General features: G+C 45.2%; 7 protein-coding genes across 10 annotated transcripts; 2 read left to right on the top strand and 5 right to left on the bottom strand.

The window, feature by feature from the left end:
• Positions 1-20,663: 20,663 nt before the first annotated feature.
• On the bottom strand, positions 20,664-26,245 carry LOC120694954 (disease resistance protein RGA5-like). Its single transcript, XM_039978292.1, is given in 6 exon segments — positions 20,664-20,961; positions 21,007-21,128; positions 21,603-21,917; positions 21,920-22,652; positions 23,907-24,332; positions 24,491-26,245. Coding segments are annotated over 6 exon segments (2,328 nt in total). The 5' UTR covers positions 24,925-26,245.
• A 3,417-nt stretch (positions 26,246-29,662) lies between these two features.
• Positions 29,663-38,779, top strand: LOC120694953 (protein PELPK1-like). The gene is made up of 4 exons (XM_039978291.1): positions 29,663-29,668; positions 29,839-29,950; positions 31,517-31,773; positions 38,467-38,779. Exons 1-4 carry the CDS (start codon positions 29,663-29,665, stop codon positions 38,572-38,574), a joined length of 483 nt encoding a protein of 160 aa, XP_039834225.1. The 3' UTR covers positions 38,575-38,779.
• Positions 38,780-38,814: 35 nt separating this feature from the next.
• LOC120661461 (transcription termination factor MTERF2, chloroplastic-like) lies at positions 38,815-42,605 on the bottom strand. The gene is made up of 6 exons (XM_039940338.1): positions 41,975-42,605; positions 41,461-41,866; positions 40,804-41,019; positions 40,437-40,544; positions 39,378-39,652; positions 38,815-39,268 (listed from the first exon to the last, which is right to left on the bottom strand). Exons 1-6 carry the CDS (start codon positions 42,517-42,519, stop codon positions 39,004-39,006), a joined length of 1,815 nt encoding a protein of 604 aa, XP_039796272.1. The 5' UTR covers positions 42,520-42,605; the 3' UTR covers positions 38,815-39,003.
• A 2,041-nt stretch (positions 42,606-44,646) lies between these two features.
• Positions 44,647-45,344, bottom strand: LOC120694952. Its single transcript, XM_039978290.1, has 2 exons — positions 45,135-45,344; positions 44,647-45,072 (listed from the first exon to the last, which is right to left on the bottom strand). The coding sequence occupies exons 1-2, from the start codon at positions 45,342-45,344 to the stop codon at positions 44,647-44,649; spliced, it is 636 nt and encodes a 211-aa protein (XP_039834224.1).
• Positions 45,345-46,168: 824 nt separating this feature from the next.
• Positions 46,169-47,389, top strand: LOC120659636 (BTB/POZ domain-containing protein 2-like). Its single transcript, XM_039937842.1, has one exon. The coding sequence runs from the start codon at positions 46,169-46,171 to the stop codon at positions 47,387-47,389; it is 1,221 nt and encodes a 406-aa protein (XP_039793776.1).
• Positions 47,390-51,321: 3,932 nt separating this feature from the next.
• Positions 51,322-54,282, bottom strand: LOC120661437 (60S ribosomal protein L5, mitochondrial-like). Of its 4 annotated transcripts, none has more exons than XM_039940317.1 (3): positions 54,114-54,282; positions 51,854-52,541; positions 51,322-51,777 (listed from the first exon to the last, which is right to left on the bottom strand). In XM_039940317.1, the coding sequence occupies exons 1-2, from the start codon at positions 54,237-54,239 to the stop codon at positions 51,855-51,857; spliced, it is 813 nt and encodes a 270-aa protein (XP_039796251.1). In that variant the 5' UTR covers positions 54,240-54,282; the 3' UTR covers positions 51,322-51,777; position 51,854. The 4 variants fall into 4 exon arrangements, with proteins under 4 accessions (XP_039796251.1, XP_039796258.1, XP_039796238.1 ...); XM_039940324.1 differs by having other exon boundaries at positions 51,859-52,541; XM_039940304.1 differs by having other exon boundaries at positions 51,322-51,762; positions 51,859-52,541.
• A 4,421-nt stretch (positions 54,283-58,703) lies between these two features.
• On the bottom strand, positions 58,704-63,165 carry LOC120661427 (probable LRR receptor-like serine/threonine-protein kinase At2g16250). The gene is made up of 4 exons (XM_039940298.1): positions 61,401-63,165; positions 60,293-60,421; positions 59,647-59,669; positions 58,704-59,520 (listed from the first exon to the last, which is right to left on the bottom strand). The coding sequence occupies exons 1-4, from the start codon at positions 62,981-62,983 to the stop codon at positions 58,943-58,945; spliced, it is 2,313 nt and encodes a 770-aa protein (XP_039796232.1). The 5' UTR covers positions 62,984-63,165; the 3' UTR covers positions 58,704-58,942.
• Between the last annotated feature and the right edge of the window lie 7,321 nt (positions 63,166-70,486).

Here is a 70,486-nt window from a genome sequence, read left to right as displayed (position 1 = left end):
TTATTTTACCGTATTCCTTGATTCCCATACTTAGAAATGATTTGTTGTATGCTATTGCTACTATGAATGAGATTTGGTGTATGTGAATATATGATATGATAGTCCTTGCTGGCTGGAAGTTGCCTCCACATATATGGGAGTTGGTGATTAGGTTACAGCGGGGGCGAGCGGACCCTTTTCTCTGATCTTCGGATCGAGAGCCGGGGATTGTGTGTTGGGCACGATCCTGTGAGCACCTGTAATGGGTGACGGGCACCTGTGGCGGGTGCTAGGCCGTTCCCGTGGGAACATAGTAGAGGTGTAGTTTTGGAGGAGATACTTGTAATGGGTATCGATTGCAGACCGTGTTGACGGAATGCCAACTTGGACGAAGACGCTCGCCTCGGCTGGATGAAGGACTTGACTTTGTGGCCCTAGTGACGGAACTATGTCAAATGTGCACACCACTTATCCTTTATGAGGGGGGACCCAGCCCGAGCTAGCTATGCGCGGCACCATTACTGCAGGAGGATAGTGTTTCAGTGTCAGGGGGAGAGGGCAGGACCCTATCGCCCCCGATCGTAGGATCCATGGAGATTCCATTCTAGATAGATTCACAGCCCCGGGCGACCTACTGCGGGAGGACACACCCCAGACCGGGAGTAGGATGGTGCCGTTGCCGTTAGTTTCGTTGACTGGTGCCTCGGAGAAGGTCGGGTCGCTCCCGGCCAGATTCGTGGCGAGTGGGTACAGGTGTACAACCCCTGCAGGGTGAAAACTATACGTATAGCCGCGTACTCGGTCATGTACAACTCTGGATCTGGCCCCACAAATGTAGTTAGAACCACATATACTTTTCTACCTCCCTCTAGTACTACTTTTCCTGCTTGGATAGCAGCTGAGGTGCGGGGAGAGGGAGTTCCCACACCGAAACAGGGATGAGACAGTTGTAGTGGAAGATAGGAGACTGGGAGTCCGGGTTGCCGGAGCTGCCCGTGTTGAAAGGTGTTTTGGATGACTTATATATATAATGCTTGCATTAGGAAAACATAGCCTACCCTTGGCATTACTTTTATACCGTCTGCATCTTGCATACGGATGGTGACGTGAACCTATCCCGTCCTTGGGGATAGCCTGATAGATGCAGGATTCGAGTGAAGGAGTCAACAGGACGACAAAGGAAGATGATGTGAAGGATGGCCCGAGCTACACTCCGAGCTGCCTGTGGAGAGGATTCGTGAAGATGAAGATTGCACAGAAGACCAGATATCGTTTCCGCTTTCTGATTGTTTTCTTTTAGCCCAAGGGGCTTGTACTCTGAGATTCGTATTGCAATCCTTCGGATTATGTATTAAATAAACCCATGTGATGTTGTAAATGTGAGTTATGTCTGTGATATCCAAATGAAATGGGTTCTGTATGTGATAGCTACTGATCCAGGGGCTATCACGACAATACAGAGGTTCGGGTTCGCCTTTCGGGAACCCGGTCTGTTTCAGCTAGCTGTAACGTCCCGCCTCCCCGAGGTCGGGCCCGCTTTCATCTGGCAGCTTTATAGGGCATAGACTATCCTCACAGACCAACACAAGTCTTTTCTGTGCACTTTGTCCTCACTCGTGCACACCCGGGAATAATTTCCCGGTCGGTCACCCATCCCCAAATTGCTTCGGGCCAAGCATGCTTAACCTCGGAGTTCTTTGGAGAACTACTTCCGGAAAAGAAGTTGCAACTTGTTGACATGGGTATTCTATCAATCCTATTAAGCCCTGGACCAGAATATCACATCCTCACCCCCTTAAGAGACCGACGTCCTCGTCGGTCAATCCCAAGCCAGGAATGTTCTCTCTTGGCCACGTCCCGTACGTCCAGTGCCAACGGCCCATGTGCCACGTCCGTGCGTCCAGTGCCAACGGACCCTGTGCCACGTCCGTGCATCCAGTGCCAACGGCGTCCCAGATGCCCGCGCACTGACCCGCCACGCGCTTGTCCACATGCGGGTGGCATATGCGCCCCCACGCACTCGTGCTCATGTCCGCGCACATACGCCCGTACGTGCCCGTGAGACCGCGAGAGTCGGCTCTGATACCAGCTGTAACGTCCCGCCTCCCCGAGGTCGGACCCCCTTTCATCTGGCAGCTTTATAGGGCATAGACTACCCTCACAGACCAACACAAATCTTTTCTATGCACTTTGTGCTCACTCGTGCGCACCCGGGAATAACTTTCCGGTCTGTCACCCATCCCCAAATTGCTCCAGGCCAAGCACGCTTAACCTCGGAGTTCTTTAGAGACCGACTTCCGGAAAAAAAGTTGCAACTTGTTGACATGAGTATTCTATCAATCCTATTAAACCCTGGACCGGAATGTCACAGCTATGGTAGCAGGCTTGAGTTGCAGCGTCACGTTGCACCAAGAATTCCAGTGTTACCTTTTGGTTCCTGGCGAATGTGGACAAGCATGTCGACAAAGTACGAGGGAAAAGAATCACCTTGCATGCTTAATGATCCCAGCGCCTCCCATCCCAATTAGCACTGCTATCATGTTTCATCATGTCCTAGGTTACACACACACACACATACTACAGAAAACTTATGAAATAGAGAAAATAACATGGGCAAAAGAACCAAACTGATGAGAAAGTGTCTAAGTTTCCATCAAAAGAAAGAAAGAAAGTGTGTTAGACTCTTGGACTAAAACGTGGGAGACTTGGTATATATACGCAGTATATAGGATCTGGAGTTTGTAGGAATTAATCGATTTCAATTATGCATAACATCCAAAGCCTTTAATATTCTTCACTTTATTACCTAACTCTGTACTAGTCCCTCGTAAGGTCATAAATAATTGTCATCTTTTTTTTAAAATTTTTTAGATAAGGGGAAACCGGCCTCAGAGCATCTCCAAAAGCTTTTGTATCTTGGATAAATTTTCTAAAAAAAAGGAAGATAAAAACCCCCATCCAATAGAAACTCTATCTATCTCGTCTTCTATCCTCGTTTTCTATCCAGGGGGTGCCGCTGGGCATCTTTGCCTAGCGCTAAGCGTTAGCTATTCTTTTTTAAATTTTGGAGAAGCTGTTGGATTTCATCCCTTTTCGCTAGCTATTTCATTTTACATAATATCTATATGAGGATTTTAGCTATTCATAAATACAAGAGCTCTTGAAGATGCTCTCAGCTATCACAAGATGGTAGCTTACAGCCAATAAATAATTGGTTTTGTTTGGTTACTACAGTAACCATTTTAGAAGGCCTCTTCTTGCTAGGCTCCGCATGAAGTAATAAATGGAGTCTATTTGCAAAATCTTTTCAGGAATTGATGTAACTTTTCGCGGCGAATCTAACGACAGTACTTAATCGGTGATTGGCTACAGTGGTGCTACAGTAACTATCCTCAAATCACAAGGTTAAAGAGCTCATTAGATTCGTTAGGATTTCTAGCACAGGGGTTTTGGAATTAGTTTTACAAACTGCCTTTATTTGATATCCCTAATAGACGGTTAAAGTGTCTTCTAGTCTCTTCTAGGGGCAAACCTAACAAGGCCATTTTCGTCTAAGGCAGCAAAACTTTCACCAAGACAATACTTTAACCATATGTTAATAATATAATTAACAATATTTAAAATGTACTCCCTCTGCTCTAAATAATAAGTTGATTATATAAGGTTTAAGATAATTTAGCATATTAGAGAGGAAAGCGCGATCATAGGATCAGCCATGGGAACTCAGCAGAAGTAGTAGAAGTGTATGAAGTTAATAATTTTACTTAGTTCTTTTTAATAGGAAACAGCAGAAGAGGAGGCCCAGCCCCCTACTGTAGTTTGCCAAACCACACGGGAACTTTGCCAGAAACAAACTTGGGCGTTCAATTGAACACCCATGCTACTATTAGCTAGATCGATCAGCACTGTTAGCATCAAACAACGGTTAACATTTAACACCACTACCATTCTATACATTCATCAGTAGGTTGCATGTCCTAAGGTCTTGCTTGCTTCCCCAGGCCAACCTTTGAAACTTGCGCAGACTCAGCTTCTATGAGCACAGCTATAGTTTATTTGCTCACTCAAGTCATCCTAAATGCAACCAACACGTGAATAACTGATGCATATGGTTTAACTGTCCCATAGCGAAGGGCTACTGTGAGCACAGCCAACGTTCCTAGTGCCTCCAACTCCTACTATTTTCGAATGGCAGCAACGCAACTTGGTCATAGGCGAGGCGCCATGGACTACCTCTCTCCTACGCTGCTCTTCTTCCATGTCACGGACTCACGGCCACTAGTTTTTTTTCTTTTTTGAGTGGAAATCACACGGTCACTAGTGATCGAGCACAAGAATATAAGAGCAGTGGAGAGGTTGGGTACGCGTATAATTTTTTTATGAAGTACGCGTATAAATTGATCAGTGACACATTATTCAAAGGGGCTGACTACATTTATTTCCAGCGTCAGAAATAAGATGTGTATCTCAAGAGCCACGAAACTGGACGGCTCACGGTTTGATCTCAGATCCTGGACACTACTCTAAAGTCATCAGGTACCAAGCAAGGCACGAGTCGGTGCCATCATGGCTTCTCCGCTATCTGGCCTAGTTAGGGGGTTCCGCAACACTCGGTGCTCTTTGGAGGCAGGCTTTGCGCTCCCGTGCGTTGCCATCGGCGTCGGCGGGCACATCTCGCCCTCTCACCTCCAGGTCCTTCCAGGTGCGCTAGCTAGTTCTTGATTGAACCATGGATCGACCGGTGCTCTTCTCTTTGATCGACCGGTGCTCTTCTCTTTGATCACGTCCTTGTTGGAATGAATTCGGAGTGTTCGTGCTAACTAGGGGGAGGAACAAAGGGACCAAACATCAGACAAGCCCAAGCAAGGGTGAGTGAGCCAAATGAAAAGTAATTGGTAGCAACGAGCTATTTACATTCGACTTGCAGGAGCCTTTATTTATCTTCCAGATCGTCACAATGATTTGCATTGCATGCCAAGCAGGATCCATTTGCTGTGTACGTTGCTGGAACTAGGTAGCTCAGATTCTGCATACATATAGGGGTCTTTGCCAGTCGAGCTGGGAGATCAGAACTACACGCATGCGATCCACTGAGGGAAACTTGTATCTCTAAAAAATTCAATGAACATGGGAATAACTTATGCACATGCTTTGACTGTCCCTTAGCAAACGACTACTATGAGCACCACTGACGTTCCTAGTGCCTCCAACTCCTACTTTCAAATGGCAATGCAACTTGGTCATAGCCGAGGCCATGGACTATCTCTCTCCTATATATACCGCTCTTCTTCCTTGTCACGGTTACTAGCTAGTGAGCACAAGAATAAGGTGATGGCATGCAGGTTTGGAACCCGTATAAATTGGTGAGTGATCGAGACACATTATTCAAGTGTCATGGCTCCAGAGCTCAAACGTGGGACTCGGTTGCCCATATAAAGGAGCCAGAGTCTGGAACAGCAAATCCATTTCAATTAAGCATCACATCCCTTGCATTTAATATTGTTCATATTATTACGTTGCAACCTGACAGAATGTGATATGCCACTGCTAGAAAAACTGGCATTTGTACCAGGCGGGAAACCCCTGTTAGTACCGGTTTCCCGCCCGGTACCGCCCCATCGGTACTAAATACGCCTGCGTTTAGTACCGGCCGGGCTGACCGGTACTAAAAGTGCAGTTTAGAACCGGTACTAAACTGCCTGCCACGTTCCAGCTCCTGCCGCGGCAGCTTAGTACCTGTTGGTTTTACCAACATGTACTAAATGGTTTTTTGGTTTGTTTTCTTTTAATTATATTTCTCCTATTTTCATTTTAGTTTTAGTTAATTAGTATTCATATTTCGTAGCCATTTGCATATTTGCATTCGTATCTAGCATTCATATATATTGTTCGCGTAAAAAAAAGTAATTATATATACATATTATATTGATATACACTTCATTAATTACAAGTACTTATAATAGTAATTTGGAGTACAAAAATATTTACAAGTATCCATGATCATTAGTTTTTTTCCGACAAGTATCCAAAAAGGAGAATAATACTAGTCGTCGTTGTTGTCGCCCCCGTGGTTGTTTCTATCAAGTTGACCCACGCTTATCCTTTGATCCGAATAAAATTCTCCTTTTCGATTTATGACCTCATCTAGCAGGAATCCACAGAGTGATTCTTGAATTGTCCTGATTCTTTCCGGTTCGATGAGGTCCTCCTTCATACACCAAATCTGTCAAGTGCAAACACCAAAATTTTCTATTAGTACCTCCATAGAATTAAATGAAAGAAATTGTTATATATTAATGTAACACGTACAACGAATTGTTGTTGTGTCATCCTCTTTGTGGAGGAGCAAAAACCCTGTATGTGCTCACATACATAGTAACCACATAGGTTGGCTCCTTGTTTCTGTCTGAAACACTATATATAGATGTGGGTTATGAAATATTCATGACGTTTAGTGAAATCATAGTAGATGCGCGATATGTATCCGTACCGGAAAGTCAGTTTTGATATAAAGATCAGAAGGCGGTGTCGCGACCCCTATGTGATTATGGATAAACCGAGCCCATGCGCTTTGAAGGATGTCTATGAGGGATTGATAGTCTTCTTTTGGCCTCCGCAAGGAGTCGAACACCACAACTCGGGACCGATCGATCTCGATAGAGAGCAAGATCCAGTGGAAGCTTTTTAAATTGAAGTGATGATGGAAGTGCTTCTTTTTGCTCGCATTCTCTTTGGCTTGGGCTGTCTTCTTCTCGCTATCCTCGGACGACTTGTACTGCACGAATGCCTCCCAATAAGGACGTTGATTCTTGAAGTTTTTCTCGAAGTCCGACGTGAGTCCCTTTTTAACATAATCTTTGTTAAAATTTTTCTTGAACATCTGAAAAGCAATAGCCATCTTCCTCATGACACAATCCTTAAACAGTTGTTCTTTGTCCTCCGAAAAGCTGAAGTGCCGTTTCACATCTGCCCATAACATTTATTTCTCGGTCTCGGGGACGATGTCGGCATCGATATCTGTGGCTTTACTTTTCTTCCATAGCTTGAAGCTAATGAGAATGTGGTCCCTGACATAACATCCACATTGATTCACCACCGTCGTCTTCACACCCTTCGGAGACTTTGGTTCACCGTCAGGATGCAATGAAGTGATAATAGTGTGCCCCTCCATAATTTTCTTCGACCCTCATTTCTGTTTTGGTTTCCTAGTAGATCCGGATGCCTAAAAATATGTATTTAGCACGCATTGTACTTAGATACAGAATTAATGCGTATGTTTATATATATATAAGCACGAATTGTATATACCTCTGCGCTATCATCTTGCACAGTCATTTGTTCTGTCTGGTTATCATCGCCATCGCCAGTATCATTAAGGTATTTGCTGCCATCGTCCTCCGCAACATCCTCTTCGTAGTGGTGCGTGCCCGTACCAATTATGTCTGCAAGAAAGGCCTCGTCGTCATCATGGCGAAAGGGTTCCATTTCGTTTCCTATGTGAATCAACATATGTATGATATGCAATTTTGTACTAATTAACAATGTATAAAAAAATGACAAGTGCGCCATCGATAAAGCCGTACAACGCATACATGGACAAAATTTTTAAAACTTACATCATATACATCTTATATACAACGTGTCCTTGAATTTGATAAAATGTGCCCTAAATTTTCTAGGATTTTCTACTAATTACACCAGTTTATAGTATAATAAACTAAAATTTACAAAAAATAGAAATTCAATAAATAAAGCTGTACAAGACAAAATTTACATCATATACATTTCATAACATACACAATTCAACAATACCAAATAAAATAAAAAAATGTGAAGCCCGTAAAGGCATGTAGTTTTCTATAATATACAAGATTTTTGTACAATATCCATAATTACTACAAGATATAAAGACATAGTTCTGTACAATATACCTAAGCAATAATTTTCCATACATTTTTCATAATTTTCCATAAATTATCTTAATTTCTCTACATTTTCCATAATTTTCCATACATTTTTCATAATTTTCCATAATTTCTCTGCATTTTCCATAATTTTCCATACATTTTCTACAAATTTCAACAAATTTACTACAATTTGAACAAATATCTATAATTTTGTACAAAGTTTTTAAAATTTCTACAATTTTCACTTTTGCGTATCAATTCCTAACATTTTCATACTATTTTCATTATTTCTACGTATATATCTACAATTTTTTACAAATTTTCTACAAATTTCAATAAATTTAATATAATTTGAAAAAATATGTATAATTTACTACAAATTTTCTAAATTTTCTAAATTTTCTTCATTTTTTTACAAAATAGAATACTCCTTTAAACTAATTAAAAAAATGGCTGACATCAGCGTGAGGCCTCACATCGGGCAGGCTCGAGGCGGCGGCGGTTCGGTGCGGCGGCGCTGATAGGGACGAGCTGAGGCTGGACGGCGCGAGGCGCAGGCGGAGGAGGCTGCTCGGCGGGCGCTGAGGGCGACGGCGCGGAGGAGACACGGGCGGCGGCGCAGCGCGGAGGAGGCCGGCGTCCGATGGTACGACTCGACGACGGGCGGCGGCGGTGGCGCGCGCGGAGGGCGCCGGAGGGGGTGGTGCGGGGCCGACGCGAGCAGTGCAGGGCGGCGCGGAGGACCTTGGGCGCCACGCGCGATGGGGCCGAACGGCGGAGGCGGCGACGGCGACGGGCAGCGGTGGTTAGGTGATGTCGATCTCGCGTCGGGGGGAGGGGAGGGGTGATGGCGACGAACGCTAAGTCTCTCCGGTTATATAGGGGAGGCAGTTTAGTACTGGGTCGTGGATGCGCCTGGTACTAAACTGTCGACTGCGATATTTAGTACCGGCTTGTGGCACCAGCTGGTACTAAACTGCCCCGTTTAGTACCGGGGCGTGGCAACAGCCGCTACTAAACGTTCCCAACAGGCGGGAAAATTTTGGGAGGCAATTTAGTACCAGCTGCAACCATGGCCCGGTACTAAACTCCCAAAACGATTCTGCCTTTTTCAGTTTTGTAATTGTTTTGTAATTCGTCTAAATATGTTTTATGTGCAATAAAATTCAATAAATGATTAAAAAAATAGATTTATGTACTATTTTCACCATGCAAAATTATATTATTATTGTTAAACATATGTTAATCCATATAAGTATTAGTCTTTGCACTAAATTCAAAGTATTGACACTAAATTTCAAATTTCAATTCGTTTAAATATGTTTTATGTGCAATAAATTCAATAAAATCCTAGAAAATAGATAAATTTGTTATATTAGTGTCTCAAATGTGTTTTAGTGTCTAAAGTATTATACAAATTCATAAAAATGCAAATATTTACTATTTAAGCACCTAATTTATTCAAATGCATAAAAAATGAAAAATACCATTGTAACTAAAAAATTAATAGTTTTATACTTTACATCACAACATAGGTTTACGCTCTAAACTCGTCACATAAACGTCAAAGTACAACAGATTAATTACACATCATTGTTTAATGGAACGTTGATAATCTTTCTTTTTATGAATGTCCCTTGATCATGATCACGGCGCAAGTAAGGAGCGTCCTCTTTCGATAACAGGATGCTGGGTCAACATCGACCGAGAATGGAGGACGATCATCAAACTGTTCAAAGTCTTCTGACTTGTCCGAATTGTCTTCAACTCCAATAATTTTTCTTTTTCTTAGAAGAATTATGAGGCGTTTTGGCTCGTCGTTGGACTTGCCTTGATTTTTCTTAGGTTTGCTTGCCATGTCCTTCACATAGAACAACCACGTCACATCCTTGGCAAGGAGGAATGGTTTGTTTTTATATCCAATTTTTTTGAAGTCCACTATTGTCATCCCATACCGGTCTGTCGTTATGCCGCCTCCAACTCAATTCATCTATTGGCACCAAAACATAGGAATCTTCAAAGGCCCATAGTCTAGCTCCCATATTTCCTCTATGACACCAAAGTAGCTGTCCTTATTTCTATCATGGCCTATTGCATCAATACGCACACCACTATTTTGGTTCGTGCTCTTTTCATCTTGGGCTCTTGTGTAAAATGTATATCCATTGATCTCATACCCTTGGTATTGGATGATTGTGGCCGATGGTCCCCTAGCAAGCCATTGCAGTTGTACATCAATCGTGCTATCACTCATGAGTTTCCTTCTAAGCCAAACCGCAAAGCTATCTATTTGATGATGTGTAATCCAGGCCTCAGACTTCCCTATGTTTTCAGACCAGACAATATTCATGTGCTCATCCATATATGGGGCCACGAGGGATGAATTCTGTAGAACGGTGAAATTTGTTCTGTGGATTTCACTTTCAGGGATGTGCATATTAGATTTCTTACCTAGTGTGCCCTTTCCTTTCAGTCGCCCATCATAGCGTGATATGGGGACTCCAATCGGACTAAGTTCGTCAATGAAATCAACACAAAACTCAATGACCACCTCTGTTTCGTAGCCCTTGGCGATACATCCTTCTGGCCGAGAACGATTTCGAACGTACTTATTTAAGACTGCCATGTATCTCTCGAATGGAAACATATTGTGTAGAAATACAGGGCCTAAAATGTTTATCTCTTTCACAATATGCACCAGGAGATGGGTCATAATATTAAAGAACGAAGGTGGAAAGACCATCTCAAAACTGACAAGACATTGGACCACATCATTCTATAGCCTTGTGAGCTTATTTGGATCGATTGCCTTCTGTGAAATTTATTAAGAAAGGCACATAGCTTCACCACTGCTAATCTTACATTTTTCTGGTAGAATACCCACCAGCGCAACTGGAAGCAATTGGGTCATCAGAACGTGGCAATCATGAGACTTTAAGTTTGTGAACTTTTTCTCTTTCATATTAATTCTCCCCTGCATATTCGAGGAGTAACCAGACGGTACCTTCATACTGTTCAAGCAATCAAACATGTTTTCCTTCTCCTCTTTGCTGAGAGTGTAGCTAGCAGGACGTATGTAGTGCTGTCCATTTTTTCTCTTCTCAGGACGTAGGTCTTCTCGTTGATTTGTTTCTTTCAAATCACGTCTTGCTTCAAGTGTATCTTTCGACTGCCCATACGTACTGATGAATCCTAATAGGTTCACGCAAAGATTCTTCGTCAAGTGCATCACATCGATTGCATTGCGGACCTCCAGGACTTCCCAATATGGGAGCTCCCATAGTATGGACTTCTTCTTCCACATTGGGGCATGATCATTTTCATCATTCAAAACTTGTTGGCTTCCATGGCCCTTTCCAAATACGACATGGACATCCTTCACCATCGAGAAAACACGCTTCCCGTTTTAGAACATAGGCTTAGCACGAGTTTCTGGTTCCCCTTTAAAATATTTTTCTTTTCTTCTCAAGGGGTGGTTGAGGGGAAGGAATCGACGATGACCCATATACACGACCTTCTTACAATTTTTTAGATACAAACTATCGGTTTCTTCTAGACAATGAGTGCATGCCTAGTATCCCTTATTCGACTGTCTGGATAGATTGCTAAGTGCAGGCCAATCGTTGATGGTAACGAAAAGCAATGCTCACAGGTCAAAATTTTTCTGTTTGTACTCGTCCCAAACACGTACACCTTCCTACTTCCACAGCAACAAAAGTTTATCAACCAACGGTCTTTGGTACACGTCAATATCATTGCCCGGTTGTTTTGGGACTTGGATAAGCACTGGCATCATCATGTACTTCCGCTTCATGCATAGCCAAGAAGGAAGGTTGAACATACAGAGGATCACAGGCCATGTACCGTGACTGCTGCCCCACTCGCCGAATGGATTCATTCCGTCCGTACTTAAATCGAATCTTATGTTCCTTGGGTCGTTATCAAAATCTGAGAATTCTCTATCCACATTTCTCCATTGGGACCCATCCGCAGGGTGTCTCAACATCTGATTTTGCTTACGCTCTTCTTTATGCCACCACATCAATTTAGCATTGTATTTATTTCTGAAAAAGCGCTTCAAATGTGATATTACTGGGAAATACCAAATCACCTTAGCGGGAATTTTTTTCTTGACGGGCTCCCCGTCGACCTCACCAGGATCATTTTGCCTGATCTTGTGCCGTTTTGCATCACAGACAGGACAAGCATCTAGTTTCTCATATTCTTCACCTCGATAGAGAATACAATCGTTAGGACATGCGTGAATTTTCTGTACCTCCAATCCAAGAGGGCAAACAACCTTCTTTGCTTCGTATGTTGTAGAGGGCAGTTCATTCCCCTATAGAAGCATGTTCTTTATGATTCCAAGTAGCTCCTCAAATCCCTTATCGGTGACACCATTAGCAGCCTTCCACTGCAGCATTTCAAGTGCGGTACCCAACTTTTTAAGCCCCTGCTTGCAATCTGGATACAATAATTTTTTGTGATCCTCCAACATCTTCTCAAACTTCTTTGACTCCTTTAAAGTTTCACAGTCTCTTTGTGAATCCACTAGAACCTGACCTAATTCATCAAGTAGTTGGTCTTCTGAAGCATTTTCTCCAGCCTTGTCCATTTCTTCAGCATCGTCCACGGGTTCATCTTCAAAGGCTCCCGCTTCATATAGATGAGCCCAGTCTGTAATATGATGATCATCATCTTCTTCACCATCTTGCATCACAACTCCAGGTTCACCGTGCTTAGTCCAAAGAGTATAGTTATCCATAAAACCCTTTTCATAAATGTGGACATGTAGAGTGCTTCTCTTAGAGTATTTCTTTTTATTTTGGCAAACGCGGAACGGACAACACATAAAATCTTTCGATGACTTGTGGGCCTCCGCCGCATCGAGAAAAGACTTTAGACCATTAATCCACGCCATGGTGCACCGGTCGCCGTACATCCATTGTCGGTCCATCGATCTACAATTTTAAATTAAGTAACAATATTATTTTTTTTATATTCATATCATTTAATTTGGCACATAACATAATGAAATACAAAAGCCATTTCTGTGAATTTAACATTGAAATACAAAATTAATAGAAGTCCAAATTAATAGATACATTACACTGCATGCTTAAATTACACAACATGATAAATAGAAGTCCAAATTAATATATACATTACACTACATGCTAGCTATCTAATACAAACTACTATCATGAGATCTTTGGACCAATGCCTTGTGAACTGCCTCGCGAAGTCTTGACACGGAACTGTCATATTCCGCCAGCCCCGACTCTTCACATCTTGCATTATATCGAGCCATCAACTCACGATCATCATCAGTACCATGCAACTCGACATTAAATTCATGATAAAATTTAAGGCTTTCTTTGCTAAGGGAGAATATATAAAAAGCTTTCTTAATCAAACGACGAATACGACCGCTAACAAGACCAACACGCTCTGTAGGGTGGAACTCAAGCGAATGACCGGTGCGCTCCAATTGATTGCGTACCGCCGCCCGAGCCGCAGCTCGATGCTCAAAGGCATCATGTTGCAAAGGCATTTCTAATAAGTAATATTAATAACATGTCTATTATATGTCTCATTAAGAAACAAAACTAATTTCAGTCCACTAATCAAATAAATGTAAAAATCTGAACAAATTATTAGAATTAAAATGAAAACATAAATTGTAAACCATAATTATTTTGACACTCTTCAGATCAACGTGAACACGTCGTTTCACGCTATAAGGGATGCGCAATCAATGTTAGCGACTTTGTTTCATGCTCACTTTCTCTAAAATCATCGAGAAGAAAAAATGTTTGTTTCGAAACATATCTATGTCGTTAACCTTGACCCTGCGGTGATGACACTGACATTCGGGGCTAGTATTGACATCCACGACACAGTGCGGTACAATAGGACCCGATGAAGGATTTCATTATTGGGACCAAGACTGTACTCCTTCATTGCGTACTCATATATACCGCACCGCATCGTGGATATCGATTCTAGCCCCCAAATAGCAGAGTTTTCACCGAAAGATCAAGGTTAACGACATATTCATGATCCGAAACATACATTTTTAAAACTTCTCGATGGTTTCCATATGAGCCCCAATAAATACATTATTAGAGTGCCAAAATAATGCAACTAAATGCATAACAAATACCAAACTAATTAACCATGCCACTTGAAAAAAATTGAAAAAAATCTAAACAAATTATTAGAATTAAAATGAAAGCATAAATTGTAAACCATAATTATTTTGATACTCTTCAGTTCAATGCAAACACGTCGTTCCACACCATAAGGGGGATGCGCAATTAATGTTCGCGGTTTTGTTTCATGCTTACTTTCTCTAAAACCATCGAGAAGAAAAAAATATTTGTTTCGAAACATGTCTATGTCGTCAACCTTGACCCTGCAGTGATAACACTGACATTCGGGGCTACTATTGACATCCACGACACAGTGTGGTACAATAGGACCAGATGAAGGAGTACGGCCTTGGTCTAGATAATTTCATTCTCAACTCGCTCAAAAGGTGTGGATTTCATAATTGAGACCAAGACCGTACTCCTTCATCACGTCCTCCTATATACCGCACCGCATCGTGGATATCGGTGCTAGCCTCGAATAGCAGTGTTTTCATTGCAGGATTAAGGTTAACGACATATTCATGATCTGAAACATATATTTTTTAAACTTCTCGATGGTTTCCATATGAGCCCGAATAAATACATCATTACAGTGCTAAAATAATGCAACTAAATGCATAACAAATACCAAACTAATTAACCATGCCACTTGAAAAAAATTAAAAAAAATCCCTATAAATTATCCACATTGAAACTATCCAATACACCTTCTCCAAATTCAAGTAATGGGTTCTATGCATCTCGAATCCATCGATAAATCATAGAAAACGTGCTCATTCTATATATTTCTAAAAATCACAAATATCTCAAACTACAGAGCATGAAACAAATAATAAATACCATCAAACAAGAGAGGAAGAAGTTGCAAATCTTTAGTGCACTTGGATGAGTAAAATCTCTACAAAACTTGAGAAAATGGGGCAGCACCTCCTCTCTAACTCGCAATGGGAAGAAAGCCTGAGCTCGGTCAAATGGTTGGCTCAGACTCGGGGAAGAAGAAGACGAGCTGATTTATAGTGGGCGGATTAGTACCGGCTGGTGGATCCAACCGGTACTAGAAGTCGCAATTTAGTACCGACTGAAGCCACTAGCCGGTACTAAATTGGCTCGGCTCTATTTAGTACCGGCTGGTGGCTCCAGCCGGTACTAAGTGGCCACCTAGCCGTTGCGCCCGGCTGTCGGTAACGCACTTTAGTGCCGGCTGATGGCTCCAGCCGGTACTAAATGGCTCCAAGGGGGTACTGTAGCTTTGGCCCAATACTAAATATGCACGTTAATACCGGGCCAAAGTGCGCCCGGTACTAACCTCCACGAACGAATGAGCAGTTTTCTGGCAGTGTGCATCTGGCTCTTGAACAATATTTTGTCGAATACCCAGAACAATATAATCGGCGATCAAAAGTCTAATAATATGCTGAGGAAATATATAGACAATTTAATTAATTGCTTTTGATTTTGAACATTATGGTTAGTCTTTCTTCAGGCTTTTTTGGTGTTCATTTGGACATCCATATGGCATCAGCTAGCAAGATCGATCAGGCAGTGTTAGTATCACGCGGTTAACACCACCATCATTCTGACAATAAGACCAGATTGGAGTCCATTTCAGTAGGTGTCATGTCCTAAGGCCATGCTTGATCCCCGCGACCAATCTCTGAACCTCCGCCATTTATACTGATCCTTTTAGCATCCGCTTCCAGAAATTTATCTACAGACTTAGTTTTGCTCACATGAATTATGCAAAATTCATTCAACATGTGAGTAACTGATACATATGTTTTGAGCGACCGCCATTTACTGATCCTTATTGTATAGACTTAGTTTCTTCTCTCACATGAATTATACAAAATTCATTCAACATGTGAGTAACTGACGCATTTGTTTTGACTATCCCTTAGCAAACGTCTACTGTAAACACTGCACCACTGATGTTCTCAGTGCCTCCGAGTCCTATTTTCGAATGGCAATGCAACCTAGTCATAGGCAAGGTCATGAACTACCTCTGTCTGTCAGATCATGCACCACTCTTCTTCCATCATGTCACGGTTACTAGTAAGGTGATGGTCAGGTTTGGGTCTGAGAGCAATTAGTAGTGTCTCAGAGTAACAGCGGAACTTCATCTTCACATGCAGATGACTGGGAGACATACGCCTAGAACTCCTCGAAGTTTTCAGGGAACTCCGGACAGTTATCTTGGTCTGAACAGTGTTATGCAAGCGTGAGTACTCTTATAGTCGGTACTCAAAAGTGGTAAGAAGAAATTATACTACATGCAAGGCTAATTCAAGGAATAGCTGACATGGTTTGATTGCGATGATCACTTTTAGTTGATCAAATTTTAATTAGCAAGCATTAACTAAGTGTAAGTGTATACCATTATCCTAGAGATAAGTAAAAGAAGTAAAAGAGATAAGTAAAAGAAGTAAAACAGTAACCATAACTAAGAACATCAATTTAGATCATCTTGAAGTTCAATTATCATGTGAGGGTTCAAGCCACTCATGACCGTGAGCACGGCTGATATATCAGTTTTACACTCTGCAGAGGTTGTACACTTTCATCACAATTCGGGTTCCCATATATCGCCTAGGTTTGCAAGATCCTTAAACACTTCCTTTGGTGAGTGGCGAGAGGTTCATTACGAAGCCTTTACAAAGATCCCTTAACCTATGACAGCCCGCTAAGGTTTCAAGTCAAAGCGGTCATAACTCTCCCTAATGAGGAGGTACCTTAGCTAAGGACCCTAAAACAAAACTTCAAGAGGACTGAGCTATACCCCGTCGATGCATCCCCTCTTGCCCTTTCGGTAAGATTGTTACAAGCTAGAGTTTCTAATTAGTTAGCCAAGATCATAGCCATGTGATATTGTGGTTGTACTGTTTTCTTGGGTAGCTCTCCATGTTCCAATTAAATCATATGATCTTTATTATAAAAACAGGTATACCGGAACATGAAGTAAACAAGTGTATCATTGTTTCCAAGTTGACAACCTTAGTCTAGTATGAGAGCAATTAGCATAGCTACAACAATAAAGTAAACCCAAGTTTGATCAAGTAGGGATAAACAAACTAGGCACATCCTTAATTTGGACCCGTCATGTTATATACTCATGCATTGCATATAAAGTAAATGTGAATAATTGGTAATTATGGGACAACAAGCATGATCAAGGGTCCACTTACCTTCCTCAAAGTGCCGCTGCTGATCAGGATCTTCAAAGCCTTGCTCTTGCTTATCCTCGTAAGGCGCACCATCTATCGCATCACACAAATACATACAAACAAGCAAGTACAATACATAAGAAATAGTACACCAATCAATGCAAACAGTACAAAATGAGGTTATAAAGCTACTGTACATGTTGCAAGGATCGCGTGAGTGCAAGAATAGTTAAAAACGGAGTTAAAACGAGAAAGTTATGGTCAAAACAAAGTTCTAGGGCTAATCTGCGAAAAACTCGAAAGAAAAAGGGTTCTGAGTAAAGAAAACAAGGACCTAAACATAATTAAACCCTAAATGCAGGGGCTAGCAAGCAAAACTACGCACTAAGGACGGCGGGTTCTATTTTACAAAAGAGCAGAGGCTAAAACAGAAAAGGAAGGGATTTTTTGTAATTACTTTTGAACTGCGTTTGACTACGGGTTGATTCGCACTAAACAGAGGGGCTCTTTTGCAAAGTAGCCTAAGTTGACCGGTATGTCTAGGTTTGACTCGGGTCAGATCTAATCTGGGCCTTAAGTTTTGGATCAGATGGCTCTAGTTTGGATCAGATCTGGGTCGTTGGATCAAGATCTAAGGGCTCGCGGCAAGTGGGGGCGGAGGCGGTGGTCCTAAGATGTTGGCGGCGAGAAACGCGGCGGCGAATCGCCGGTGTTGGCCGAAAATGGCCGTTCGGTTTCGGTTCGGACTCGGGTTAGGACTGGGAGGTCAAACGTGACAAGGTGAACACATCTAACCACTCGGAAAAGGCGGGTTAGAGGCTGGGTCGGGGCGCGCAACGACAAGCGGCAGCGTGGGTCACCGGAGCTTGCTCCGACGAGCCAGTCCGCGCAAGACAGAGGGGAAAACGAGGGAAAAGGGGCCGACGAGGTTGCTCACCACCACCCGAAGCTCCGGGTGCGCTCGGATGTCGAAGAAAGGCGGTGGAACGACGGCGTGGTGAGCGGCTCCGAGCTCGACAAAGGCAGCGGCGGTGCGGCTAGGGTTTGCGAGGCGCAGAGGCGGCAACGGCTTGGATGCGGGTCAAAGGGGGTCACGGGTCCCTTTTATAGGGGTCTAGGGTAGTCGACGTGCGGGCCCAGAGCGGGAAGCGTCGGCGCGTGTGCCATGGCCGGGTTCAGGCTCGAAACCAAGCCTGGCTCGGCGGGGAAGGCGGACCTGACAGGTTGGTCCCGCCTGGCAGCAAAAGAGGGAGAGGGGAGAGGTGGAACTGGCCGTCGTGGGAGTTGGGTCGGGAGAAGGAGTTGGGTCGACCGGGAGAAGAAAAGAAAAAGAAGGGGGGAGAGAGGGGGGTTTTGGGCCGGGCTGGAAAAAGGGAAAGGGAGATAGAGAAGTTTTCAATTTTTGAAATTGTTTCAAACAATTTCAATTCAAATTCAAGGAATTTAAATTCAAGTTGAACAGCAAGCAAGAAAACAATGCAAAGGAGGCATAAAATGCACAAACCCTATTTTCCTTATATTTATTTTTATAGATATGTAATTTATTTATATTCACGATGAATGCTCTAAATTCAAGAGAAATTAAATAAAATCTTAGCGAACCTATAACAAATCTAATTAAATTTATTTAGGTTCCTAAATTGAAAATGCGAGTGTTACAACAACTTACCGGTTCGTGAAAAAAAGAACGCGCCCCCTGCTTCTCCTTGAGCTGCACCTGTCTTATTGCGCCGCTGAAAGTGATCGGGTGCTCTAGCCTAAGAGGGGGAGGGGGTGAATTAGGCACTAATAAAAACTTAGACCTATGGCTCCAACTAGTTTGCACAAAGCTTAAACTAAAACAAGCTATCTAGATGTGCAACTAGGTTGTTCTAGTGTAAAACCCCTATCCCAAAAGAGTTTAGCAACCTATAGCCTTTCCTATCAAGAAACTATTCTATGAAAGTAAAGGCATACAAATTACTAGAAAGAAATGCGGAAGCTTAAAGAGCGGGATAGGAGATAGCAAACTCTTGACGCGGGTGTTTATCCCGTGGTTCGGTTAGCCACAAAGGCACACCTACATCCACGTTGTTGTAGCACTCACTAAGAGTATTGCTACTCGGCCACCAAGTCTCTTCCGTGAACACAATCACGGTCACCTTGGCCCCGGGTTCCACTAAGGAGCTTCTCCACAAAGGATGGGGGTCTCCACGTCCCCCGCACAAAGGTGTCGTCGCCGCTCCACACCAAGTCGGAGGGTCGATGACGTTGCCGGCGAGCTTCACGCTCCAAGGTGCCGGCGCACCAAGCTCTTGTTTTGGTTCACTAATGAACCACAGCACAAAGGCTCTAAGCCTTGCAAACTCACTCACTAAGAGCTAATCCTTTACACAACACTCTCAAAGTGTGCTAAGGGCTAAGGATATGATCTTGATGCTTTTGTATGGCTTGGAGATGTTCTTGGGTGTGTGTGGGATGTCCAGCAACTCCAGCAATCTTCAAATGGCCGGGGTGAGGCGTATATATAGGCCACCAAGTCTTGTAGCCGTTGCTCCAACGGTTAGCTGAAAATCTGCGTACCACCGGAAGAACCGATGCCTCTTGGCAGGGTAGCGTCGGTTCATCCGGTCACTCATAACACGAAGTAGCCGTTGGACTCCTGATGGCTGACGCAGAGACCACCGGTTGAACCGATGCAATGCACCGATGCCTCATCGGTTCAACCGGTGCTGAAAGAATCTTCTCCTGGACGCTGACGTCATTACACCGGTGGTATGCACCGATGCCCCATCGGTTGAACCGGTGCTGAAGACACTTCTACTGGGCACTTGACATCGTCTCTGGTACAAAGGACGGCCATTGCACCGATGCCCTATTTTAGACCGTCGGTTCAACCGGTGCCTATAGGCTGACTTGGCTTCGATTCCCTTCTGCACCAAAGTATCAAGGCGTCGGTTCTTCCGACTACCATCGGATGCTCCGATGCCCTGGCGTCGGTTCTTCCGGTGCTCCTGAATCGAAGAGCTTTCAGGGCGCTGCCCTGAGACCCGCGAGGGGCGGCTCCCCCTCGACCCCCGTCCGCTAACCGGGTAGCGGAACCCCCGTAGGGGCTGCCCTTCGGGCCTTGCTACGCCTATTTTCTCTTTCTCTTTGTCATCACTTGAACCTAAAAGCCTGAGAATGATCATCTTAACAATCATATTAGTCCAAGTGTTGTGTTGTCATTCGATCACCAAAATCACTCGAAATGGCATCAATGGTGCCATGTTCGTTACAGCCGCCCCTTATTCTCCTGCCGCCACCAAACCCTAGGCTGGCCCTTTGGAGACGTCGCCGGCGGCCTCCTCTCTCATGCAGAATGCATCTCCAAGATATTCTCCCTTCCAGTATTATATTGGTGCACTACTTATCAAACTAAAAAAGGTTCGATCTATATTAGTACAAGCCTACAGGTAGATGTAGGCAGAGATTAGTAATGCTCAGGAAGTGGACCCACGCATATCAAATTTGATGGATGGATTATTAGGGTGGACATCAGCTGCGCGCCGCAGCGCCTCTTGCACTTTCACCGCTTGTTGGCCTTGGCCCTTAACACCCCGATAATAAAGATCATAATGTATATTCCGAAGCGACGGGAGGTGAGCCATAGCCAAGTCGTCAATGTCGAATCCACTGGAGATGAAAAAATCACTTACTCGGAGGCAGAATGTGATGTTTTCAACCCTGGGCATGGCTCCTTGTGGGAACATAGATGGCACAGTTACAATATTAATGAATCTGCACCATCTTGCACATGGGAATGCATCAGAGCTAACCACAAACCTTTGCAGTGGGCACCAGGCTAAGTTTTTATTATAGTCCACCTTCAGAAAGAGACGGCAAAGGGTCGGCAGCGTCCCAAGGATTTGAATGTCCTCGGCTCGCACATTACGTACGACTTGCAACTGCAGGACTGAGAGGAGGGGCAGTGATATAGGATTAATCCACTTCGGCAGTGTCGGCAATGAATATTCGCTTAGGAATAAGTCAAGTGTGTGGAGGTGTGAAGAGGGGACCCAGCGTTCACACTCAATGGGTTTTAGGCCCCTCCAAAGACACACGATATGCAGGCTGCGGAGTTTTCGCAGGTTGCCTAGCGAATTGATCAAGACTTCCCAGAACAGAGGTCGATCTATTATTGCACGGTAGCTGATAGTATCGATGTGAAGCTCCCGTAGCTTAGTAAGATGACCCAGTTGTTTCAAAGCATCCGCAGAGTCCTCATCCTCAACAATCAAAGACTTGAGCACATGTAGGGACGCCAGATTCCCTAACAAATTTCCTGGCCTTGGATGAAACCGACCTCCGTCCAGGCACATGAGTTGTGTAAGTCTGAAAATAGCCTGTGATAATTCGCATCCGCTTGCAGGCTTTAAAACCTGCAAAAACTGTAGTTTTTCTATCCCTTGGGGCAGCTCGCTGAGTTTTGTGCCTGTTAGCCCGAGGTACCTCAGGTGAATTAAGCTCCCAACATCCAGCTTACAACGATCCTCACTTCGTTCCAGACGGCAACCTTCTAGATCCAATACACGTAGAACATCAAAGCATGAAATGGATTCCATTGACTGAATTGAAGGGCTGAAGATAGCAATGGACCTCACTTGTGATACGCCTGTTTTAGGCCAGCAGCTAGTGTTTCTGAGGGATAACCGACGATGCTTGGTTCTTAAAGATATACTGTTATGCACTTATGCTCACTTTTTTCCAAGATAGTGACAAAATTTTCTTCTCTTGCCAAGGAACAAATGAGATCAAGAATCATATCATGCACACGGCAGCCATATTTCAGGCCATCAGAATCTATGTGCCAGACCGGCTGGACCAGACTTCTATTAATAAGCTCATTGAAGTAACCTTCCCCGAGCTCAAATAGGTCATCACCGTCTTTTCGTGGTTGAATGAAACCCTCAGCTATCCACCTCCATAACAACCGATCCCTTGTAATTTCATAATCTTCTGGATATATACTTAGATATAATAAACATGTCTTCACATTAGAAGGTAGATCATAATAGCTAAGAGACAGTATCTTTCTCATTTTGTGAATATCATCACTGCTGCTAAGTCCAGAACCAATTGCATTGTATATTTCCTGCCACTCAGATTTATCTTGTGGTGTATGAGCTAACAAACTAGCTGTAGTAATGATAGCAAGTGGCACACCTCCACATTTCTTCAAAATCTTTTCAGATAATTCAGACAATTGTTCAGGGCACCTGTCTTCAGATTCAAATATCCTTGTATGGAATAAAATTTTGGAGCTCTTAGGACCAAGGGGCTCCATTTTATAAGAACAGCAGACTTTCTTTGCAACATCATTGCAGCGGGTAGTTATGATTACTTTGCTTCCTAAATTATTGTCGTCCAGAGTATTTCTTATTATGTTCCACAATGATACCTCCCATATGTCATCAATAACAATAAAATACCTATGTGCATGGTAACAGAGAAGCCATGTAAGTAAAACTGGCTGGCTTGTTTATAGGGTAGTTATGATCTATAGATACATTCTAATAAAAAGTACTCCATCCGTCCAAACAAAGAATGCAATTCTAGCTATATATGTGGACAATGTGATGTCCAGGTGCATACCCAGAATTGCATTCTTTGTTGGGACAAAATAGTAGTTTCAAAGTTTCTAAGCTCTTGACGGCCGTGCACTACTACAGAAAGGCACATTTGTCCTGGTTGGGAACTGCTTTTAGTTCCGGTTTCCCAACCAGGACCACCCATTCAGGACAAATATATGTATCCTTTCTTTTATTCCGGTTGCTACTCAACTGGTCAACCCGGACAAATGTAATTTTTTGCAAACAAAAAAAAAACAGCTCGCCAGCTCCGCATATGGGAGCTAGCTTCTCCAAATATAAAAAATTGACCAATACCAAAATCAAGATCTAATTCATGGCACATACACAAGTAACGCACTATCTCACATGACCATCACACACCAGTATATCACACAAGGAAGCACAAGATCTAATTCACAACACATGAGATTAATTCCCAACACATGAGATTAATTTATAACATATGAGATTGATTTGATTCACATCACACAAAGATTCACCAGCACAATCACAGACGAAAAAAATCACAGAGGAAGAAGCTTGTGGCTAGGAGGAGATGGAGAGGGAGAGGAAGATAAGAGCGTGTGTGAGAGAGAGAGAGGATCAGGTGTTAAATAAAACAAGTATGATCGGAGCTGGCACTTTTGTCCGGTTGGAGATTCCAACCGGGACTAAATATTAACATTTAGTTCTAGGTGGAGTACTCACCAACCGGGACTAAATGTTTTACTCACAGTTGGTGACCTTACCCGAGATTGAAGGCTATACTATATATTTAATCCCGGTTGGTGTCTCTAACTAGGATAAATAGTCTCTCTACTCTGCTCCAATGGTTTCAAAACTTTAGAACCGGGTCTAAGGCCTTTATTTGTCCTGGGCTCAATGATGGCCGGACCAAAGACCCTTTCTATAGTAGTGCGTGTATTCAATAGAGATAGTTAGAAAACCCTCATCCACGTCGGCTTCGTTGTGCCGGCTCTATAACTGGCTCTATGACAAGAGCCAACACGAATGAGGTGCTCGATCTCCAGTAGTATCCCGCAACTTAAAATCAAAGTGTTAGCTTAAGATTACGAGTAGCATTATTGACGTGGCAGGTGATAGTAGGGATACCTCTTGTTCTCGAGGAATGCTCGGAGTTCATTGATGATCTGCCTTTCATCTAATGTTGCCAAGTTGCTGATTTGTGGCATGTAAGTCTTCTGATCAAGGTCAATTAGAATATCCCTAAAGACTTTCTTCAAGTCTGCATTCCGGCCAACTGGTACAAATGCATTATAACGTATTTCCATATCCAATGTAAGCTTCTCATACACAGTTTTCGTAAGGGTAGTCTTGCCCAGTCCTCCAGGCCCGACAACAGAGACTATCTTCATCTTTTGGTCAGATGTATCGTAACCTTGGCACAACATCCTTATGAGCGCATCCCTTGCCTCGTCGATGCCAACGAGCTCTGACGTTTTTGTGTAGAGAGTTGAGAGGCGAGGATCAATACTTGATGTGGCATCAGGATTGATCACATGATGGTCGACCCTGCACCTGTTTTATAGGATAAAAAAACAATAAACATTACTATACATACGAGTTCGAACCCACCAGAACTCTTATCGGATCCTGTGGCGTAAAACTAATAAAAAGTTAAAAACATAAAAGAAATCAACGAGCTAGCTAGCTAGCTAGGATCGTCGTTGACCTACCTATCACGCCGATTGGCCATTTCCTCGACTTGCTTCTTCATGTCACCAATGGCTCTGGCGATGCCGTGGCGAGCCTTGAACTTCTTGGTTAAGCTGAACAGCTTGCCCATCTTCTCCCTGAAGCGTTCGAAGAATTTCCCTTTGTCCGCGTCGCCTTGCTCGATGCCACCATCGACGCGCACGAGGAAGGTGTCCAGGACATCCTCCATGTCGTACGAAGCCTCCCGGACGTCGCGCGCCCAGAGCCAGACCTGCGGGTTAAGCTGGTCGTGGCGCACCTGGGCCACCTTGCAGAGGGCAACCTGCATGCTCTCGATCTCCCGCGAGAGAGACTCCACCTCCGCCCTGACGCCCTTCTGCAGCTTGTACTCATCTTGGAGCAGCTGGAACAGCTTGGGGAGGAGGCTGCCCATCGCCCCTGTCACCAGATTCATGCTTGCGAGCTCTCAAGAGTCAAGATTACTAACTAATCTGGCGATCTCTGCTTGCTTGCCTGCTGTATTGGCAACGATGAAATTGCTTGATGTCCGTGCGGGCCGGCCGAGGCCTTTCGGGAATACAATGTTAACACCGAAGCGCGTCTTGTGCTGACCGCACATACATGCTCCGCGGCCGGCCATACTACGTTTCTTTCTTGTTGTTCCCTTGCTTTTCTCAACTGCATGCTCCTCATTTGACAATGACTGAATTTTTTACACATACATTTGCTCACATACACTTGTCCGCATGTTAACCTATAATGAACCCATGTAGCATTACACCCTGCGTCCTTTGACGCGGTCACCGCAGACACCTCGTTATGTGAACAAGCATGTCGTCCATACTAATGTAAAATGGCCCTACTTATTATTTCTAAAAAAATTCAGAAAAAACAGCCTGTGCTATGCATGCATCCTTAACCTCTCCGCTAACTTCTGCCACTTCAATCTATTTAAGTTAGTTGGCGCTAATTGCTGATCCCTGCCATCCTGGCACGGAACAAGAGTTGTATTTTCTATTTTTTATTGCATGCCAGGCTGTAGATGCTCTTTTTTTAAGGCAAAAACTATGGGAAACATATCAGGTACAAACCAACATCTCCGTGCAAACTATGAAAACTTCAATCTGAGTCACTGGATCAACATCCAAGGGGTACGAGAGATTGAATAATTTTACAATCTGAACCTGCCCTTGAATTGGGTAATCACACTTTTGCAAATCTCTCTTCCCACCTCTCTGCGCCCCTCCCCTTGGCTAATCACGCCAGAGATGATGGATACCTCACCATCCGACTCCTCGCCGTCAACGAGGAACTCTGCTCCACCGCGGACCTCGAGCACCACTAGTGCCCCCTCGGAGTGCACTCGAATGGTGACGCCACCAACTGTACACCTGAGCTTCATCGTCGGTACCATGGCGCCAGGCTGCACCACTATTATTCAACAAACTATGGGTCATCACCGATGCCCGCTCGACCACCATCAACGGCACTGCAAGCACAAGAAACACCCGCATAGCCGCCATCGGCGACGGCGCCCGCACCAGTGGCAACCACCCCTCCACTACCCTTAAGGGTGGTAAAGGGCCGTCAAATTTAGCCTAGATAATTTAAGGTCCAGACTTTAAAAGGGTCGAGCTCTAATTCTATTCTATTTTGATCTAAAAAATTTAAGAATTAAGTTGGACGGTGAAGTAACCACTAGAGCCATGGCTCAATTATATCAAGCAAAGTATCTCATCAATGAAAAAAAAGAGGATACTTTGCTTGATATCCGTTACCACCATAGTCACACAATTCGGGGTCGATGCCTCGTCCCACGACCCAGGAATGCCGTTCCGATTCGAGGGTCGGGGTCAAAGAGGGTCAGTGTCCCATTCCAGGTTGAATCGCGTCCTGGTTTGAGAGGGGTCATAGCCCCCATTGCTAGCAGATTTAATTGGGATAAGAAGGTTATTGATAGCGGATTGATGTGGTTTTTGTTAGATAATAAGCTGAGTACGTGTAGTATGATCTAGATGTACTATTTTGTATGTTTCTTATATACTTGTGCAGATTAGTTTCTTCATTAGTAGCACATATGTATATAGTTTTTGTCTTTTTAAAGACACATCGACCCGAAGATATCGACCCGGATGAATTAGAGTCGCGTTCCACATAATAATTTATCGTTCCATAAAAGTATACCCCCTTCGTACCACAATTTTATGAAGTGACGACCCTCGACCCTGTTCCTCGACCCAGGAACTTTGTGACTATGGTTACCACCTCGCTCTAATTGTAACACACGTGTACATGTAGTGTAGATCTTATACATACTACTACTTGCATCAGTATTCAGTATATTGGGCATGCTTTATGAATTGTATCATATCATCATATTTTTGATCGAGTGTACCCATCCGCTTGTGCTTAAATCACTTACCCCTGCCGGGGATATCGTTGTCAAGGTCATGCTTCAGGCCAGAGTCCTCTGGGCGGCTCTGTCACTTGACCTACATGCGAGGATAAAGACCGTGGGTGCACGAACAAGCTCCAGCCCATCCGGGTGTTCCAGATCGACCTTCCGCTCGATCCTCTGTATGGCGTGCCAGTGCGAGTTGTCCTTGACCACCACGCGGCGACAACGCTGGTCTTCGGAGGCAGCCTTGCCATCCATACAGGAATTCGTGGACACCATGTGGATGGTAGCCTCTGGTTCCTACAAATGTTCGTTAATTAACAACTTGTCACAGCACAGCTCATGCTCCTCCCTACAGTGTTGTACTTCATCAATTCCTTTTCTTCTACTTCTAGTAGTGTGGAACACAAAAATTTGTAAACGAGGGCTTGAAAGGTTGCCGGTGTATATAGAGAAGTTTTCAACAGGTATATGATCACTGCACCCTTCCTCCAGGCTCCAGTATATGTATGCAACATCGCATGCGTGTCGTACAAAGTGCAGTTATTGTGGACTGCATCTTATGCGTATATGATAAGTGACTGATCACATGGACAGGACAGGAGAGCCAGGTTCTGTCAGCGCCCATGCCGATGCCAATTGCCAACTACGATGGCGCGGTCGACCTACACAAAGCCGGATGGCCCACTTCGACCAGTCCCGTCCGTTGCAACATTGCGTGCATGGTGCAGAACTACAGATTGTGAAGGGGTTTCAGGGACACCTGCCGCTGAAGAGCCCTCATCAGGATCAGGATCAGTGTTTAAATATGGGTGGTGTGTGTGTGGATCAGGAGGGTGGCGCTGTTCAGCCTGGAGTCCTGGAGTACAGCACCGAGAAGTGAGAACCTCCAACTCCAGTGACCGGCGTCCTCGAGGCCTCCTTTAGTTTGAGCCCTGTTAGCTGGTGTGTCCATGGTGCGGTTGTACTATACCATGCTTTCGTTGGAGATTCTGAAGGACCGGACATGCGAACAGAGGGGAGGGTGAATGGGAGCCTATAAAAATTCTCCACCTATAACCCAAATTCAAACCCGACGCACCTTTCTTCTAACCGCCAAGGTGACACAAGCCAACATGACGAATTCACCCTAAGAACAGTTAGTAAAATCTCGACTCAAAGCGGATGCAAGCAAAAAGCAATTTACTTGAGCAAGCACAACACAAAGTGGAAGGCACGGAATAATCAGAGTGCCGAAAAAGCTTTTCCAAATAGATTTGCAAATGACCTTACTTCACTATTTATGTAAAGATTCCATAAAGATTAGCAAAGCTCAAAGTAAGCAGAAGCAAAGCTTAATTAAAAAGCCGATCAAGAGTCTCACCAAAAACACTAGAACTAGTAAAGTGCAAGATCGATTAAAGCTGTTTCGCAAAAATAAATTAAAAGCGATGGTAAATGACCTTTTCAAAAGTGATGGTAAATGAGGCTTGCTCGATCTTCAGATGCCACTCCTAAAAATTGGAACCCAAGGAGAATAATTAGAGTAACCAAAGTGCTCTGGTATGTGGGTTCAAGCTGTTTCGCAAAAATAAATTAAGAGCGATGTAACACTATGAAGTCTGAACTCATAGGCAGAGTCAGCATAGCAGTCTGAACTTTAGTAGCATCTGTGGAGCATCCAATGCTTTTTGTCCTCAACATCTGGCTATGGTCATGGAATGAGTAGAAGCCTATCTCGCAGCATTTTTCCCCTTGCCTTGATCTGCACAAGATTGACGGAGCTACAGACTAGAGATGAACTGGAGGGCAGGGCTCTGAAGAACTCTCTGCACATGCCAACAATAATCTGTCCTACGAATATAATCCTGCAAGGAAACCACCCTACCACCACCATTGACGACATGCTGGAGAGTTGAGCTTGCGCCATCGGGTTGGGGACCGGGGCGGGGACGGGGACGGGGGCGGGACTCGAAGGCAGCCGCGATCCTGCATTCACAGGCCATGCCACAACACAAACGGAGGTGTCTCGATCCCTTCAAAAAAAAACAAACGGAGGTGTCCGAGCTTGGCATTCGGCGGCGCGGCCTCCGCTCCACCGCGAGCTCTAGGGATTGCTACTTGTGTCACCGGAGTCGCCGAGGGGTTCGCCGGCGACCGGTCCAGCCGAGGGCGAGGCCGAGCGCGCGACGAAGAAGAAAAGGAAAGGGCCAGGGTCCAGGGATCCTCGCTTCCCATCCTATCCCGCGCCGCAAATCGTAGCCGCAGATGCTCGATCCGACGGCTACGAGACCATCCAGGGCGGACGGTATTTGATTTACCGTCCACCCCGGACGGTATCTCAAATACCGTCCGCCCCTTGGCCTGTCACTCGCCGCCCGCCGGCTGACATGGTCGGCGCAGCCACGCCCTTCTTCCTCCTGCCCTCTACCTCGAGCTCCCCGATCCTTTGGCGAACGTGCTGCTGGATGAGCGCTCGTGGCGCGCGGTCGTCTGCTTGCTGGGCGTCGGAGTTGGGGCGTGCGTCTCTCGCCACCGCCGAGGCGCCGAGCGCCGACCGCACCATGCCGGCGTGTGCCCAGCCACCATCACATTCACACCTCGGCGAGGACTTGTGCCAGATCATCAGGGGCTGAGCCGAACTCCATCGCGCGTCTCCAGCCATGAATTCAGAGCTCAAGTGCAATGCAAGTGAAGGCCTTCTGCGTACGAATCTGCTTGAGCTCCGTGACGAGCAAGCGTTCTCTCTGATGCGCTGCGAGGCGCGTTCTCTGTTCAGATGGAACGGCTGCTTCTGGGAGCTGGTGGTGCCGACATGCCGGTATGTAGGGCAAAACTGAAAACGGGAGATCGATGCGTATGAATCTTATTGCTGAAAAATTAATATTCAGATGATCGATGCTGTTTTAGCTTTTGGGTGGTTTTTTTTTTGGATAAAGAAGCAAAATGTTCTGACCTCTACAATATTGTTTCCATTCCATTTCGAAACAGCATGTCAGCATGTGGGTATTACCGTTTGCTTGTTTCCACTGCCTTGTGCCACGATGGAATGGGTTCAGAGAAGAAATAAGTGAGCTGAATCATGCAATAGAATCCAGGTTCGGTAAGAAGATGGTGAGCTGAACGTGGAAGAACCATGGACGCAACGTCATCAATCCACCTTGATCCCCACATCTCTCTGCTCATCGACCGATGTGAGATTTTTGGGAAGCTAGGTCAACAACCAATGCCAGGTGACGGCCGATGATCGATCGATGAGACGATGACCAAAATCATACCTAATAACCTAGCTAAGCAAAGCTTACGCCTTGGCCATTGCAGTAATCACCAGCCCACCAATGGCTTCCACCTCGAGCCTCCCCGCAATGGCGGCCCGCGGCCCTCGTCGTGGCACTCATGCTAGTCCTAGGCAGCGGCACATGCGACACGGCTCGCCGGCTTGCCGACGCCATGACGCCCGCCGCATCACTCTAAAGTCTGAACTCATAGGCAGAGTCAGCATAGCACTCTGTCTGAACTTTGAGCATCCAATGCTTTTTGTCCTCAACTTCTGGCCATGGCCATGGAATGAGTAGAAGCTTATGTCGCAGCGTTTTTCCCCTTGCCTTGATCTGCACAAGATTCACGGAGCTACAGACTAGAGATGAACTGGAGGTCAGGCCTCTGAAGAACTCTCTACACCAGCAACATGCCAACAATCATCTGTCCTACGAACCTACAAGGAAACCATTGACGACATGCGGCCGCGATCCTCCATTCACAGGCCATGCCACAACACAAACGAATGTGTCTCCCTTCAAAAAAAAAAAACGGAGGTGTCCGAGCTTGGCATTCGGTGGTGTGGCCTCCGCTCCACCGCGAGCTCTAGGGACTGCTACTTGTGTCACCGGAGTCGCCGAGGGGTTCGCCGGCGACCGGTCCAGCCGAGGGCGAGGCCGAGCGCGCGACGAAGAAGAAAAGGAAAGGGCCAGGGTCCAGGGATCCTCGCTTCCCATCCTATCCCGCGCCGCAAATCTTAGCCGCAGATGCCCGATCCGACGGCTCCCGGACTATCCAGGGCGGACGGTATTTGATTTACCGTCCACCCCGGACGGTATCTCAAGTACCGTCCGCCCCCGGGCTGCCACCGCCTGCCGGCTGACATCGTCGGCGCAACCATGCCCTTCCTCCTGCCCTCCACCTCGAGCTCCCCGATCCTTCGGCGAACGTGCTGCTGGATGAGCGCGGTCGTCTGCTTGCTCGGCTTCAGAGCTCGGGCGCCTTGCCACCGCCGAGGCGCCGACCGCCGACCGCACCAGGCCTGCGTGTGCCCAGCCACCATCACACCTCGGCGAGGGACTTGTGCCGGATCATCAGGGGCTTATACGAACGCCATAGCGCGTCTCCAGTCATGAGCCATGAATTGAGAGCTCAATTGCAACAAGTGAAGACCTTCTGACGTATAATCAATCTCCTTGAGCTCCGTGACTTTTTTTTTTCTATGCTCGCCGTAAGGCTTGTCCCTCACGGACATGATCAGGATTCGGGGATTTTTCCGCGGCCGGAAGAAATCGTGTTGCTTCCTCTTAACGAAAAACGGTGGGTCCGTTCACTCCTCCGGCCGTTTTTTTTGGAGCTCCGTGACGAGCAAGCGTTCTCTGATGCGCTGCAAGGCGCGTTCTCTGTCCAGATATATGGAACCCGCTTCTGGGAGCACCGGCAGCTGATATCCCGGCCGTGCCCAAGCCGACGGTGCCGGCAGTTCCCACCGTGTCCAAGGTGACGTTGCCGCCGATGCCTGCGGCGCCGACCGTGCCGGCGGTGACCGTGCCAACGGTGCTTGCAGTGCCAGCCATGCCGGGCCCCGCGCTTCCACCGGTTCCCGCCGTCGGCATGCCTGCCGTGCCCAAGGTCACGTTGCCGCCGATGCCGGCGGTCCCTGGCATTGTTAGAAATTTAGCCAATTTCGGGCACAATTTAATTTCAAAATTAAATGTATAAACTAGCAATATTTCTATGACTTTAAGGAGTAAAATAAAACATGTGAACATGTTTATACTTATCACACATATAAGCATAAACAATATAAATAACCAAAGTTTCAGGGAGTACCCTGAAGCGGGGCCGTTGCCGGAGGCATTGGCTGCGCTGTTACCAACTGGAGTAGACATCTACTCGGTTGGCCTCAGTCGAAGTAGTCGAACTAAATCGGTGCAGGAAGAAGTTCGCAGTGCAGTCCCGCGAACGGTCACCAAGATGTAGTCGACGTAGTCGTTCGGCCACCAGAATGTAGTCGACGTAGTCGTTCGGCTCGTCCACCAGGAAGTAGTCGTTCAATCGGGCAAAGCCTTTGTATTTTTGAGCAGTCACGCTAAAGCGTTACCCAAAAACCTGATTGCCCGCCTATCCCGTGCAAGATCTCAAGGCGAGCAAGGTTTCGGAGGCCTGCTCACGCTAATTCTGTGCGCGCAGAAATTAGCGTTGGGGAACTCAGTTGTTGCAACTGGAGAGGGAGAAGAGAGGAGCCGAGTTGCCTCAGTGCTCTGGTGCAGAATGGATGAGGGGAATGGCACTTCTTATATAGTGACTCAGGTGCTCAGGATCGTTGAACCTGGACACCATCAGAGTCATTTAGGTGATGCGGTTATGGCCATTAATTATAGATTTAATTGCACGTTTAATCGCACGATTAATTGCTGTCAACGGCAAAATAGCCATCACATCGCATCGCACCGCACCACACCGCACCGGCACCTGCACGTCACGTCCGGCCGCGTACGCGCACGCGCACGCGCACCGCCCGTCCGGCCGGCCGGCCGCGCCGCGCCGCGCCTCGTCTCGGCCACGGCCACGGCCCGGCCCGACCCGGCGAGGCAAGGCGAGCGAGCGCGCGAGCGTGTGGTTCACCGTCCTCCTCTTACCGGCTTCACAAGTGGTGTACACGAAGTCCACCTTTTAAGTCGGTTGAGATCCTCCTCAATTCCCGGTATGGAATTAAGCATTGATTCTCTAGCATTAATAGTGGGCTTTAAATTCTTTTAATGCTTTAGAATGAATGGGCCAAGCCTATTACTCCAACAATCCCCACCAAGAAATTCAAGCCACACTAGAAATACCCTCATTCCCTCATTGATATACCAGTATTCGACAGAGACTGTTAAGTTGAACTTCCATCTAGGACAAAGGCTACACTTATTCACAACTGTGCAATGGACTATGCCTTGAATTGCCAGTTTTGTGCAAACAAGTTTGACCAGAGCCCTACACTGGTACTAGGCTGCAAAAGCATCCCCGCGGTTTGGAGCTTATAAGTCATACTCCAGGCCCTTCATGAGTTTCTAGAGAATACCCAATTCTCATAGACCTTGACCAGTGGTCAAACTCATATAGGTGTGTTCCTTTCAGATGTTCTGTAGGACAACATCTTTGTTTCAAGAAAACAACTCATTTGTTTAAAAGAAACCACCTGGCACACATTAAGGTATAGACCAACCTGCCATACAGATTAGAAGAGAAATGCACCTTATACACGGAATGAGCCCTTTTCACAAAGGTTCTCTTCTCACAGTCAGACTTTAGTTTGTTTCACCATCCTAATTCACGGGATCTCCGATCACATAGGACAGGTTTCCACTATAGAATGACTCACGTGGGTCTCAAGCCCAATTCCATAGATGCATTGTCTATCACATTTCGTGAAAGACCCTTTGTAAACTGATCTGCCAGATTTTTAGCCGTCTGAACATAGTCCAGGGCTATAACTCCGGAGTTTCTCAATTTTCTGACAGATTTCAACCGCCTTTTCACATGTCTAGATGACTTCATGTTATCCTTTGAACTATTCACCTTGACAATTACCATTTGATTGTCACAGTTCATTAGGATTGCCGGTAACGGTTTTTCAACTATCGGCAAGTCCATAAGGAGCTCACGAAGCCATTCAGCCTCAACAGTGGCGGTATCTAATGCTGTGAGTTCTGCTTCCATAGTTGACCTCGTTAAGATGGTCTGCTTGCAAGCCTTCCAGGAAACAGCTCCACCACCAAGTGTAAACACATATCCACTTGTGGCCTTTATCTCATCAGCATCAGAAATCCAATTTGAATCACTATACCCTTCTAGTACCCTTGGGTACCCGGTGTAGTGAATTCCATAGTTCATTGTCCCCTTCAGATAGCGCATTACTCTTTCAAGAGCCTTCCAATGATCATCTCCCGGGTTTGAAACAAACCGGCTCAGTTTGCTTACAGCAAACGAGATATCAGGTCTTGTAGCGCTCGCTAAATACATTAATGAACCAATGATCTGAGAATATCTCAGCTGATCTCGCATTATCCTTTTGTTCTTTCTAAGAATTAAACTGGCATCATATGGTGTTGAGACAGGTTTATAGTCGCTATAACCAAAGCGACTTAACACCTTCTCCACATAGTGAGACTGTGTAAGAATCACCCCACCATTGATCTCTTTTACCAATTTTATATTAAGGATAACATCAGCTTCTCCCAGATCCTTCATCTCAAAATTTTGAGATAAAAACTCTTTGACTTCCTTAATCACATTAAGGCTAGTGCCAAAGATCAGTATGTCATCCACATACAAGCACAAAATCACTCCTTTAGCCCCACCATAGCGATAGTACACACATCTGTCAGCTTCGTTCACAACAAAGCCGGCAGAGGTCAAAGTTCTATCAAACTTTTCATGCCACTGCTTAGGCGCTTGCTTGAGACCATATAAAGATTTTAACAACTTACAAATCATTCCTTCTTGACCCTTTGATACAAACCCATCCGGCTGATCCATATAGATCTCCTCTTCTAACTCTCCATTGAGGAAAGCCGTCTTAACGTCCATCTGATGAACGAGAAGACCATAAGAGGTTGCCAGGGAAAGTAACACTCGAATTGTGGTCAATCGGGCAACTGGTGAATAAGTGTCAAAGAAATCTTCTCCTTCTTTTTGGGTATAACCCTTGGCCACAAGCTTAGCCTTGTACTTTTCAATAGTACCATCTGGCCTAAGCTTTTTCTTGAACACCCACTTGCATCCAACCGGTTTACATCCATAAGGACGTTCAACGACCTCCCAGGTTCCATTAGACATAATAGAATCCATCTCACTCCTTACTGCTTCCTTCCAATAGTCAGCATCAGGAGATAAATATGCCTCTTCAATGGTTCTGGGTGTATCATCTATGAGGTATACAATGAAATCATCACCAAAAGACTTTACAGTCCTTTGTCTCTTGCTCTTTCTCGGAGCATCATTGTTATCCTCCTCAGGATTTTCTACAAGTGTATGTTCATTGTGTTCACCTCAGGATTTTCTACAAGTGTATGTTCATTGTGTTCTATCGGCTCAGCAGAGCCATCATCCTCGATGAACTCTTGCCTAGATGAACTTGTTTCATCTCTCATGGGAAAAATGTTTTCAAAAAAATGTAGCATCTCTGGACTCCATTATAGTACCAACATGCATGTCAGGTACTCCAGATTTCACAATTAAAAATCTATATCCAACGCTGTGAATAGCATAACCTAAAAAGATACAATCCACAGTTTTAGGTCCAAGCTTACGTTTCTTGGTTATTGGCACACTCACTTTTGCCAAACAACCCCATATACGTAAGTATGACAGTGTTGGCCTTTTCTTCTCCCATTCCTCGAATGGAGTTATCTCTTTATTCTTTGTAGGAACACGGTTTAGGACATGACATGCAGTCAATATAGCCTCACCCCACCATTCCTTGGAAAGTCCCGCTGTATCTAACATGGCGTTAACCAAATCCGTTAGAGTGCGGTTCTTTCTTTCGGCAACCCCATTTGACTGAGGTGAATAGGGAGGCGTCCTCTCATGAATAATACCATGTTCCTCGCAGAATAAAGTAAATAAATTTGAGAAATACTCGCCACCACGATCTGACCTAACTCTTTTGATCTTTCTCTCAAGTTGGTTTTCTACTTCAACTTTATAGATTTTAAAGTAGTGTAAAGCTTCATCTTTTGACTTCAACAAATAGATGTAACAAAATCTAGTACTATCATCAATCAAAGTTATGAAATATTTTTTACCACCTTTTGTCAACACTCCATTCATTTCGCATAAATCGGAATGAATTAATTCTAAGGGTGCCAAGCTCCTTGCCTCCGCGGTCTTATGAGGCTTACGAGTTTGTTTTGATTCAACACATACATGACACTTAGAATTTTTGACAAAAGTAAACTTTGGAATTAAGCTCAAATTAGCTAAGCGCATCATACAACCAAAATTAACGTGACAAAGCCTCGAATGCCAAACATTTGTTTCATCAACGTTAATAACATTGTATGCAATTTTATTACAAACATCTGACAAAGAAAGACGGAACAAGCCTCCGCTTTCATAACCTTTTCCAACAAAAATACCAAACTTAGACAAGATACATTTATTGGACTCAAAGACTAATTTGAAACCATCTCTACACAGTAGAGAGCCGCTGACTAAATTCTTCTTGATGGTGGGGACATGCTGCACGTTCTTCAGCTGCATGGTCTTCCCCGAAGTAAACTTCAGATTTACCGTACCAACACCAAGAACACGCGCATGTGATCCGTTCCCCATCAGCAAGGAGGAAGTCCCGCCGGTCTGGTAAGAAGAGAACAAAGAAGCATCAGCACAAACATGAATATTAGCACCAGTGTCAACCCACCACTCGGGTGAACCAAAGACTGAAAGAACAGTAGGTAATAAATTACCGTACCCCGAAGTTCCTCCAGGCTCGCTAATAACCATGTTGGCGGAGTCGTTGCCTTTGCGGTTCGGACACTTTGCAGCAAAGTGATCCATACTAGCGCACACACAGCAAGCTCCCGTCTTCTTCTTCTTAAAAGTGGTTGTCTTCTTAGTCTTTGGTTGGTTCTGCGGTGGCTTTTTCTTGTTCTTGTGGGAGTTGTTCTTCTGAACAAGATTGGCCCTTGAAGCACCAACAACTCCTTTCCCACGTATGTCCTTTGCTCTCGCCTTCTCCTCAACATCAAGAGTCCCTATGAGTCCATCTATTGTGAACTCCTGTCTCTTGTGTTTTAGAGAAGTAACAAAGTCCCTCCAAGAAGATGGCAGCTTAGAGATTATACCTCCGGCCACAAACTTATTGGGTAACACACATGGGGACTCTTTGCTGCAATTTTTGAGATCTTTTGCCAGAGTATGTATTTCATGAGCCTGTTCCACTACAGAACGGTCTTCGACCATCCTGTACTCAAGGAACTGCTCCATGATATACAACTCACTCCCGGCGTCAGATACTCCATATTGAGCCTCAAGAGCATCCCACAATACTTTGCCAGTTGGCAGCCAGATATAAGAATCCACCAGGTTATCACCGAGAACACTAATGATCAAGCCTCGAAAGAGGATATCAGCCTCATCGAACGCACTCCCTTCCTCTAGAGAGAATTGTTCAGGCTTACCCTCTTTCACATGGATCACTCTCGATAGTGTTAACCACAGTATAAGCCGCTCTTGCCAACGTTTGTAATTTGAACCATCAAAAGGTGGTGGTTTGATTGATGCAGCAAAGCTAGATACCGAAAGCCTATTAACACAATCAAGGTTTTTGGAATGTTAGAAATTTAGGCAATTTCGGGCACAATTTAATTCCAAAATTAAATGTATAAACTAGCAGTATTTCTATGATTTTAAGGAGTAAAATAAAATATGTGAACATGTTTATACTTATCACACATATAAGCATAAATAATATAAATAACCAAAGTTTCAGGGAGTACCCTGAAGCGGGGCCGTTGCCGGAGGCATTGGCTGCGCTGTTACCAACTGGAGTAGACATCTACTCGGTTGGCCTCAGTCGAAGTAGTCGAACTAAATCGGTGCAGGAAGAAGTTCGCAGTGCAGTCCCGCGAACGGTCACCAAGATGTAGTCGACGTAGTCGTTCGGCCACCAGAATGTAGTCGACGTAGTCGTTCGGCTCGTCCACCAGGAAGTAGTCGTTCAATCGGGCAAAGCCTTTGTATTTTTGAGCAGTCACGCTAAAGCGTTACCCAAAAACCTGATTGCCCGCCTATCCCGTGCAGGATCTCAAGGCGAGCAAGGTTTCGGAGGCCTGCTCACGCTAATTCTGTTGCAACAACTGGAGAGGGAGAAGAGAGGAGCCGAGTTGCCTCAGTGCTCTGGTGCAGAATGGATGAGGGGAATGGCACTTCTTAGGAGCCGAGTTGCCTCAGTGCTCTGGTGCAGAATGGATGAGGGGAATGGCACTTCTTATATAGTGACTCAGGTGCTCAGGATCGTTGAACCTGGACACCATCAGAGTCACCATCAGAGTCATTTAGGTGATGCGGTTATGGCCATTAATTATAGATTTAATTGCACGTTTAATCGCACGATTAATTGCTGTCAACGGCAAAATAGCCATCACACCGCACCGCACCGGCACCGGCACGTCCGGCGAGGCGAGCGAGCGCGCGCGCGCGTGTGGTTCACCGTCCTCCTCTTACCGGCTTCACAAGTGGTGTACACGAAGTTCACCTTTTAAGTCGGTTGAGATCCTCCTCAATTCCCGGTACGGAATTAAGCATTGATTTCTTAGCATTAATAGTGGGCTTTAAATTCTTTTAATGCTTTAGAATGAATGGGCCAAGCCCATTACTCCAACAGGCATCCCGAAGGTGACGCTGCCGCCGATGCCAGCGGTGTCCATCCCCAGCGTGCCAACAATCCCCTTCCTTGCGCCACCTCCCAAGGCCTAAGCAAGCCATGTATATCATGGACATATGCAGACATCGCGCTCTCTTCAGTTCGGCACACAGGCCAGCCAGATGGTTGTCAATTGGTGTTCCTTTTTTGTGATGGTTTCATCAATATTCATGGTAAAGTTTGAATGTTAATTTTGTAATTCTGTATATATGAACATGTTTGTGTACACTGTATATGTATGATTTTACCCTTCTTTTATCTAGTACAGTGTGATTTTATTTTGACCTCTGAGAGAATGTCTATAATTTTATCTTTGCCAACTCCTCACGGATTACAAGCATAGTAGTTTTACATTCTGGCCTACAGTAAAAAAAATCTAAAATACCTGTAATTCTTTTTCCCCTTCAGAACATGTACAGGGCAAGGAGGCATGCCTTGCTGTTTTTTTTTTTTTGCAGAAATACTACATATACATCATCTATCTAATCTACCTCTATGCTGTTTTGGTATGCTGCTGCTGCTGCTGTAGTTTCTTCTTCCTTTGATGTCTGTGCAGCATTTGAAAATGTCTCCACAATACCCTTTCCAGCTTCGAATCTCACTCTCCTCTCAACGGCCTCCTGCACCCTCTGTGCAAATTCTTCATCAGATCCAGTCAGCATGTACCGCAGCTTCATGTTGACCCTGTTGGCCACTAATGTTTGGTGCCGAGGCTCTATCCTGTCCTCCAGGGAGTAACTGAAGAACCTGAAAACCATCCGACGGCGAGGTACAAGGGTGAAGATCACAATAAAGGCAAGCATCAGTTAGGTATTGATATCTTTGTTTTAGATGCAAACAATGAACTCCAACTCACCGCGGAAATTCGATGAGGTCTTTCAGAGGCCGCACCATTACACGCCTCAAGTACTGGTATTTTGGCTTTAGGATGTCCACGTTGTATCTGAGAAGTGCTGGGAAGTCGGCAACCATCTGACCGAGCACAAAGTGGTAGATACCCAGTGACCGGAAGTACTTGACGCTAACTTCTAGCTTGTGTGCAATACTACAGCCCAAGAGCTGTGGATCCAGAGCAATAACCTTTCCAATGTCATCCTGTTTTACTCCACCTTTTGTCAACAGGAATATAACCTATGTTTTGCACACGTGTAAGACAGATGGAATAGTAGAAGGAATATGTTAAAAGTAAAAAATCTGGAAACAAACACTCCAATTTGACAAAATTATGTCCCTTGGCATCCACCACAACACCAGCGTTTTCAAACAAGGCACTAGGACAGTTATAAAATTTCCTAATTCTAACTTGGAATGTTTGATTTCAAGCAATGCATCATTACTGCAAGATGCATATTAGGCTCAAACCATTTATACTTAACACATGTAACTGGAAAAAATTAAAAATGTTGCCAAAGTATTAAAAAAAAAGTAGGGGCAGGCCCTATTGGATATAATGTATGAAATATGAAAAACAAAAGTTATGTACAGGAAAAGAAAAGCAGAAGAGAAAGGAAAACACAGAGAATGGATCAGCCTAATAAGTCTAATTGATTACTATATGCACAAAGTGACTGCCTATATGTTAGCTCATCATGGTGAAACAATACTGAGAAGTATTTAAGCAACTGAACACCGTATATTCAAATAGTTTGGTTATTCAAAGTCCAGTTATATGAACTAGCTTTAGAAGTTTAGATAGAATGAGGTTTTCCTTTTCAAAAAAGATAGAATGAGGCTTTCTGAGATTTGACTAACTGTACTACTCAATATGGTTGTATTGTCCCAACTATCAGTGAGATAAAGTTGCTACGATTTTGTACACTAATTTTCTACTGAAACCAAGTATTGTAAAAAAAACGACAAATTGAACCAATATTACAGAAACCAAAAAGAATAATAACGAGATGTGAGAACACACCACTGGGCGTATTTTCTTGTATAGGCTATAAGTTAATACAGGAGGGAACTTCACAAGCACATTGCCGATTGCATCACTCCTTACACCAATATCTTGTAGAAATTGTACCTGAAACAGATGTTTGCATAAAGGTAGAGGAGTCAACCTACCAGACTTCAGAGCAATCAGAGATATAAACCCCAGAACCACACTTTGCAGAAATTAGTAAACACTTAGTCCTATTGGAGAAGAGGAAGTCTCACAAATCAAACTATTATCAAGGAGAAGCTTAGATAATCATAATATTTTTCTGTGAATACCAGAAGTTGAAAAGAAGTGCATAACAGCTAAAAGATTAAAATATATTTCAAAGCAAGTATGAAGTTACCTTTGGTGCTATCACTGTTTCCAAATCAAGACAGAATATTGTAGGTTGGACGAGCAGCATTCGCTTCATGCCATCCCGTGAAACATTCAGGTGATACAGATACTTCACAAGAGGCTTCCACCTTTCTTCAATGCTACAGGCCATGAGTTGTGGCTTGAAAGCCAGTAGCCTCCCAAGTTCTTCATTGCTCAAACCAAACTCTTTCAGATATTGAACCTGTCACCCAGGATGATATTTCGTTAGCAACTAAAAAAAATAGAAGTCAAGGAACTGAATGTAATATTTGAACTAACTCAGTAGTTTATCAGAAACCTTCTAAAAGTAACAAGGAAGGTTAGTAAATGAATTCCCTACTTCCTTGTCAATTCACACTTCAAAGTAGATAAATTATTTCATATGGAACTCTCTAGACCTAAGACCACATATTACTCATCAACACATTGATGCATCATATTGGTAGGAGAAAGACATACTGCGACTCAGTTTTATTTACCCTTTTTTTCCCTAGAGAACAAAAAAATAGAGATTTAACCATTCTGAAGATCAACTCAATGAACAAAAAATGAACTGCATAAAACAAAAGAGGCAAACAATCCTGCCAATCTGCCGTGCGCAACAAAATTAGCACAGAACTTAAACTAAATGTAAAGCAAACACCTTACTGTTCATCTCTTCCAAGCTCAAAAATCCAAGGACTCTTGGATAGTCATAGACCATAGTGCCAAAATCCTTCTCATCCATTCCCATATCCGTATAAAACCTCACTCTTGTCTCCAACTCATCCAAGGACAGATTCAGCAGCTGTGGACATCTACTGACCACATAACCAATCCAATCTCTCCTCACACCACAGCTTTCCAGATAGTCAATAATCTCTTCCAATTCTTCAAAGCTTCGGTTCAAAAAGGATCCACCGTTTGCAAGGACACGCCCCAAAAAATCTCCTTTTACATAAATTGACCTCAGCCACTTTATCATCATCCTTAGTTTCCCCAAATCACCAGAACACGCACAAACTACTTTGGCAATTTGGGGATATGTCATCGCATTGTGCTTGAACCACCTAAAATATGCAATGTAATCATCTCAATTATAATGGAGAATTGCACGTGTATAAACTATAAAAATTGCATTTTTTATGACTGACGGAATGCAAAGCTGGGATCTTTACTTGACTAGATCGACAAGGCCGGATTCCTGGATGTAGACCTTTGCCCGCGCGTTGAAGGACATATGCGCGAGGTCCGGCCGGTCCCGCCGCATTGCGGCGGCCTCGACGACGACGCGGTCCACGAACGGCCCCATCCGCGCCGTGAGGTTGTTGATGTACGTCAGGCCGCCGACCTTCCCGCCGCTGAGCGCGGCCACGAGCGCCTCGGCGGCCACCGCGCGGCGCACCTCCAGGGCGCGCCGCAGGACGGCGTCCTCCGCCTCGGTGAGCCCACCGGCGGCGGCGGAGGTTGTTGGGGCGGAGACGGAGCCCGGGAAGCGGTGCTCCCGGCGCGGCGCGAGGGAGGCCCCCTCGGCGGCGAGGAGGGCGGCGGAGGGGGCTGGTGCCGCGGGCGGGAGGACCGGGTTGGTCGCGGTGGTGGGGTTCTGGAGGCGCGAGGCGGCGACGAGGGAGGGGAGGCGAAGGCGATGGTGGCGGCGGGAGGAGTCGGGGGTGCGGAGCGGGAGGTGGAGGCGGAGATGGGAGTGCGGGAGAGCGGCGGCCATTGGAGTGGACAGTGGAGTCAGGACTCAGGAGTGGAAGGCGGAGCTCTATCCACTTGGCCGACCCGCGGGAACGATATTTCCCAAAAATGAATTATTGCCAGCGAAAGTTTTAACATTTCAAACAGACTATGAAAAAAATTGGTGTTGGCATATCTAGGAACACATAGATATTTTAAGGAGATCTGTCTTTACTCAATTGTTTTCCTTCCTTCTCTTATCTTTTTTTCAACTTCACTGAGGTTTCCCAACTATTATCCTACAACTTCTCATATTTTTTCTATAAACTTGGTTAGAATAGTTCAACATAGAACCAATATTTTCAAATCGCAAAATCTTGTCTAGTCATAAGGGTACCAATAAGTAAATGTACTATTAAGATGATTTGCCGTCGATCATCCAATTAGTCGAGTCTAATCGATCCTAATTGTAGTTTTATCGTCCTGTATATTCTAGAATCCTATATATTCTAGAATCAATATACTATATAATTATATTATTTAACAAAAAGATTGAATAATGTTGATGGTTAGATGGTGCTAACTTAGTAATTTATGATTCTATAGCAACTAGCAAGTTAATTCAATATCATGTAGAATAAAAAATTGAATCATCTTTTTTTTTAGAATCACACAGTACAACGAAGACGTCCACAACACGCACGCACACTCACACCCTATGAATACACGTACGCAAACCCTACCCCTATGAGCACCTCCGAAGGACTGAGCACCGGCAGATCTGAAGATTCCCGAAGTCACCACTGGCGCCTCGTCGTCGACGGGAACGTCGCTTACCACTTAACGTGTAACACCGGTAAATCCTAGGAAAATCCCAAAAAAAAGATGCGAGCACCAGGATTTGAACCCTAATGGGTAGCGTCCCACCGAACCGTCCTACCATTGGACTACAAGCCAATTCGCAAAAAAAAAAGAATCATCTAGGAGCTAAGCATATAAGCACACACCAACACGGACCTCGTAGCATGAGTGAGACTCGTACCAAAAAATTAATCGAATGGCCCAAAAGTTATCCAGATCTTGCTGCAAACTACTCCCTCCTTCCCTGTTTATAAGGCATACACGTATATCAAGATTCAAACCTTGTCATCTTTGACCAATAATTTGACTATTAAATTTTTATTTTTATAATGCAAATTTCATATGATTGGATTCATAATCAAATATATTTTACAATAATTATAAATTTATAATCAAAAGTGATATAATATATGATAAATAAATGGTCAAAGTGTTGTTTAGAAGACCGTGTCATGTTCCACCATGCCTTATAAACAGGGAAGGAGGGAGTAGTCATGATTAGTCAATGATTAATCGAATGACCAGACATCTCGTCGAGATAATCGTCTCGGTGGATATGATCGGTGATGGCAGGCCGATAAGTCTGACTAATTATTACTGATCGCAATTAATCGGACAACTTAAAAAACACTGCCTAGAACAAACTTATAATTAACTCATATAGGACACCGGAAGTAATAAGTGAAATAAATCCACTTCTTTCTCTCATATAAAATAAGGTATGGCAAAATAATCTACTATTAGTGATTTCTTATTTTGCACTTTATGCCCCTACAAATGTCAACCAAAATTGAAGTGTGTAGATCATTTTATATGTGTATTACACATGCAACAAAATAAGATCCGTCATGGATAGTTTTTATAAAAAAAAACCTAAATTTTGGAAAACTTTCTTGTGAAGCTAGAATGTTTTTTATTTGATCATGAAGCATTTGTTCTAAACGTCAGTAATTTTTTTGAGCCTAGAATAATTTTTACTATGAACTTGAGATATTTGTTCCGCTCAATTAAAAAAATATTTAGATAGAAGATAATCCAAACACGTTTACTTTTAAGATCTTGTTGTAAAAAACATAATACTAGTGCGTAGTTATAAGAAATTTCAGAGATGGTGAACGAAGTTTTCTGTGAATACGTACGAATTATTAATTACCACTACGGGAGGCGGCACGTTTGCCGTGCGTCCAATGCACACGGCAAATGACAAAATCCACACGGCAAAGGCTTTGCAGGTTTCCGGTAGTGTACAAAGCAAGGGAGATTATATAAATTATGAGAAACGCACTACTACTAGTACAGCTTAATAAGCTTATCCACAGATGTAAAGACAGAAGCTAGCAAACGCCTGCTTGAAGGTCTCGGGCGGCCTCGCGCGGTGGAGCTTGTTGCACGAGGCGTCCTTGCACAGGCAGACCACCCCCATCCTCTCCATGTCCTCCGCCGCCGCCGCGCCCCGCTCCTCGACGACGGTAACCTTGCACCGGACGGCGAAGCAGTCGCCCCGGAGGAACCTGGAGCCGCCGCCGCCTTCGAGGGCGGCGGCGCCGATGAACTTGGGGAAGCCCCAGGACTGGCCCGCCTGGAAGGGGTAAGCCGGCGAGCGCTTGCGGTGCCTGCACCACCGCGCCAGCGGCGTGCCCGGCCATTGGTCGACCAGCTCGAACTCGACCTCGGCGTGGACGGCGGCGCTGCCGGGGTTAGCGAGGGACAGGTACAGCGAGACGAAGCCGGCGTCCTCCTTGCGCGCGCCGTCGAGGTAGCAGAGGATCCGCCATGCGTGGCCGGTTGGCCGCCTGCCCTGAACTCGCCGGACTGGAGGTGGCTGCCGTTGCCGCCGCGCGTGCGCTTGAGCCGCGAGTAGCCCTCCACCTTGAGCAAGTGGTGCCCGGTGCCGACCGCCCTCGCGCCGACGGTGGACACGGTCACCTCCTCCGGAAGCGACGTCGTGCTCATCGGGTCGTCGTCGTCCTCGGCGCCGGCAGCTAAGGGCGCGTACAACGGGGACATCGCCGAATCGTCGCCGTCGGTGGAAACTCTTTCCTTGTTTGTTACTAACTGTTAAGGATGCATAATGTGCAAGTACGAGTAGTATTAGAGGTGATAATGGATCATGATTCTAGTACTCGTCGCAATCCAACTTCGTTTCTACATATTTTTAGTTTAAAATTATATAAAATAAGAGTCCCACTACTAAAAAATAATTTACAGCAACATCCCGTTTCTTTTAGAATGGATTAAAAAGTAATCAGTTCCTGCAAATGGAGCGAGATTACTATAACTTTTGACCTACCCCTAAAATAGCATTTGTAGCATCAAATACTAGATCTCGCGTCCACTCCTAAAAATTCCTTTTTTACCCGTCTCTAAAAACTTTTTTTTGTAGTAGTACCCGATTCTTTTTAAATCGAACCTTAGATTTTCTAGATTAAATTTTTAGTCCTTTACCACCTCTATAAGTACTATACGACTACGACACCTCTATAAGTACTATACGACTACGACATGGCCTACACGTACGTAATTTTTTTTTGAGCTAGACCACGTACGTAATTATACAGCCTTACTTATACCATTAAGAAAACAAGCTCATATATGTATATAATTATATAATAAATATTGCGCGGAAACCGAAATGGACGCTTGGATCTTTATCCCCCAAAAAACAGAAATCGGTAGGCGATGCGATGGGCACCGATCATGCGCGATAAAATCCTCGCGTGCGTGTATCTCGTGAACTCATATCGTTTCCATCGCCGCCGGCCCTAGTCGTCTCTTTGCGCTCGATCTGCCATGTCGGCGTCGACGGGAGGCTCTACGGCGCCACCGGGTTCATGTCCGTCTACCTCCTCATGGACGACGAAGATGAAGGAGGCAGAGCCGCCGGCGCCGGCGCCGGGGAGGACGTCCACGTGATGTTCAGTTTGATGATGCGCGACGTGGGCGGGGCGCGGCGGCTTCTCAGGTACGGCAAGGTCGCCGCCGCCTTCCGCCGGAAGGGGGACGCGTGCGGCTACGAGCGCTTCGTCTCGCGCGAGCACTTCGTGGACATTTTAAAGTGCGATCGCTTCGAGATCCGGTGCGACCTCACCGTCTTTCCGGCGGGCAGCCAGCCAGAGCCCAGAGCCTGCCTCCGAGGTGTCGTCATCACGCTCTCTAGCCACCCGAGTCCATCCGGCGAGAATGCGCCGCCGCCGCCGCCGCCTGCCCCGCTGAATCCATCCGTCGGGACGCCAGCACCGCCGCCGCCGTCATCTGCCTCGCCGGCGCCATCTGTCGGGAGAGCGGCGCCGCCGCCGCCACCAGTCCGGCCGGCCGGAACCACAACCACCCGTCGATGGGCCGAGGAAACAGCCGCCGCCGTCGGAACCGGAACCGCCCGTCCTGGGGGCAGGGCGCCGCTGTCCGGGCTGCCCGCAGATCTAGGCCGCCTCCTGGCGACGAAGGAAGGGGCCGACGTGGAGTTCGAGGTCATCGGCGGCAAGATCTTCGCCGCGCACAAGGCCGTGCTCGCCGCCCGGTCGTCGGTTTTCAAGGACGAATTCTTCGGCCAGGCGAAGGAGAAGGGCACCAGCTTCGTGCGCATCAGCGACATGCACCCGGAGTCTTTCGAGGCCCTCCTGCATTTCATGTACACCGACTCGCTGCCGGAGATGACCATGAACTCGCTGAAAGAAGGAGCCGTGCTCGCCGAGGATCTCCTCGTCGCCGCCGGCCGGTACAACCTGAAGGATCTCAAGTCTCTGACGGAGGACAAGCTGTGCAGCCATGTCGGCGTGAGCACGGTCCTGCTGATGCTGGCAATGGCGGAGCAGTACCAGTGCTGCAAGCTTAAGAAGATGTGCCTAGGGTTCATCGGTTCTAGAGCGAACGTGTGGGCGATCATGGCGACTAACGACATTGAGAATCTGGCAAGAAGCAGCCCCTCTTCGGTGAAGGATGTGATTATGGAGATTTTGGACACAAGGATGGCGAGGAGCATGCGTCTCATCAAAGCTTGCTTTTTTATTTTCTGTTTCCAGATGCTCCTTTTGGTGTTAATTTGCTATTCTTAAAAAGCAGTAGAGATGCAGGACATTCTTTTCTTCTAGAGAATTGCACGCACGGCCACAAACTTTGATTATGATGTTTTCTGTTCTTCTGTAAAACAATCATAGTCATGGGATGTTATTTTTATAGAAATAGAAATGTTGATGCTTTTGCAAAAAAAAATTGTCCTTTTGTGATGAAAATAACCATGTGAAAAATACTAAAACTGACATGAATAATAGTCATATTGATATGGTGCAGAGACAGCCTAGCAGTCAGACAAAATGTTCTAATTTGGAAGAAAATTTGTTGCATGGAGAAGGGAAAAAAACATTATTGTTCAGGCCTCACCATGCATGACAAGATTAATTTCAGTCGTATATGTGGCATATGGCATTTGAGAATTCCATAAAGACGTACAGCACACTACTACATGAATGGTTTGTAAGGGCGGGTAAAAAGATATTTTTAGAGGTGGATGATGCACTCGTCTCTACTTTCCGCAGCTAAAAATAATTGTTTGCAGGGGTGTGGATACGTTACTCGTCTCTGAAAATGCATTTTCAGAGGCGGGTCGCCCTCTCACCCGCCCTTGGAAACCGATATGTAGGGGCGGACAACGGGACGACCCACCCCTAGAGATGGATCTTCAGGGGCCCCTACAAATCGATTAAAAAATAAAAAATTGACCCCAGCTCTTGCGCCGGTTGCACGCCTCTCTCGTTCGTGGGGAGCCGGCCGGTGCGGCGGCCAGAGCAGACGCGGGAAGCCCCGTGGGCCGCCAGTCACCACGTCCGCCACACCGCTCCTGCCGGCCACAGGAGGTCCGTGGGGAGCCGACGCTCCTACCCACGGGAAGAGATAAGGTAGAACGAGAAGATAAGGTAGGAGAGAGATTCTAATAAGGAGATAGAACGAGAGACTGCTAATGCCTGTCGCACCATTGAAATTTTTTAATTTTACCCGTTGTTCAAACTTTTTAGGGGGCGGGTTATCCCCTCACCCACCCATAAAAATATATTTTTAGGGTTGGGTCGGTTGCTACAGTAATTTTGCTCAATTTGTAGCAATGGATGAAATTTTGATCCGCCTTTAAAAAGAAATCGAGAGGTTGCTACAAATCATTTTTTAGTAGTGGCAGCCATCCAATTTAACATCCAATTGCTAATAAATTAAAATAAATAGACTAAAAGCTTCCTAAGTTTTGCCGCCTGAAAATGGGTGTCCCTAGTCTCCCACGGCTTTGAAAATTGAGATTTCTTAACTTTGAATTGGAACCTTAGGTATCGAATTTTGGCATGTTCTTATTATTACAAGGATACGAGAATGACCTCTTAATTACCTTATTAGGAACATGCATGTTGTGTGGTGTATGTGACAGTGTGACGGTGTCATGCATCGCATACTTTCTGAATTTTGTCCTGCATGTAATTTTTTTTCCATTTGGTTAGCTAAAACATTTCATCTTATATATACATGCAATAATTGAGGAGAAAATATTTAAGTAAGTTTATGATGAGTATGGAGAAGAAGAAGCTGTTTTGGTCACATGTATTGGAGACCCATGTCTATTTTTCCTAGAAGATGATGACTCATTCCGGTCTGATTCATCCAAGGCTTTCATGTTTGTTAGGAAGCTAAATTTACGTCATTAAACTATGATTATGACTGGAAAACAAAATTCAGAGATGCATGGAAGCTTATTTTGTGCAGGCATTGCATTATTCTGCTTCACCACGTAGCTTCACCAAAACTACATGGGCCTGCACATTCGCTTAAAGTTGCCTGTATCTTTTTCATGGTGTTTTTACTTGAGTAGTCAACAAAGCAATAGAAAGTACAGTTTCAGATTGAAGTTTGCATAGTTTGCACGGAGAGGTTGGTTTGCACCTGATATGCTTCCATATTTCTAAGATCCACTAAGTTGCCATAGAAATCAAGTACCTAACGAGATTCAGAAACTGCAAACAGGCCCTGTGCGACTGAAGGGACAGGAGAACAGCTCTTTTACTGTCTTTGCAAGTTTCTTCAGAATGTGCAAGTAAAATCCTATTCCACAGATGGGGCTGCAAATAGGTGCCCGTAAGAGTATCCACTGCCCCTCTTTAGTTCAAAAGTTTGTCCTAGTAGTTTTTCAAAATAGGAGTTCATTTTGAGAAACTATTAGTTTTGAGCTAAAGAGGGGCAATGGACACCCTAAGGGGCACCCATTTGCACCTCTACACACAGAGTACAGACCTACAGTGGCATGTTAAATCCTACCTACACGTAGAATTCAAAAATTTCAGCGAAGGTACATGATGGTTAGCTTGGCTCGGCTCAGCTGCCAATCTTGTGCAGCATTGATCTCTCTTCCTGTAGCATATGCCGTTCTGAAACTCAATCTTGGTCAATTGGCATGCCATGATACGATTTTGTTGACAGAAAGAACATCTGTCGTCATTTATCATCATCTAGATCAATACACTTACTTCCATCTAAGTCGCCGATGCTTGATTACACCATCGCTTACAAGAACCATTACGCTTTCGTCATTTATCATCATCTAGATCAATACACTTACTTCCATCTAAGGCGCCGATGCTTGATTACACCATCGCTTACAAGAACCATTACGCTTTCAGCCTCAAGATCAGCTGTGCCTCGTTGTCATCATTGATCAGTAAACGACCATTCTACTGCTAGTTGCAGAACTAGACACCATTCAGAGTCTGAATCTAGATATACAGGTGTAAAATACCTAGGATGTTGGATGTTCACCTATCTCAGCTGCAGCTGCAGCTGCACCACGTCAGTCTCAAGTGTGGTAGCGGGATGCAGCATCCGATATATCGTTAGCGATTAAGTGTTGCTTCGTCTATGAAGCATTCCCCACCAAACGTGTGTTTGCCTGAAAAATCAGCAACATCGACATTGCAGTGCATGGTGGCTATAAGGTCTAGCCGAGCAGATTGAAGAGAAGCATCCTATTCCAGGCACGCGAACGCGATTGGCTATAAGGTCCCCGCCGGCAAGGCTCGTCTCCTGAATCCTGATGCAATGCCATTGCTAGCCATCAGCACTAGACGTTTGCTTTAGCTGCGCTCTGAATAAGCACCGTTCTGACAGGGTTCGTTCAGGAATTAACACTGACGGTCATGAGCAGAAGCTCTCGGCTGCGTTCCTGCTACGTAGACATCCCTATTCAGAAAGAGAGATACGGGAGTAACAATCCCATGAGTTGGTCCATGATCCTTGTTGCCCATGCCTTGGCCTAATACAAACTGAAACTTCTCTGTAACTGCAAAGGTAGGTAACAAAGTTCTTCAGAGAAAAACAAATGCAAAGATAGGGACTGAAGAGTAGTCGATCATGTGACCAGACTGAACTCAACATTTGATACAAAGATATGTCGATAGGATTGGATGTCTCTGCTTTTGCACGAAGTTAATTCAGAATCAGGTAGCAATCAGGGAACATATTATTGCAAATTTCTTCATAACCAGGTGGCAGCAGCAGAAGAAGAAAATATAAGGGAACAGAAGAACAGGTAGCAAGTCGTCCCTTGCGTCTGAGTTAACCACCGGCATCAGGTAACAACCGTATCATCTTTGCTAGATAAGTATAAGTATACCCCCATTTTGTTCTGCTCCTGTGTTTGGAAGTTTGATCATAATGCACCAGAGGCATCCTTCTGCAATTTTCAGGAACGGACAAATTGTACATCGTACTGCTTTAAAAAAAAAAGGAAATTGAATCGTTGGCTCGGAGCTGAAATGGATAGCTTTCTTGGAGCATTATTTTATTTTTTTCATTTTTTGGGGCATGAGACTGGGGCATAATCACACCATTTCAAATGTTAATTCAGCTCATCACCATTGTACTAAATATGGTTTGACCCTGCTGAATCAACTGGGCCCCCATTGTCAGCCTTTATCAGAAGAACACAATTTTCATGCTAGCAAGTGAAAAAAAAATCTGGAACACAAGGAAATATGCCCTCTTACAATGATTTCGAGAAACATACAAGCTTTCCAGGTCACTACAGGACAGGAGCCAGAGACAAGCAAAATGGAACTCGTTGCAAAGATCAAGTTCACAGTACATGTCCTGAAGGTGAGCTTCGTTTCGTTGCCCTCTCTTGCAATGGTTTTGACAAACAGAAACGAGCATTCCATGATACTACTACAGCAGGACCCACAGAAATAAGCAAAAAGAGACCTATTGGAGCCTACATTATTAAATTCATATAGTATTAAATGTAGCAATTAAACATTAGCTCCATACATCGCTACACATAACAATCACGCAAGCTTCATTCATTCAGTCTACAAAAATGATGGATGCTGCATTGTACTTCTTCAGCAATAACCGCCACAACTCCAAAACCATTTTGAAAGAAGTGACCGCCTATCAGCCCCTGCCAAACAGTCAACTGAAGGTTCAGTTCAAGCAGGGCAGCAAGTACAATGTCAGGGACATTATGTGGAAAGAAAGATAGGAACTGTTACCTTACTTGGTTTCCCCCTCATCGTTTAGCATGAAGCCACTCCACAGTAGCGAGGTCTCATCTTTTGTGTCGGCTGAAGTGGCGATAGTCACGTTGAACCCTCGGATATGCTCAAAGATCTCAAAGTGGTCTTCCAGTTCCGGGGAGAACTCACAGAACTCCGTCTCCATGAAGAACTTTATGGTGTTTCCCCGAATTTCGGCCCGAGAATCTAACATGGACATCACTGTCAACATTCTGACCAAGAAATTGTACATTGCATGCCCTCGGAGAACACTCTGTCGTGCAAAGGCATTGCCACTGTCTTTGCCAGCCCCAATGAATGGATTGGTTCGAGCAGACTTTCTTGCTTTAGCAAAAGGGTCACTTTGTACCTCCTTGAATCTCTGGCCACTCAAAATCTCCATAGCCAATTTTCCTATTGGAACCCTCAAATCAGAACCTGCTTTTGGTGCTATTCTGATTTCATACAATCCAGGAACTTGCATGATATTGGCATGGTTCTGTTTCAGCAACAGATCCTGACGTAGTACATCTTCGTAATGGAAATGGAGTGGGAGCATCATGGCTGTTCCGCTTTTCTTTGAGATACCTGATCGATTACGCTTTGGCTTGGGTGCATCCAATTCCAAGCTCATCTCTAGGTTCCCCACTGCTTCACTGGATGGTGCTGCATAATGACGAAGGCCCTGTGTGGAAATTTGTAATTAGCTCAGTGAAAACATTGCCTTCTTATAGATGCATAAAATAAAATTAAAAAAATGTTGAATTACATGTAGGGTGATAGAACCAAAACGAAACAGAAAAAGGAGATGGAGCAAGGACAAATCTTAACTTAATTTGTTTGTCAAGGAAAAGTTGTCTATGTCATTGGGCTGTGACCACCAAGGGGGGCATATATCCCAAAAGCGTGCAGTGGCAGTCATAGTTTTATCATTATTGATATTTCAAAATGTAAGATGACTGCTTTTTTAATTGGCACACTTGTGAGACCACTTGTGTTCTTCATTCAACCAGCAACACACAAAACTGAATATAGTTCTGAGTTGTTGCCTTGTTGGAAACGTAGGCTGTCTGATTTGATCAAGATAGGTTTGTTTAAGCAGTAATAGCAATCATCAAAAAATGTGAGCGATAAAATTATTTTTTGAAAGCCACATGAAAGGATTTGGACAAGAATTAATTCTCCTGGGTCCCACACTATAGCAAGGTAAAGCACCCATCAAGCCAATCAGCTAACATAAACATCAGTGTTAAACTACATTTTTTTTGTTACATAGTGAGAAACTTCATAATGAAACTTTCATTGCCTTGAGTTGAAAGGGAGAAAAAATGCGATCGAGATTGTGGAATAAAACAAATAGAGCATATATTCAGGGATCATGTTTCTGTGATGCATTGAGCCTTAAGACTTGCAACGATGCAAACGACACCATAACTTTGTTCTGTACCCTATTTTTCAACCAAGGCCATAAGGTGGTTCAGTTCCTTGCTTGCAATGGTTCTCATGCTCATCTAGAGTTAAAAAAAATATTGTGAGAGTATCAATATTATTGGCAAAGTTCCAACATGCAGATGCAGTTGCCCTTGTCAAATGTTTGAAGAAATTCTACCATGGAGAAGCTGGTCGATCGGTCCTCGGTAAAATTCCATCACAGGTTTCAGGTCACTTTGCTAATGCTGAAGGAAATGCTGGCATGGAGACTTAATGGTTTAACTTTTAGGCACGGAGACGGACAGTTTCACAAGCTGAAGTTGGTGCCTATGACCAATGAAAATCAAATTCATAATCTTTGTCTTGATGATTTACAGTAGTGAGGGAAAATAGAAATCAGTCAATCAGTGCGTTCAATTGACCAATGAAAATAAAATATTGACCCCTCTGCTGTGAGGGTTCAATACATTTCTCTGGTTGTGTTCATAGACCGATGTGGAGGAGAGAAAAAGAAACATTTGAGCGGCACAACTGTAGGAAGGGGAATTCAAGCTACCGCAATGACAGCGAGAACCTGTCAAGTAGCACGCACGGCACATTTCGAAATGCCCTTGCCTAACTCGATGACCGGGAAGCAAATGAAAACAGATCCCCCCCCCCAAACCCGCTCGCGCGAGTGAACTATGCGAGCGCCGAAGAGATCCTGGCCTCCCACCCACCAAATTTCTCCCCAATCACCGCCGGGAAGCAACGGGGCATGGCGTGCACGGAGCTAGGGTTAGCGCAGGAAGCTGAGCAGGGGGTTGGACGGGGGGAGCGGACAGACCTGAGCGGCGGGAGCGGTGCCTCGGCTTCCAGGACCGGCAAAGGAGCCGGAGGGGTCGGGGATGCGGTGGCCGCGCGCCGACCGGGCCGCAGCGGATGCCACATCGCGCAGGAGTCGCGCCGCCATGCCGCCACCGTTTCTTCTTCTTCCCCCTTCGGTTGTTTCAGTGGAGCAGCAGACCTCTTGGGGGCCTCGACGAGCCAAGTTTGGGCTATTGTGGGCCGCCATCTGCGTGCGACGGCCCATTTGTGTTGGGAAATCGTTCATTGATTTGGGTTGGACCAGGCCGGACTGGGCACCGCGGCAGCCCATTTTGCATAGGAAAAAAAAATCCTCCAACCTCCCTCAATTTTTGCCACAGTTCGATTTACCTCATTCCACTAGAAAACCTCATGTTTATGCTCCTCGAACTATTGAAACCGGCTGATTTACCTCTCTAGACGGTTTTCAAAGCAATTTTGGCTAATGTGGCCCCATGTCAGCTATCCTACGTGGCGCCACGTCAGTTATAAAGGAGGTAAATTGAACTTTCACGATAGTTCATTCCCTTAGACTTTATAAAAAAATTGTAGAAATACTTTTTTAAAAATCCAAAAAAATTCTAGAATGAATGTACATTTCAAAATATTAAAATATTATTTAATATCATAAAATCATAGAAAGTTTGTTTTAAGTAAAAAAAATATGAATTGTCATGGAAATTTAGAAGATGATTAATTAAATCCAATTCATGGCAAAATAATCTAAGGCTGGTTTGACAGCCATCCATCATCCATGAATTCTATATCCACAAATCTTTGCACTGGCGAGGTCCAGCGCCCTTCTCCTCACCGTTTCCGTGCCATGGTTGTCGAGTCTCAGTCGCCCATGCCGCCTGCTGAAGCGTCCCCTCATAAGAGAAGACTTAAATGTGATACAATATTAGTCCCATGAGGCTGATAACACATTTATTACATCAGATTGTACATCACCGTACAACTCTACGCGGTAATGAACAGTGAAGCGCCACTATGGCGAGGATAACAACTAAAACCCACACAACGACATTAACTACGAAGAGGTCATCAGAGTCTTGCGCCATACGGAGCTTCCTGCGGGTGACCTTATCCACAGGCAAGGTTGGGTGCGGGACGGAAACCCTACTCAACGTCTTCGGGAACGAAGTCTGGATCTTCCTCTGTAAAAATTAAGAATGGGGTGAGTACAAATGTACTCAGCAAGTCCAACCACACCCACGGAGGGGGTATAAAGAAAATATAATGCACAGGGTAAACCAAGGATAAGGCTAGGGTTTAATTTGCGGAAATGTAATTTTTATGCATGGGTTCATTTGAAAGAAAGGGGTTTTCAGAAGCCATTATCTTGCACTGAGTAATGCGTAGGGTTGATCCACACAGGATTCAAGTTTCAAATTGCTACCGGGCTCCTCATCCGTCGTAGCACACGGCACAACTGCAGGACGCTTTTCCAAAACAACTCACGCCAACCCATCCATTCCCAAAAGAAACACTAGTTGTGTGACTAAACCGTAACTCACCCAGTACCGTGGGTACGGCTATTCAAATAGATTTTATACTCTGCAGAGGTGTGCAACTTTACCCACAAGCGGGGTACCACAGCACGATCACCTTAGTGTCGGTGCAGATCCCAACAAAGCCATTACCCACCTTAGTTAGACCTGACTAGCCACCACGGGATCCACCAAGGGGCCATTGACCTATCATCGAGGTTTAACCGGGGCATAAGTCACACAGAGCTTATCCCTTCTCCTTGGTCACCCGTTGCTCTCAGCTCTCCTGATGGCTATAAGACTAACTAGTGTGGTTTATGCTAAGTCGTTGCCCATACAATGGTCGAGTGGTTTGCACGATAGTGGAGTTAGGCAAGATGACACACCAACTAGGTCCTTAATTGTGACAAGATGGATATCTCCCTTCCTTGCTCAACCACACAGGTACGAGCACACCATTTGACAATTCACACAGAAGTGCCATCCATCCCGTCTAAACTCATCTTTCGAAAATTCCACATTTTCTCTTCCCACACACCCACACATTTTCCTTTTATAAAACAAGTTGTATCGTGTTTAAGGTCCTAAGTGTTCTAGCAGCGATTAACGTCCAAACAAATCACATTCAGACATTAATCTAGGTGGTCAAGAAATAGTTATAGCAAATCAAGGGGTGGCTATCCAACCATATTTTCAGCAGTCAAAGCATATGCAGTTTTGTAAAACAGGCCAATAGATTGTGTTTATAAAACTGGGACAAAACATGCATCAAAGGATGAGATTGAACTTGCCGTTCTCAAAGCCTTCCGGGAATTCCTGATCGAGGTACTGTCCTTCGGGTTCGGGGTCGCGGAACTGGTCCTCGTTCACTTGCTCGCAGTACTGCTCGTCGACGGGTTCTCCCTCATTCACACCATGATCTACGACACACACAAGCAAGCGCACAATTAAGAACAAGAAATAAAGGTTTTATCGCTGAGCTCGAATCGGAAATAATTAAGATATGGAGGTAGGAGTAATATTTTTGGACGGTTTTGTAATGGCATGGCCAAAATTATATTAGAAATGGTGTGGTAAAGTTTCAGGTCGATCGGAGGATTTTTGGCGCATGAAATGACGAGTTAAAGAGGGGTTCTGAGGATAAATAAGGATTCAGGGGCCTATTTGCAAATATTTTTGGTGTGGCAAGGGCTTGATTGGTATTTTAGAAAATATCCGGGCTATTCCAAAAAAGGTCATGGGTTTATTTAGAATTAAGTTTATATGGTGGAAGGGTTTGTTTTGGAATATAATAAAAGGGAGGGTTTATTTTACAAAAAGGCTAAAGAGTGGGAGGGCTCTTAAACAAATAGTAGAGAGGGGAGGGGGTTTTGGGAAAAATTACCACTCATCTTCTTCCTCCCATTGCCAGGAACAGAGGAGGGGCAGGGGGCGCCGGCGGCCTTGGGGCGGCGGCCGGGAAGGAGGGGGAAAGGAGGAGGGGCGCCCGGGGAATCGATTCCCCTCCTCAATTTCTGAGGAGGGGGCCCGCAGGGAGGGCGCGACGGCCATGACGGCCAGGCGGCGGCCATGGCGGCGGCACAGCGAGGTGCGGCGGCAGCCGGGGCTAGGGGAAAGAGCACGAGGGGGTCGAGGGAGGTCGGTGGGGAGGTCGGAGCGCGTTGGTGTCGGCCGGCGAGCTTCGCGGGGCGCCATTAGTGGCGTTTGGCCGCTTGCGAGCGTCGGCGGCGACGCGAAGGCTCGGGCATAGGGCACGTGGAGGGGCCAGTTGCGGAGCTCGGCGTCGAGCAGTGCGGACTCGAGCGGCGAGGCGGGGCGCTGTGCGAGCAGTGCGGCTCGGCGGGCGGCGCGGCGGCGCTGTGCTTCGACGGCGGGCAGCGCGGCGAGCACAGGCGATGGGACAGCTCGGGCAGGCGCGAGCGGCGTGGTGCTTGAGGACGGGCGGCGCGGCGCGTGGTTCACGTGGGGGCGAGGTGCGCACAGCGTGGACAGGGAGCGGGGGGTCGGGCGTGCGTGGGCAGGGAGCAGAGGAGAAGGAAGGAGAGAGGAGAAGGAGAGAGAAAAGAAAAGAAGAAAAGAAAAGAAAATGGAAAAGGAGAAGGAAACAAAAAGAGAGAGGGGCGCGGCGGATTTCTCGGCGGCGACTGCGGGGCCGGTCGGGCACGCGCGGCGGTCGGGCGACACACAGCGCGTTGCGCGGAACGAGAAAAAGAAAAAGATGGGACAATGATTGAAATCGGGTATCGGGACGGCGAAAATTTCTGGGAAGGAATTAGGGGTTTAGGGATGATCGAGCTCAACGATGAAAAAATTTTAAAAATTATTTTTAGCGCGTGTTTTAATTTAGTAGATTTTTCGGGGTGTCACACCTGAGCAGACCCCGGGCCCTAGCCACGCCACACCTCTGTAAATGCACGCTGGCCAGGCATGCCCGAGCACAACCAGTCAACCACGCAGGTGCTGGTGAGAGCCGCCACCACCGGAATCGTGTATCCCAGCATTGCTCTGCTCTGCTCTATGTACAGGGAAGGAAGAAAGGAATACAAGTTTTTCTAGGGTTCCCAATACAAATCCGCGACTTATGTGAATAGTAGTTCATATTACTGATGTACATGGAGTGAAAAAAAGGAATATCTATGACCATTTTTTTACATGGAATGAAGAAAGGAATATCTATGACCTTTTTACTTAAAACAATTTTTCTATAATTTTTATAATATTAAATAACATTTTAGTATTTTAAATGTACATTTATTCAAGAAAGAATATTTGAATTTTTTTAAAAAATATTTCTACAACTTTTTATAAAGCCTAAGGAACCTTCTTGATTTATCGTGGAAGTTGAGTTACCTCCTTCATAGCTGATGTGGCGCTAGCTGACACGACGCCACGTCAGCCTAAACCATTTTGAAAACCGCCAAGGGAGGTAAATCAGTCGGTTTCAATAATTTGAGAAGCAGAAACATCCGGTTTTCTAGTTGAAGGAGGTAAAATCCAACTATGACATTACTTGAGGGAGGTCAGAAGGACTTTTTCGTTTTTGCATATCCTAATTTCGTTTTCAACTGCCAAATGCACGCTAGAAAGAGGAGAAACACATCCTCAAAACAAGTTCAAAATTCACCCAAAAATATTTGAAACATGCTCTCTATGCACAATTTTTTTTTGGTCATGTTGGAACACCAGATGAACGCATCAGACAACAACAAATTATACACAAAGGCAATGTGACGATATCACGTGAGAGAAAAAAAAGAATCAGGAATGCCTGACGGTAAAATGGAACCAAGAAATGGGGCGCCCACCCTACGCACTAACGCTACACGAGGACGGCGTCCTCGTCGAGCGCCGCCGCCAGCTCCGGCGCGACCTCCGGCGCCGCCACGGCGGCCCTCTTGAACGAGAAGGAGAAAGACCCCTCCCCTCCGCCCCCGCTCCCGTGCGACCGCACCGAGTGCCGCCGGTCCAGGCTATACGCCCGGTGGTGGTGGTTGTTCCCCTGGAACACGGACTGCCACGAGCTCCGCGACGACGAGCTCCGCAGCCGCGCCGAGTTGCACCGGGAGGAGCCCTGCCGGACCACCCGCAGCGGGCTCTCCAGGGCGCGCAGCACGTGCCGCGCCGACGGCCGCCGCGAGGGCTTGGCGCTCAGGCAGGTCTTGGCGATGACCGCCACCGCCCACACCTCCTCCTGGTGGTCCTCGTCCACGACCAGCAGCGGGTCGATGATGCTCGTGATGCTCGCCTTGTCGCCGCCGTTGATCTGGCCCAGCGTGTTCGCCAGCCACTCCTCGGAGGCGGCGGCGTTCGGCCCGCTGATGCCGAAGTTGCCGGTCACCAGCTCCAGCAGCACCTTGCCGAAGCAGAGCACGTCGTAGGAACAAGTGGCCGGTGGACCTGTCATGCCCAAGTTGTTCTAGAATTAATCCGTGGACATTGCATTTTTCTAAATAAAGGACTTTGTTCGTTCAGATGAACGTGAATTATAGAAAAAGTAGCAGCATATGTGGAAGATTTACGCACCTGATGTGTGCTTGTCGAGAGACCTGCCACAAGAAAGCGTCAGATACCAACGTCAGTTACCAACTTCAGAGGAAAACACAAATGGTTTCAGGCACACAAGGTTGGAGTTTGCTGAACAAAGAAGCACAAGACAGTGAACTACCAACTACCAGCCACCAGCAAGAAACCAATACATGCTCGCAAAACAGATTCCTTAGGTTATCTGTAATCAGCAAACCGTTGCTAAATAATCTGAATCTCAGTGCAATATCACCAAATCAGTATAGATGTTTCCTTAACTGGAAAAAAAAGGCATGCTTAGATGCCCCTAGAATTCATACTCTGTAAACATGTTGCTGTATCATTTAACTAAACTAGTGATGATAACATCACAACCATGGTACTACATACAACGGTGCCTAAAAAGACAAATTAAGTAAACTAATCTATATGTAAGAATAAAGTGATGGTTATTTTATCATGACTTTTATGAGTACATTTATTTTATTCAGTAACCAAATCAACACTGCTTACATCCTAACACCAACAAAATTCAAAACAAGCTCAACCCCCCCCCCCCCCCAAAAAAAAAGCCATTTAAAGAGCATGTCACTATCGTATGCCTTATCTGAAAAGGGAAGAAAGGCGGTTCAGGTAGTAATCTTACTTTGACGATCTCAATATCCAAGAGAAGACATTCTGGCTTCCCCCACTTTGCTGAACGCATATGTCACTCATACTCCCAAGTCGCACTTCGTATTTATCATCGAGAAGGACACTGCTTGCTTGGATATCTCTACAATTGCAATGAAGAAATGGGCAGTCAATAAATCAATGTCAACAGTGACATAAAGGAAAATCCAGGCATTGAGCACCATGCATAACTTTGGAGGTATTATTGTATAAGCTAAGAAAACTTGAACTCACCTACTGAGAGGATAGCAGAGTCAAAGTGATAGAAGTTGAAACAATTAATGAAACAAAAAGGGTAGGAGGAACAGAAGATGACTACTTCTAGTTATGTCAAAGTACATTAAGTAAAGATTCATTGAATGATTGATGACATGACATCAACATAACATGAAGGTAAATTGTCAAATGCAATTCTGTGATAGAGACTGAATGCGATGGTAATACTTGTTCAAGAATTTAGTAAAAGTAAACAGCATGCCAATCCAGAAGAATGCATAATGAGTTCAGATAGACATGCATACTAGCAATACTTCTTTTCCAACAAAAAGAATTACAAGGAAATGACTAATCACACCAAACTGTATTTTTTTTTACACTGGGTTGCTTCTAGTCAATATACAGAGAGAGCATTTTCAGTCTACTGGGCTGAGATTCTCTTCACACTCAAGTGATTCATAAACAAAAGACTGATGGATAGAGAAATTCATTTTCTTGAGCAGTAGTGCCTCGATAACGTTAAATGCATTGGTGCCATCATAAAAGCAGCAAAGGGGACCCCATAACAATTATAAAACTAAAAATCATAAATTCTCATAAGATTATATACTTCTTTACTGTTCCTACCCCTTTTGTGGTCTTTGATGTAACTGTCACCTCAATTTGCCAATAAGTTGCTGTAAACTGAAAAGGAAGGCACCGACTCCTTCCATGGTGTTCTAGACTATGATCTAAGTGTTGGGACAAAATAAAATAAGGATATGGATGAATAATTTTTTGAATACTAGCTTTACCAAGCAATAACAGCATATCATCACAGTAACAAATGGAACAAGTACATGCCTGGATCATGTAGAAAGGCATACCTGTGAACTAATGGCGGGCTACACTCATCATGAAGGAAGCACATAGCCTCAGCCACACCAGTTGCAATCTTCAGCCTAGTTATCCAATCCAGCGAGGGCAAGCCATCTGCAGTGTCTACAGGATTCTTGTGTAATGCACTGGTCAAGTCCCCCTTCGGCATATACTTGTAAGCCAGAAATTCCTCATCATCCTTGCTCAAATACCCAAGTAACGGAACAATCCTGTCATGGGAGTACCTCGTATAGAAGTCCAATTCACCTGCATGTTTGTTGACACCATTTGAACGGACCTTCTTAACAATGACATGGGAGCCATTCTCCAATACACCATGATAAATATCTCCTGAATGCCCGTGCTTGATGAGCTTGTCGTCCCCGAAACCCCCAGTGGCATGGACCAATTCCTCATAGCTGAACTCACCGGGAATGCCAGACACATCCTTAGGCCCACCATTGGCTCTTGGAGACACTGCTGATGGCGATGACGCCACCGGATTCACACTGCTGTCCCTCCTACGCACAGAGCGCGTACCAGTACCTTCCTCATTCGGTTCCACTCCCCTAGCTCCACTTGTTCCTCTGCTTCTCCTCTTCACCAAACAGAACAGCAATACAACCAAAAACACAACCATCAATGTTCCCGCAGCCACAAGGACTCCAATGAGAACATTTTTGGATATCCCCTGCTTCTTCTTCCCCTCCGGTGGCGGTGACGGCTGTGGCAAAGGCAGAGGCAAAGGCGAGGGCGGCGGCGATGGAGCATCAGCAAGCCTCGCGCCCTGCTTCCTGTAAAACTCCTCACAATCCACACGGCTGCGCTGACCCGGCACGCCGTAGAAGCAATTCGTCGTGGCAAGCACTGTCCCGTCAGACCCGTTCAAAGCTCCATCCAAGTAGTTGCTGGACACGTCCACGACCTGAAACCTTCTCGTGAGCGCCGCAATGGCATCGCCGGCCACGCCATACAAAGAATTCCCGGAAATGTTAAACAGCGAGTCGGCGACCGCGCCGCCAGCGGCGGCAGAGACGTTGGGCAACCCGCCGGAGAAGTTGTTGCGGGAGAGGTCGAGAACGCGAAGTCCTCCGACGGAGAGCAGCGGCGCCGGGACAGGGCCGGAGAGGGCGTTCCCGGCCAGGAGCACGGTCGTGAGGTTCCCCGAGGCGCCGAGTCCGGCGGGGAGCGTCCCATTGACGGCGGCGGAGGTGAGGTCGAGCACGGCGAGCGGCGGCGGGAGGGCGGAGGCGAACCACGCGGGGATCTGCCCCGGGAGCGCGAACCCGGAGGCGTTGAAGGTCTCGAGCGCGGCGAGGCTCCGCAGCCCGTCGAGCGCGAGGCGCGGCGCGAGGGCGGCGAGGCGCGTGCGGCGGAGCCCGGCGACGGTGACGCCCACGACGCGGCCGGCACGGCAGGCGACGCCGGCCCACTCCGCGCAGGGGTCCGACCGGAGCGGCCAGTCGCGCGCCCGCAGGCCCAGCGAGGCGCGCAGGCTGCGCAGCCCCGCCAGGTCGGGCCGCGACGCCAGCGGCTGCGCCTCGGCCGCCGCCGACGCCACCAGCGCCAGGAGCAGCCACCGCAGCATCATCGGCGCGCCGGCAGCAGCAGCCGGGGCGGGGGCGCCTAGCAGCGGGCCATGTGATGTGCGCGGGCGGCGACGCGCGCGAGGTGCTCGCGGAAATGCTCGGGGGGGTTGACCAACCCACGAGAGCAGCACGACGGCAAGCGGAGGCGGGGGCCGGGGGGTGGAGAAGACTAGAAGAAGCCCAAGGAAACTGGCGCCTCGGTCCGTGTGCTAGTAGACTAGTACTAGAGAGGTGGGGGAGGGTGGGGCCCGCGCCCAGCCGTCGCGGCAGCTTTGGAGTGGGCCCGCCCCCGCCTCACGGGCGTCGCCGCGGCCGCCGCGTCAATGCGCCCGTGCCTGCAGCGCCGAGCACCGGTGGGGAGGCGGCGGCTGGCCGGCCGGCGACGCGGCGGGGGCGTGGGGCCCGGGTCCCGGAAGCGCGTGGAGTGCTGGTGGGCCGGGGGGGTTCGACTGCCACGTGGGGCCCACGAGGGGGAGGCCCGTCCGGGTGGTTTGGTTCCAACGACGTGGGGCCCGGGTTTTACCGGTTCGCAGGTTTCATACCGAGGAATGTTCAGCAGCTCCTGGTTTGGCGCCTTGCTCCTTGTACGACTCCTCATCTGTTCTTAACCGTGATGGATTGGCGTACGATTGGCTTCACAGCTGCGGATCCATGGAAAATTGGTGAATTTAATTTTGCGCGTCGAGTCGAGCTGGACTGTAATGTCGTTTTCTTTTCATACCGAAGCGACGTATGAATGTTGATGACAAGCGACAAGTGTACGCGGTCCTTTGTGCGTAGGAATACTTTCGTTTGAGCAGAGTTGTCAGCTGCACAAATGGTTGAATGGGTTCGACTGATGTCTATACACCAAGAATATGACCCCTCGCTAAGGACTAGTTTGCAAGGCAACCAATTTTTCTTATTTTTTATAAATTGGGCGATTTTCCTTTTTTTTCTTCATTTAAGAATGTTGGAGCAAATTTAAGCTCTAGTTAGAATCAAATAATGGCACTGCCCTCTCGTTTCGCATTTCATTTTTTTTCTTCACTTCCCCATGAACTCCCTTCGGCTAGAATTTGTAGCTTATGTGGTTTTGTGTACGTGTGTTTAAGGTGTCAAGGATAAACATATATTGATAGTGTGTGGAAAAAAGAAGTGTTTTAGATAAACCCTAACTTTGGGTATCACTCAATACCATAAAAAAGAGTCACAATAAAGCTAAGGCAGGTCGCTGAAATCGAGCCATGTTTGAAACACATGTTCAATATCGCCTAATACCAGTTAAGTAGTGTTTGAATATAATCATTGTTTTTTTTAAAAAAACTCGAGTTTATAACAATAAAGGTCACTTTTTTGAACGATCGGGTACAAGACTATGCCAATAAAAGCCCCTTTAGAGTAATGACAAATGGAAAGTTGGGGGATTTCAACCAACAAAGAAAGACATTCCTATGGGTAAAAAAAAGATATACCATTCACTATGATGTGTGGACTAAATTTTTTACATTGTTGTGTTCTTTCTATACAAGTATACATAGCATCCACATGACACTCTTTTATTTGCAACAAACATGGTGGATTGTTCTTGTATTTTTCCCGTTGGCACGATCCAATGCAAGACGTATAACACTAAAGCGCAAGTACTACACAACAAACCACCTTAAAAGTTTGTTTTTAATATCTTCGGTTAGTTAAACATACCCCAGATTGTTTCCAACACACTAATATCTTCTTTTAGTCCTATGGTATGTATAATTTTTTTATCAAATAAAAAACTGAAAAATGAAACGGCTGGATGAACAACATACAGGTCTCCAAATAAACCACTACGAGGCGGCGAAGCTGTCATTTTCCTGATTTATTTGCAAAAGGTAAACTAAAGAACAAACAAGTCATTTTCCAGAGGAATTGCAGGCAGCCCAAAAGAAACAACCGTGAGCCGGCTGAGATCCCATTTACACAGAGCTGTCCACGTTGACGTGCTTTTTTCTTTAGTACACAAATCCGGTCCGATTCGTCTACACTGACATGTAATTAGGCATCACGCGACGACTTTGAAATGCTAATTCAGCTGAATTTTATCCTTTTTTTTCAGGGGCTCTGTACTTTATATTTTGTGGCTTACAGGTGCTGAACGATTCCATGCATGCATGCACCTTGTCGCCGTTTGATGCGGCCGACATTTTTTCAATCTCCTTTTTTTTATGAGATAAGTTTAATATTTTCCAAGTCGTCGTGTACAGTGATGGACGGATTACTAGTAGTTGATGATTGATGATTAGCTGGTCCGTATGGTGACGCACACGGGTTGGACAGTTCCGTCACTCCACGCATCGGCAAAAAAAAAAAGAGGTCAACGGCTGGGATCCCCCGTGATCCGGAACTGACGGTTGGATGAAGCGGTGAGGAGATTAATTAGAATGGAGACCATCATGCATGCAGCGATGTGGCCATCATGTAAGAATAAGAATAATCTCGAGCTGACGCGTTCAACGCCGAGTTGTTTTTTTTTTCCTCGTGCATGATAGTGTTGCGAGACACGTTACGTCTTTTAGGCTTTTAGCACGGACTGATAAATGTACATAAAGTGACGGTCAGAGTGAAGGATCGACTTTGTTGATTAGAGAAGGAAAAACGTTGCAGCTCTATACTAAGAGCTACTCAAATAATTGCCGGGTTTGCATATTTAGTCGACGCATCTTAGGTGGGGCGACCAATACGTCTTTGAATATTTCAAATCAACTTTTGAAAATGGTGTGGTTAATTAGATTCATCTTCAATGGTATTTTTCTTTCAAATATTAAACATTTTGTGTGTTTTGAATGCGTATAATACTATTAATTAATTAATGGTCAAATTAATCCTAAGAACAGACAAAGCTGAGGTAATAATATGCATGGACATTGAACAGGCAGGTACACAAGAGCTGCCTGTATGGTGGCCTAACCCTAACCTGTGGGGCACAGCACAAATGATTGGTGCCTGATGGATAGATGTCCTAACCTCTAGCCAAAAGTTGAGTCAGAGCCATAGATTGGAGTTTTGGAGCCAAATGCTCTCTCTGGTCTCTGCTCAAAGGTTGGGTCAACAGGTAGCTCGATCGAGCTGGAAATGATGGATGGAATTGTGTGACGTGGCCGTATCCTGTGAACTGTGAAGTGCATGCGTGTACCATGATGCTACGCTTTACCTACCGTGTGGAAGGAGAGTGACAGGACTCGTATGTAGTGACTAGCGAGTGTACTTGGACGAAGGCTTCGTTCTCACGCGAAGGCCATTCTTTTCTGCTGTTCATCTATCAAAACTTCAAAGCACACGGTTTGCACGCTGGATTGCTAGGTACTCCCTCTGTTCCAAATTATAAGTCATTCTAAGAATTTTAGAGAGTCAAGCCATATCAAAGTTTGACCAAAATTATAGAGAAAAAATATAAAGATTTACGACATCAAATAGGTGCACTATGAAAATATAGCTAACAATGAATCTAATGATACTTAATTGGTATCATAGATGTTATTATCTTGTCATATAAATTTAGTCAAATTTGAAAAAAATTGACTCTCCAAGATTCTTGGAATGATTTATAATTTGGAACGGAGGAAGTAATATGGTAGCGCGCACCATCCAAAACACAGCGACTTCTATTTTCGGATTTCGACTAAGCATAGCTCAGCCGAGCAGTGTGTTGACGAAGGCATATGATCATCTTAGTCTGGTGAGTTTCCTTCGGCACAAAATGCTTTCTTCGTTTCAAATTCCAAGTCGTTTTAGCTTTTTTTTAAGAACATAATTTTCTTCAGCATCAAACTTCGCCCGAATATGGAGTGTTGCATCCTCTATCCATACATATTTTTTGTTCAATTTTTCATGCTCTCAAATATAAACTTTCTTTGCCAAGCCAGGATATATACTTATTTTGTTGGGGTAACTTTGAGTTACAGGCTTTTAAATATAAACTTTAGATGGAAAGATTTTAAATATAAACTTTCTTTGCGAAGTCAGGATGGCAGGAATAGCGAGGCATCCAATGCTCTAACCGAGACAACGGACAACACATTGCTACCTATATTTCCATTTGCCAGAAGCACAGAAAACAAAAGGAAACAGGGTATCTTTAATTACATCAGAAATACAATAACGGGCTTATCACTAAGGCAACACGGTCCGCCTTCCGTCAAGTCTTCTTTTCCACAAATCAAACAGAAATACGAGCTGTTCCATAACTTATATATATGACACATCCCATACAGAGTAGTTCATAACGCAAGCAATTAGCAAACGGGGCCATCCATTAGCCGCTTTCACTACGAGTAACCTAATGGTTGGCCACAACACCCAATTTGTAAGTACACCACCTGACCTTGACAACTCCTAAGTATGCTTTGATCCCTTTCCTAACAGCAAAAAAGATTAGGACTCCATTTAAATGAGAAATATTTTTAGTAAAATAATGCAAAAGGAGATTTTACGGACTCTAACCTCATAACTTCTTCGTGTTTCCTAGCATCTCCGAGTGTATTTAGCGCAAATTCCTGTGCACTATTATTCAGTTTTGCATTACATGTTAAACAAATGATCCAACCAAAAAAAAATATCTAACTCTAAAATTTTTCTCTCAACCTTATCCAACCATACAAAATATTTTATTATAGAGAATTTCTATCTTAACATGAAGCATGATAACTCCTCGCTTTTGCCATATCAAAATTTTTCTGTAACCCTCTCAAGTATACATTATTATTTTCAACACTCTTAGCGCACCATCTCGAACCCTGCTCTCCTGTCCCGTTCTGCTCATCCTCCAGCAGTTACCCTACCCCCGTGCCTCCGATGTTGCACGGTAAAACCATAACCCACTTCTTCCTCCCATTCCTTCCTTCCGAGAGTTTGGGATAAAGCTACACCCAACTTAAGATTCAAACCCGCATCCTATTTCTAGCCATTTGGTATAGATATATCTTTAGGTGGCATAGATGTGTTATAACAAGTTAACATGAATCCATTTACTGCTTGTATTTTATTATTATTCAAGTATTTTGCAACCAAACATAGTTTATTTTATTCGAAACGTTCAGCTGACATTAATCTAGATGGGTAGACCTGTACTTTGACTGTATAGCATTAGTCTGGTTTGTTGGATTGGATAAACTAGCAAACGCTCTATTCACACATGGATTTCTAAAACATTATACATATATTTTGACATAAAAGATGCTATCAAAAACATATGTTAGTTTTATGTTAATTATCTTGTCATTCATGGACTGTAATATCTTGATTACTTAACATCAATACAAAATGTTGTTTAATTTTAGAGAACTAACATTACTGTTTCTAAGTGCTGACCATTAATACTATACTTTTTCAGATCATAGATCCGTACCTCGCTTCTTATGTGTTGGAGAAGCCAATGGTTGTAGTAATGCCACTTGCACAAACAAGCATAAGTAATGAGGCTCACAAATTGGCCATGCTCAATATTATTGAGGAGAGAGAGCTTTTAAGTGATAATTTCTTAGTACGATAACTTATTCTCACCTTAAGGAAGAATTTTTTTCCTTTTACAACTAGTTGTCTCTTAATATGCCACATGTTTTCTATTCCATTTCTGCAGAGTGCTAGTAGTGAGATGGCAAAATCATGGAGACTGAAAGTGATCGGGTGCTCTAGCCAAAGAGGGGGAGGGGGTGAATTAGGCTCTTTAAAACCTTAACCTATGACTCCAACTAGTTTCCATAAAAAATTAATCTAAAACATGCTATCTAGATATACAACTATGGTTCTTCTAGTGTGAAACCCTCATCCCAAAAGAGTTTAGCAACCTATAGCCAATCCTATCAAGATACTACTCTATGAAGGTAAAGGCATAAAGATTGCAGTATGAAATGCGGAAGCTTAAAGAAGGGATGAGAGAAAGCAAACTCTCGACACGAAGATTTATCCCGTGGTTCAGATTGCCACAAAGGCGCCCCTACATCCACGTTATTGAAGCACTCACGAAGAGTATCGCTTCCCGATAATCAAGTCTCTTTCGTGAATATAATCACGGTCACCTTGATTCCGCTTTCCACTAAGGGAGCTTGCCCACGAAGGAGGGGTCTCCGTCCCCCGCACAAGGTTGTCGTCGCCACTCCACACCAAGCTGGAGGGTCGATGACGTGCCGGCGAGCCACCAAATGCTCCAAGGGGCCGGCGCACCGAAATACTTGTTGGTTCACTCTAGAACCAGCCACAAGGCACGACACCTTGCTCTCACACTCTCTAAAGAGCTAATCCTAGTACTAACACTCACAAAGCTTGTGCTAAGTCTAAGGATTTGATCTATTTGCACTTGGATGGCTTGGAGGTGTTCCTGGATGTGTATGAGGCTTCTAGGAACTCCAGCAAAATTCAAATGGCCGGGGGAACACACATATATAGGCCCCATTCTTGAACTAGCCATTTAGAGCCGTTGGCCAGTTTTCTGCATAGGCATCGAAACTTCCGGTACTAAGGCATCGGTTCTTCCGGTCACACACAAGCTGATTCTAGCCATTGGTGTCTCTGACACAGCCGCAGCAAACCCTGGGACCATTGGTTAAACTGATGCTGGGGCGTCGGTTAAACCGGTGACACAGGAGCCGTTGCACTCTTCTTTCTCTGCTGACGTTATTGCACCGATGCATTACTTCTGTGGGGCATCGGTTCTTCCGGTGCTGAAGGCTTGGCTGCTGCGTACTTGACATCGTCTCTGGACAATAGTACGTTGATTGCACCGATGCTTATCTCTGACCCACCGGTTAAACTGGTGCTACTGAGTTTTCCTCACTTGGCTCAGTATGCACGTCCAATTGCACCGATGCCTGATCGTCGGAGTATCCGGCAACCATCGGATGCACCGATGGTGCAGCGTCGGTTTAACCGGTGCAGCTGACTCTGCATCTTCTCGTCCAATTTGTCGCGGCGATCTTTTGGATACTTCAAATATTTTTTATCTCTGAATTTTCACTATACTTTGGTACCCCTACGACTGATTGGACTTGTCATCTATTGATATATTATATTCTTTTTGTTATTAATATTTACCATTTTCTTTTTGGCTACATGCATAATTACGATTGTTTCATCTAATAGCTTGGAGTGGTCCTGCAAGCTTGTGCTTGGTAATATTTTGGAAGGTGATTCACAAAATGATGGAGGAGGCCCTGAAGAGGATAGCGGACCTATAATACATGAGAAAATTATTGGAGAAGGTAACAACTTTGGACAAGAATAACTTGTTATCCAATAAGATAAACGAGTTTGTGTTGGCTGTGAACATAAAGACCAAACCGATTTGAGGGTAGACGATAGCTAATCACTCTCTTGTTGGGCTGCCTTTATTTGAATGGTGGTGGATATAATATTGGTTGGGATCCTTGTAATTGTGTTTTGTCCATCGGAAGGCTTGAAGCTAAAGCTGGAAGAATATATTATAGCCGTGGCTAATAGTTGGATGTACACTGTCAACAGAGGAAACCTTGGGGAGACTCTATCCAGAAGAG

This window comes from Panicum virgatum, chromosome 2K (assembly GCF_016808335.1).
Source record: "Panicum virgatum strain AP13 chromosome 2K, P.virgatum_v5, whole genome shotgun sequence".
In the NCBI taxonomy this organism is placed as follows: domain Eukaryota; kingdom Viridiplantae; phylum Streptophyta; class Magnoliopsida; order Poales; family Poaceae; genus Panicum; species Panicum virgatum.
Note: the sequence above shows the minus strand (reverse complement) of the source record. Positions and strands in the feature narration are given on the sequence as shown.

Bases quoted from the DNA above. Each gene is read 5' to 3' on its own strand.
- LOC120694953 (XM_039978291.1), top strand. The intron at 29,951-31,516 runs GTAAGAAGATGG...TTCTCTGTCCAG, and splicing joins TGCAATAGAATCCAGGTTCG to ATATATGGAACCCGCTTCTG. The intron at 31,774-38,466 runs GTTAGAAATTTA...GAATGGGCCAAG, and splicing joins TGCCGGCGGTCCCTGGCATT to CCCATTACTCCAACAGGCAT.
- LOC120661461 (XM_039940338.1), bottom strand. From the start codon at position 42,519: ATGGCCGCCGCTCTCCCGCACTCCCATCTCCGCCTCCACCTCCCGCTC. The intron at 41,867-41,974 runs GTAAAGATCCCA...TGCATATTTTAG, and splicing joins GGCCTTGTCGATCTAGTCAA to GTGGTTCAAGCACAATGCGA. The intron at 39,269-39,377 runs GTGAGTTGGAGT...GATGGTTTTCAG, and splicing joins GACCTCATCGAATTTCCGCG to GTTCTTCAGTTACTCCCTGG.
- LOC120694952 (XM_039978290.1), bottom strand. From the start codon at position 45,344: ATGTCCCCGTTGTACGCGCCCTTAGCTGCCGGCGCCGAGGACGACGAC. The intron at 45,073-45,134 runs GCAGGCGGCCAA...GCGCGCAAGGAG, and splicing joins TCCAGTCCGGCGAGTTCAGG to GACGCCGGCTTCGTCTCGCT.
- LOC120659636 (XM_039937842.1), top strand. From the start codon at position 46,169: ATGTCCGTCTACCTCCTCATGGACGACGAAGATGAAGGAGGCAGAGCC.
- LOC120661437 (XM_039940304.1), bottom strand. From the start codon at position 54,239: ATGGCGGCGCGACTCCTGCGCGATGTGGCATCCGCTGCGGCCCGGTCG. The intron at 52,542-54,113 runs GTCTGTCCGCTC...ATTTCCACACAG, and splicing joins GCACCGCTCCCGCCGCTCAG to GGCCTTCGTCATTATGCAGC.
- LOC120661427 (XM_039940298.1), bottom strand. From the start codon at position 62,983: ATGATGCTGCGGTGGCTGCTCCTGGCGCTGGTGGCGTCGGCGGCGGCC. The intron at 60,422-61,400 runs GTATGCCTTTCT...TTGCAATTGTAG, and splicing joins AGCCCGCCATTAGTTCACAG to AGATATCCAAGCAAGCAGTG. The intron at 59,670-60,292 runs GTAAGATTACTA...TTCTTGTGGCAG, and splicing joins TGGATATTGAGATCGTCAAA to GTCTCTCGACAAGCACACAT.